Raw genomic sequence first — 72,089 nt, forward strand, 5'->3', positions numbered from 1 at the left:
TTCATTTAACTTATTTTATTTAAATTTGTGAAACATTAAATTAAGTATTTGACAAATAATTTTTTTAATTATCTAAATAATGAAACATATCATTTTCTCTTTACAACTATCACTTTTTATGAATCGCCAGTTCTTTGGACGATCAATTATGTAATATAAAGTCTATGCTTTTTACGTCATGTACTATTGATATTCAATAGTTTCTGACTATACGTAATTAATCTTCATATCCTTCATGGATATTTAATATACGTTTAAAAAATTACAATCGAGAATATTTTAACGAAACGAGATACAAGCTTAAACCTGAACGGATGTAGACTATAAGAAATTGATTTGACCTAATTACTCGTGGCTATATTAAGTTCCTCGTGACCAGCGATACGAAAGAGTTGTCTATCCGTTTCGAGACATGGTGGTTTAAAAAATAACGTTTCGATAAATTACTCTATAGCAATTTTTGGTACAGCTTTTTTGCGCAGACTAATATGAAAATATTTTTCATAAGTTCTCTTAATTTGTGTAAACCTGTAGCAAAAGCTTTTGCTTCAGTAATTTTAGAGGCAGCTTGCCTCTAATATCAACTTCTTTTGTTGATCCATGCAAATGTCACGACGATTTACAGATTGCACTTTACCGCGTGTAAACTCGACTTAGACGCAGGATATAAATATTTGTTTATACCTCATTGATGTCTAGCTCAATGAAATTGTCAGTTGTGTTTGCGATCGCCGTGACGATCCATGTGAAACGATCAAATTAAATGTTATTGCACGTTTCCTCGCTTACACGCATTACATTCCTTATTACGCTCGCTTTGTACGACAAATTAATTATTTATAGAACGAAACGATTATAACAATGTTTAAATAACAGTAATATCTAAGTCAATAGGTGAAACAACGTTTGAAAAACAGAAAAACAGTAAACCTAAATTTAAAAATTCCTTCAGATAAGAACAATCAACGTGAATCATTCAGAACACTGTATTATTCATAACAAAATTCATTTTCTGCTCTCTGTTCGAACGGCATGACATATTTTGCAAGTAACTATCAAAGATTTTCAAATGCAAATAACTCAAAAATTTATGCAAATCTGTCTTTTGTATGAGGTTGGTTAGCGAAATGAAAAATGCTTGCTGTATTTCCTGAGAATGTCAACAAAATCTAGAAATCATACATGGTAATTTTATATATACCTTTACTATTATTATTTTGTATCTGACTTTGTGTGGGAAGGCAGACTCCTATTCAGACAAATAAATAATATTTTTTAAATTGAGACATACAAACAATTTAAATGTAAATAAAAGGAGGCAGACGCTTAGTTCCCTCTAAAATAAAGGGTATGTTGATTAATTAAATCTTTAACTTCGAATGCAAAAAGAAAGAGTTCGACGAATAGTCCCAGCCCTAGTTTTGCCAATAATTAATCCTTATGAGAATAGAATTAATCGATTAATAGATAGTGTCGTAATCAGAAAATGCTCAATGCAAATAATATAATATTGACGAACAGTTGAAGCAGAACTAATTGCACGATAGATAAACAAAGTTAAACGATAAAGATTCTTCAATTGGGCTCGTAACATTTGAGTGATATACATACATATAAGTGAAGACTCGTGTAAACGAACAGAAATCGTTTGTAACACAAGGATTTCACTGTGTCCCGAAGATAACGCATGCCTCTATGCGGTTCGGCTACAGACACGTATCGTACAGCTGCATCAGAGTTCTATGGAATTACATCCGTTTATGATACATTGCACTTCGCACAGCACGATAATCACGCGAGTCTTACAGCAGGCTCTTGATTCATGCTCCCTATCTCTATCAGAATCTTAACGTTCTATCTCTTCTGCGGCTAAATAGCATCAGCTACTCGCTACGTTCGATCGATCTACTTTTCCTAAAGAAACGTGTGAACTGGACGCCATCTTGGACGCTTTAAAGTAGGATTTCCTGTACAGGGTGTTCGATAACAGGTGTCACGAAATTTTAAAGGACAAGTGTAGAAGCCAACATAAGTCGAAAATTAAGAATAATGATATTACGTTGAAGATTTAATCTACCGACTTCGTTGAGCTTGACTGAGTTAATGCACGTCGAAGGTAAAATAAGTTCACAGGTCAGACACACTTTACGTACATTTTATGTTCGAGTAGTTTTAACAATTAATGACTGGCAATGAAAAAATAAGCCTCAAACGCAAAATTGTTATTCTTCATTTTAATCTTACTTGAACTTGTAGAATCAACGCTTAAAATTTTTGATACTTGTTATCGAACACTGAGACTGATATTGCGATTTAACGCAAGATCCAAATGGACACGTTTTTCAATATATGTGTCATATACTGCATTTGAGAAGTCCCACTTTTAAACACATCAAGCCTTGTCCAGTCGCTCACAAGTTTCAAAATTTTGTCCACCTTTTGCAAGGAACATGATACAGTTCATTTTTATACGAACTTAAAAAGTTTATTCTTCGTCTCGTCACGGCGTTCGCGTATTGCACCGTTCTCCTAGGGGATACTCTTCCTAACCAGATATCAAGAATGATAGTTGATTTAGGAATTTTTAACACTTTACTTGCCCGATACTCGTTTAAGAGAAAACAGAAGACTTTTGTCCAATGATAGAATGAAATGAGTTTTAAACAATTGTATAACAGAGAGTCATAAAATTATTGGCATTGGATTAAAACTTTTTCTCAACTTTGTCTTAGTGTTTCGATAAATTTTAATTCTTTGCGTTTTGGTAAGGGCAAGAAGGATTATTTTAATCTCCTTAAGATGTTGCAATTCTTATCTTTTGCATTATTTCTTGTTACCAAAAATAGAACAATTAAAGGCTCGAAAATCGGCCAACTTCATTTTTCAGTGAAATGGACTTTTTCTGAAGATTTGAAGGTATTTTAGTAATCAGTGGTTTCTTGTTAATACCTACTGCAAAATTTTAAAAAATGGAGGTGACCAGTTTTCACATCGAGTTCATCAATTAAGATTGCAAACGAGTGATCTGGAGACAAAGTATTTCTCAATCCCAATAATTTTGACTCTATTCCCCCACAGACCATCCACCAAAATTGGTTACGTAAAACCTCTCAAACTAGACCAGTCATCTCCGAACCGAACTCTAAGAGTACGTATCCACTTGAAAGTAAAACTATTGCGAGTTGCTCTCGAGAGCACTCTCTGATAGTGTATTCATCTCGAACAGTTACTCCCAGTTACACTAAACACGCAGCGTCTGATAGTAAGTACACTATCTGAGAGTATACTCGAGACCAACTCACAAAAGTTTTACTCTCAAGCGGACACGTACCCTAACAATAAGTCAGCCTTGAAACAAAAGTTCCGACCAGGTCGTATGAGAGTCTTGTTAAAGCTAAACCCAGGTGAGGTCTCTCTGTCCAAAAGGATCGCAAAGGAACTCCATCGAGGAAAATCGCGATTGTATGAAAACTATCAGACGTGGAAGAGACCTGTCTGCTTCTAGACCAGGGTTTCTCAACCTTTTTTGGCTTGTGGCTCTCCTTCAAATATTGGATATCCCTATGAACCTACTTTCCTTTCTTCTTTTCTTATCCTTATTTTTTCTTATTCCCATTTTTCCTATCCATATTTTCCCTTATCCCCATTTTTTCCCTATTCCCATCTTCCTTTTCTTCACGTGACCCAGAAAATTCAGTGCAGGGGCTCCTAGAGTCATAGAGTCTCTGTTGAGAAACCTTGCTCTAGACCCACGGCAGAGGTCCTCTGCATCGGAAATGACGAGTGCGCGATGGCTTTGCAGAAGGTGGCCGCGGTGAACGTAGAGAAGCCGTGCGGCAAAGATGATCAAAGCGAAGGGCCCTGACGAAGAGAATCACAGTGAATACGTCGGATCGGACGCGCTCAAAGAGTCGCTGGAATCCTATCCCGCGTCGGTGCTCCTCTCTAGCGGCCATCGTCTCGATGGTTCTTCTTTTCCAGGGCTCTTCTTGATCCGCGAAAGGAACCGCGTCGACTCGCGTCTTCGTCGGCAGGAATCCTCTCTCCTTGCGCCAGGACTATTCGGTCTGGGGTCAGGGTCAAGGTCACCGTGGTCAGGACGCCAGCGTGGTCCTGTGCCAGGAGGAGTGCTGGTGCTGTTGCTGGCTCTGGTGGTGCTGCTGAGGCTGGTACTGCTGTTGCTGTTGCTGCCTCTTCTGGCTGGAAACCAAGAACAGGATTGTATGATTACTTTCATGGAGGCTGCCTGATTTTTGGCGCGTGGGCGTTCGACGGCCATGATTCCAGACGCCCCCGCGAGTGAAATATGGCTTTAATTATTTCGTGTCGCGAGGAAAGGTCGCTGATGTCGTGGGCTCGCTTTGAAGGCGAGTTGCGATAAAGACGCTTTGGGGAGCTTAAGGCTTTTGCGTCAGAATATTTCGACATTGTCTACAAATACACGCTACTGCTTCAGTATGAAGAAAGGCAGTAATACAGAAAAACATGAAACTGAGTTTTTTGTATCTTTCGATAATGTTGAACATTTTAGGTCTTTCTTTCTGTAAGAGTTTCACGTTGCATTGACATTTAGGTCATTAGCGAGTTTCGATTATATAGCCAATAAATTTGATACTATTAAATAATTAAGTATGTTTTTTATATGTTCTTGTGAGGTCAGAGCTGTATCTATCCAACATTCACCTGTACTTCTTTGTCTCAGACTAATGTTAATATTAAACTTTTACGATGCATGAATTTGTCTTTTCTACTTTCAAGACATGTTAATGTGAAGAGTTAATTCGTCTTCGTCGATTGGCAGGTTAATAGCTTGCAGCCTTTATTAAGAGAGAATGTAAGAAAAGAGTGTAGGGAGAACTTCAAACCACAGGTACATGTATAGATCCTATTCAAGTGCACTTTGTTCTTCAGTTGAAGACTTGAAGTGAAAGGAACGTTAAATATCATAAGAACATGAGCTTGACTTATCGGTCGTTAATAATAGGTATAATTCTACTTGTCAGAAAAATTCATGGTAATGCTTGAGTTCAGGCTTAAAGAGCAAAAACTGTTAGCTTCTTATGCAAATTCTATTCTTTTACTAAAGACTTGTTATTAAGCAAAATTATTTTTAATTTTCATAATTTTCTCGACATTTCTGTTCTATTATGACGCATCGAATTTTTGAAATAAGAATAACAATTTGTTGCATTTGCATATGCAGTACCCTCGCAGCTAGAGATAAGAATATGCTACGATGGCTTACATAAATTTTACATTTTACTGTCTCTGCAATTCCCGTCTGTGAAACTAACTGATCGCTTGGTGTTATCTTTATTCTAATGTTCTCAACGTACATAATTCATCGGTGCTGCTTATTGAAATTTCCAAGATACGCGTAAAAACTTCATTATTGCATTTGTAGGTATATGTAAATTTTCCATGGTTAAAACGTGCAAATATAAATTATTTCCTTTGTCTTCAGCGAGCTAACGCCTTTGTTTCCTTACATTGTACATGTAAAATGAATTTGTGACAAAAGAACTATTATTATTAAAATGAGAAACGTGATGATTGAATGTTCTCTGTTTGAAAATTCCTTTCGAGCAAAATAATATTCCTTCTTAGTTCTAATTTGCAGAATAAAACTTAAGAACAATTTTAATCCGAACGATTTTTCTTTGGAAAATTCATTTACAGTAGTTTATTTAGAAAAAAAATGAGTAAATTCACATGTTCGAATTCTAAAAATGTTTTAGTTTCTGTATAAAAATTCTGTTATTCTGTTATTCAGCGTTGTGCATATTGAATGCAATAACAATAGGAATACAGTGAAATATTGATCGGGACTTGGACAATGATCAAATAGTGCAATGTATCCTCGCTATATTAGAGCCTAAAGTTATATTAGACTCGCTGTATGATACATACGCCTCACTGACGAGTTCAAAGTTAGGGATACATTTCTGAAGTCTACTTACACAGGTGTCCCTTAACATGTGGGCAGTACTGCAGGGACTAATGAAATGTGTCTGACTTGGGACTTATTCTACTGCTGGCGTTCACTAGTCAGATTACACACAGTGAGTCAGTAGAATAAGTTCCAAGTCAGACACGTTTCACACGTATTTTCGTCTACCTTCAGTTTCATGAATGTTTCTTTAAAATTTTTGATACCTGATGTGGAACACCCTGTATATGTATAATACGTGGTCGACGATTTGTAAGAAATAATTTGATACTCCAAATAATTCCAAGATATAGCGAATATAGTTGCAAGCATATCTGTGATTTTAAGACAAAACAACCTGCATGTATTACATTTTCAGAAAATTTGAATGAAATTCTTAATTAACATCTAGGATATAGAATCTATGTTTTCAGAAAGAAAAAGGGCATTAAAAGAATTTTCCATCTAAAAACAGGGGTTCAAGAAGACTCGATTTTATTTCAAATAATCGAAGTTCTATTGCATTACTTTTTCTAGACATCGACAATAGTCCTTAGTAGCAAGTCTGTACAAAAAGATTTTCATGAAGACTTTTGCAATGCAACACGCAGATATGGAATACTACGGCTGACATAGAAAACAAACTTGCTTGGAGCAAAACTTTCAAACAAAATACAATCTCTTGATGAAACCGCACGTAACGAATCCTCACGTTGCATGTAAATGTCCTACACAACGAATCGTGACTCTAAGCGCGTAAGCACATTTTTTTGACGACCCTGAACGAATTCTAGTATAGCAGCTCCTATTATTACGGTTATTACTCTAGCTGCGCACGATGGTCTGCGTGAAACACAAGCTTGCAAGGTTGTCGATATGCAAATACATTTAACCTCTGTACTATCAATATGTTAATTGTATTATTTCAAGGTTGTGTGCTTTAGTTAATTAATTCTACCTTTTTATATTTGAAATCGGTAAGAAAAAGAAGTAAAATATTTTCTCAATTTTTATTATCTATTTTGACATATTTCATGATTTTTATTCATTAATTCCTCATTCTTTGTTTTATTTTTCATAATTAGAAATCTTTTATTCTTCACTTAATTTCGCTTTTCAGGGGAAGAAAGAGTCTTCAACAAGTAAATTGGGTTCACAACTGAGCTTCTTCTGCTACGAGTTTATACTGAATAAATACTGTGTTTATTATAATATTTTCAGAAAAGTTTGTCTTATTTTCATCCTCAGTTTTTAATAAAGCAGTTAGCTATCTGAAAGTTTACTAACATGGAAATGGGGACTAAAGGTTACCAAATGCGTAAAAACTTCAAAAAATCGATTACTAGTTTTTCAAATTTTCATGAAACATGAAATCCAAAAATTTCAGATCCATATATTTCGATGAAATACTCGTAATCGTCAAAATTGTGGAATTTTGATCGAGCAAACTCTTGCGCGCATGAGCGCACAACCCTTCCGCTTGCAGGTCAATAGTCAATAGTCCTTCCATGATTCCCGATTCTATTATACTCTGTGAATAGCTCCCTCTTCTTTGGTATTGCACTGTGTATTAGTGAATTATGAATGGAAAGTGTAGAGGGAGGAAAATTTCATTGAAAGAAACAGGAAAATTTCATCGTTAGTAAGTAGAGGTAAGTACACATGTCTCCTGAAGTTACCTGAGTCTTAAATATTGAGTTTTTCTTCTATACATAAACAAGTAATATAGATAATTTAGTATAAAATAAATAAGATTACGTTGTTTCATTATTAAAGGGATTGAAGTTTCTAACATTAAATATTACATTATATTGAGTGACAAAGTTGTACTTATATTTTTGGAGATCCTAGGTGTACTATTATTATAAAGACTCAAAAGAATTAATCTATTTTATTTTTTGATCAAATTCACAGACTTTTTCTTTTAAATTTAGTGAAAATAAAAGTCATTTCCATAAGAACTAATTCTGATAAAATAAAAATAACACAACATTGTTATATACATTTGCATTTTAAAAAAAGTATACAAATAAATTAATTCAAATCTAAATTTGAAAAAAATAATAACGAAATTGCCCAGTTAAAACAAACATTTACCAATGAAATGTATTTTAAGAAATTCTTCTACACTAGACTGCTTTTGATACTATTGTTTATGAGGAATAAGGTTTTAAAATGAGTCCTCAGCTTGCTACTAAATGCTACTCTGTTGGGTAGTAAAATTCGTTTGCTTGATTCGTTACAACAAATTTTCCTTACACTAAACGTTTCCTCAGAAAGAGATACCTCCAGACCAAATTCTCTGCTATTTCATTCAACCAAGCATCCTTCAAGCGCTATATCCTTTTAGTCCCTCCTTCATCCAAAGACAATACTATCTTAATCTCTTACGTCGTCTAAACACTGAATCGTTCTAGTCCCATGTTATCCTAATCCTCCCACGACGTCGAACATAACTTTCCAAGCCTTATCGCGACTTTTACTCTTACTTTTACTCGAAAAAGAAACATTCACCAGCTAGCATTAGTACTATTTTTGTACCAGTATAAATCCAGCTTACGTTCTGCATGAAACTAGAACTGTGTGTAGAGTCGACTCTACTGTACATCTACTATAAAAGTCTTTGCTTACGATCTACTTTACTGAAATCGCAGTAAATTATGTTATCAACGAACATTGGCTATGTAAGTTGAGTAGTTAATTAGTAACACTAATAGACATGTAAAGGTTCCAACATAGGTATGTAGTGTGGAATTTATATCATGGCAACCATAAACTGTATATCATGATTATCAGATAACTATAAACAGTAATCGATTCTTGATGATCATAGAAAACAGGTTTATGCACTCTTATTGTCAGCATTGATTGATGACTACTTAGTTTCTTTATTCACTACAGCAAATGTAATTGTTAAATGCGTAGGAAATATATATGTATGTGAAATTATAAATGTAAAAATTCTTCTATGCATAATTTAAATATTAGTGACGTACGACAATATTTAATGCTTAAATGTTTCTAATAACTGTCATTTTTGCGACCACGAAAAATATATTGCTGGCTGAAAGATGACTGATAAAACCGTGTCCAAGGTAGTGACCTCAAACTTAGGGATGGTAAAGTATTATAATATATCTACATACATATATTCATCAAGCTGCAGAATTCCAAGTAACACACACGATATTCGTGTAAAAATTCAGACGTTTCTGCGAGAACTTTTTAAATTTCATGAAATCGCATTAACCTTCGATGAAAGTCATATTGTATATCGTTACCACTTCTTATTACTGTTAATGCTATAAGCACTTTCATTTATGCAAATAACGCTAAAACGATGATGAGTCGAGAAAATAAAAATAGTTACTAAAATGAATTCATAAATGCTTACTTTTGTGAAACTACTAGAAATCGAAAAATCTCTACAATTTATTTATTATGAAGCTAACGATTCTAATAATTGACGTTGCTATAATTATTCTTATTCAGAAGAAGAAAAAGAAGTTTCTCAAATTTCGTATGGTAATAAAATCTTTAGAATCTAGTATTAACATTCAGTGATTGCAATTTTCTACGTATGCACCTTGCAATGCAGTTTTAATTTTGCTACGTAACATTTTAACAAAAAAATAGCGTCACACTTTCGAAGCATGGAAAATAGCTAATAGTTGCGGTCGTAGCATCGTCGTAACGATGTTAATGGTTTTCCTGGCTTTATGACTTCTGAACGATCAATACGCGACGTTGAAGAATGTCGTATTCCACAAATTTATATTACAGCGAAAAAGACGCATACATATATTAGGTATTATGTAATCTGGGATGGCATGAATCGACTAAATGATTTCTTTAATATTTTACGAGGAAAATGTGAATGCATAAGTTATTCTGCGGTCACATTCTTTAGAAATGAAATTTATGCATGTCTGGGGAAATGTCTGTTCAGCTAAGCAAAACTGATCGATTTTTTTTATAAAAATATTGTAACTAACTTTATACAAATATTGTAATTAATTTTTAAAAAATAATATTCAAATATTTTTACCTAGAACTCTGATGTAAAAGTAAATGTGATCTATGTATATAAATAAAAAATTAAGTCATAATATAGAATAAAAGTTGTTTGTACCTACGATCATTTTTGAGGAACTTAAAAAATATAATTGAAATAATTTATTATGTTGTAACATAGAGAGATGCGTAAGTTAGTGTAAAGATAAAGGAAGATATTAGGTTTTTGTAATCTCCGATTCAAAGATAAAACTTTGTATACGTAATAAACAATCTAATTGGTAAAAAGATTGATTACTTCAACGCAATATTTGTTGATGTAATACTCAATAAACAAGGTTTTATGACAGAGAAAGCAATGTAATAAGGAATATAATTAAATTAAAAGAAAGTAGAATATGGATTGAAGGAAATTATACAATGTTTACGTAATTTCTTATTTATGGCAGCAGATATGCAGCGTCTGATAATATATTACTTATTCCATTTTCAAACTTAATAGTTTCGATCACATAAATTTAAGTATTCATTTACTTTTACTCACGTTTTATACGTCACCTAAATAATTTTAATAAGATCACTAATAACATACCCACTAATTTAGCTAATGGTATACTAATAATATTTATTAAAGTAATTCAACCATGAAAGCAATATACTCCAACTAAATTTTCTTTAAAAGCCTATCACGAAATTTTATGTTTAACACAACATTTAACGCAAGACTCATGTCGTAATCTTAAAATCAGCTAGGACTACTTCTACTTGTGAGTCCAAATATGTACATTGGTATCTATCATTAAAATTCCCAATAAACATTAATTAAAATTTGTTAATACGACTCTCATCTCTTCGAACCTTCCAATTAAACGTAATAAAACATGACAAAAACTGCAGACGTTTTAAATGATTTTCAAACGATCAACCTCGTGGTAAGAAAAAGTACTTTTGTTTCTATTGATTTATTGATGACATAAAACACGACAATAAAAGGTTGGACGTTACAGGAATCAACATTCAACACACAGGACAGATGGACGTATGCCAGCAATTATAACGATAGTGCTTCGCCAAGTTTCACGAGCTATAATATCAACGAAAATGAGATTACGCTGAATCGTAATTGCATCGAAATGCAAATTGAACCCAGTTCCAGCAGTAACTGGTAATTACACGACTATACGATTCGAAGGTACCGATGTTCGTGCTTTTTTGTCGCTTCCTCATTTTCACTGTACGTCGCGCGAATAATTAGACACCATGCATGGTGTTGTGTTTAACAACCAGAATAATCAACTCTGGCTAGGGAATAGCGAGTGTACAGAGTTATGAAAAAATGAGCGTTACAAAAACTTTTTTCACCAAAGTATGAAAAATTAATGAGATCAGGTTTAATGACATTACAGGACAAAAATTAGGCGATAATTTCGTATTAGAATAACTTTTTGACGACACTGTATTCAAATCACTTACTTGATGCACGTGTTGAAAATAAAAACTGAATTCTATTTTGATCGTACTTTTAAAATATAATTGTGTATTGGAAAGAAATGAGTTTATCAGATGAAGATTGAATTTTTTTTTAAACAAGATAGGGCACTTAAAAGAGGCTACCTGAGTAACTCGACTGCTTTTTATGGTAAAAAGAAAATGCATCAGATACATCTGTGGCATAATCTGATATTAAAAGGTTTTTTGTACAACTTAATTTCTTTTTCATGGAATCGTATGTTTTTTTATTTACCTTTTCATGCATTCTATTCGTCTCAAAAGGTGAATAAAATATAAAGTTGACCTTGATATCTCTCCCACATCTTCGCTCATAAAAAACCTATTAACATCAGATTATGTGTCTCCTGAAACTGAACAACTTTGGTCTGATGCATTTTTTTCTATCGTTAAAAGATAGCGAGTTTTTGAGAGGTCAGTTTTAGGTACCCCATCCTATATACATGAATTCTATGTACAACAAAAATGTGACAGAAATATTGAGAAATTGTTCAAAATAAAATAAAATAAAATAAAAAGACCAAAAAAATTAGGAAATGGTGAACTGATGAAAAAGTTCTAAAAAATTATCAAAATTTGAGAAACTTATTTTCTTTGAAGTACTTCAATCAAATTTACTTTATCCATTAAAAGTAATAATTACGAATTAAAAGGTCGTTTAATTTTTGTCCACCTTATAATTATCTATGAACTATGAAACAAGAACAAAAATTCTCTGTTGTTTCTTATGACCTGTGCCTAGTATTAACACCGACAAATCTGTCAACGCATCAACGTGGTGCCTCGTAACCAAATTATTTTCATATCTCGGTTAGGAGGCTTGACCAACCTAACACAGACCAAAGAAAATAATGTAATAAGACAAAGACGTGCCCTTTTTTTCTCAGTATAATCATGCCGCTTTAATTGAAGCAAGGACAAGTCTTGATCGTACTTCGTTGATTCTCTGACGCAGGAGATGATGCTCGAGATTCGTCGCGTTAACCTCGAGAGGATTTCAGCGTCCCCGAGCGATTCCAGCTGGTTTTAGTATCGTTTATATTGTTTCTAGTCATTAAGTGCACAGCTTTTTATAGTTTGAATGCAAATAAAAATATAGAAATATTTTTGCTTCATGGTGTAGTATCTCTGGATTAGAAAACTGTGTTTATGAAGCAGTTGATAGCAAGCAAAATGATCGATTCTTTTCTCAAATTTTACTTGAGTGCTTTCTGTTATAAATAAAAAATTGAATTTAGTAAATTTAGTAAGAGTTCTAACACTCCAAAAATGACAAATTCATAATTAACTCACATCTTCAGGTCGTTGCAATTGTAGCTTCCACGACCACGTTAAATAAGATTACATAATTAAATTTTCTGCCCATGCTAAATTGGTAATCGAATTATATCATTCCTAGCCCAAAGATCCAATTATCATTATGACGACATCTAACGCTCGCTACGTGGTCTATTATCGATCACTGCATGTGCATCGAATTCGAGGAAGAAATTGTTTGAAGAATTTAGTACGCTTCGCGTTCCGTTCTCATAAGTTTCGAGGATCACGAAACCTCTCGATTATGCATCGGGTCTGTTACCTTAAACATCCTAATTGACTTAAAATACAGGTTGCATGTACATCGCGCGTAAAAACCGCATAAAACCAGCATGACGGAGCGGTGTAAAATAAGAGCTTGTACTACTGCTCGCTACTGATCTGGGCTGTCTGATTTGGGAAAGGTTAATGATGAATTATCTCAACAGTTACTCGTACTTTAACTATACGCCAGTTTGTAGCCGGTTCTTGGCTTTCGTAATGTGTTTATACGTTCGTATAGACACCAGATGCGTTACAAAGATGAGAGATGATACTTTCATTGTGGAAAACTATGCGCATGGTTTAATGTTGCAATGTCGAATATGCTGATTCCCTCTGTAGACAATTATTAATAGGCTGTGGATTTTTATGCACTTGTAGAAATTTTAAATGTGTACAAAATTACAGGCTGTATGTAATATTCAAAATTATAGAAAATATGGAACATAAAGTTCACATAATAGTATTTGAAATACGCAATAACCTATTGCTACAGTATATACAGTATATACAGGATACATTTGTTATTATTGTGTTTATAAAAATATGAAATTCTATAAAAATTTGCAATCTAATTACTAGAAATGGATCAAAACCTAATTCTTAAATCATTAATACAGTGCTATAGTATATACAGTATATACAGTATATACAGGATACATTTGTTATTATTGTGTTTATAAAAATATGAAATTCTATAAAAATTTGCAATCTAATTACTAGAAATGGATCGAAACCTAATTCTTAAATTATTAATCTTTGAATCTTTCGAAATTCGAAACTCTCCAAACTATTTACTTTTGAATTGAAGTACCAATAAATATTGATTATCTATATTTAAAACACACGCAAATAAATAACAATCTAATCTAAATTCTAATTCGATAATCTGCAATACAAATGCTGGTAACACTCAGAGGGTCTCTAGTTAAAATAATCACTCTGTACAACGTTTTAAACGTTATCATTGCAAGTGCTGCCAACACTCAAAGGATTTCCACTTACAATGCTCACCCTGAACAACGTTTAAAACGTTATCATGGCGAAATTGTGATCGCCTACCTCAAAATTAATTTCGACTTAGCCACAGTTCAAAATTCACGACTTTGAAATACACCCGTTGTCTCCTGAACCGCCACCAACTTCCACGTCCTCCATTCTTCATGCATCGGTAATATTTTATGTAATCGAGCGCGTAAGTGGCGACGTCGCTTTGTTAATAGGAAAGCAGCCGAGTTTCCCGACCCGCCCGACGCATCCATTCTCTCTATTTTTCCACGTCGGTTATGAAATATGAATTTGCGATCGAAGGTTCCGCCAGAGCTCGGGGTTTTTTCATTCAGCCTGAATGACTCCCCATCGAGTGATCCGTACCGCGAGAAGCCGCGACCACGGCGAGGCTTAGCGATACATTTCATTTCTCTTCGCCTCTTTGGGCGTCTCGCGTCTCATTAAATCGACAACGAATCGATACTCATATTCGAGGTATTCAAAGGCTTCCGCTTTTTCTGAGCCGGCCTTTGAGCCGGGGAAACTGAAAAACTTGCATCGGCCAGTTCTTATTTATGATTTATCGTTCGCTTTCGAATCTAATTACAGGAGGGACGATCGGGCATAAACTGAAGTTTCATTACTACGAATCCGTGGTATTTGAAGGATTGAATAGGCTTTACGTGGAATATACTTTTCAGGTTTTATATGCCAGGCTATTTGTGGGAACAGTTGCAGAAGCTTTATACCCTTCTGGCATGAAAGCTTGCGAAAGCGTGGAAGAGGTGATTTAATATGTCTTTTTAATTAGGTTTACTTTAGTAGAGAAGATGGGAATTTTAATATTTTTTTGTTTGTATAGGAACATTGCAGTAAAATTCATTATGTTTTGTTGCTAATATCAAGTAGAATGGAAAGAAATTCACTATTTTATTATTTAAGAGTTATGTGTAAGTACGTAGAATAAATTTTCTTTATATTTTATCCTGAAGTGTAAGTTTCCTTATTATTACCTACACTTCTTCACGTAGTTAAGTTTTCAATGTTGTTTCTATACAAATTCGATCATTTTAGTCCACTTAATATTTGAATTAGTAAACAAATTATTTCTCTAACTATTCAAAATACTAAATTGTGTATACACATAATATTAACAGTATTTTAAAAAGTGAGCGACAAAACCATAATAATCATATTTGAGAAAATAAAGCCAATACTAAAATTTGTATAAATAATTACATCAAATCTTTCTCTTTTCTGAACAATTACTGTATAAAAAACAGTTCCTTTTTATATTAGGAAAATTGCAACAAATTGAGTATATATGTAAACATGTACGTGTATGTACATATAAATTGACCGTAAACATAAATTTGCATCAGTATTTCTACACAAGTTAATCCTTTGCTATCTTCATCAACAAATGATCCTCAAGATTTCTCGATATGATCCTGATAGCTCTTATTAAGAACGAGTTTCACAGGTTTTCCCGCTAACGAACGTGTCGACCAATAAAATTTGTTCACCGCCTCTCATTCCATTTATAGGGTGGATATTTTTATAACGTCGAATGAGCAATGAAATTTTAATAATGTGATCTTTAGCAATTACGTGTACAAGATCCTACAATCATTTCCAAATCTTCTGAGCTTTAAATAATAGACAAATACCGATTTTATATTATGCTATACCATATTGTACTCGAAAGAGTTTGATTTTAAATAACAGTCTGCAATGTGGAAATATTGAGAACAATGTGACAGGTTTTCAAACATTTTCCTGGTATTGTGAATCTGACCCTACATGGTTTCGACTTTTGTGGAGTACTGATAAAAAAGCATCGAGAGGATGTAGATTTTCCAATAATAAAGGGGTCACTGATTTTGTGAAGAACTAGGTTGCTCGACAATCAAAAGACACGTATAGACATGTACAAGGGAATCTAAATGCAGGAAACATTATACCAAAATAGAAACCTACGTTGAAGGATGCAAATCGTTTACATAAACATTTTTTTGCAAATAATTTTATCACGGAAAGTACCTCTAATGTGATTACTTTTTCTAAAAGGACGAAGCTCTAATAGATTAACAGACACACACATGTCCTATTTATATAACTGTGATATTTTCTCGTCACCAATAACTAGGCTGAAGATCTTCATGTATTTTGAGGCATTTCAATTTGCAAAATAAATGTAAAATCTATGTAACAAGAAAAAATGTAAAGATTTTATCAAAATATAAATAAATACACTTTATAATATGTGTAACATAAAACATGTCTTTAATTTTGTTCCAGTTTTTTAATATTGTGTATGAAAATTGAAATTTGTATAAATATCCACAGTCTACTATTAACTACTGCAAGTAGTTGATGCAATATTCAAATTCACTTGAAGATGAACTACATACAATAAACTAAAAATTTTCTAGAAATAAATTCTCTTTTTATATTTGATATGTACTTAAGATTGTACTTTATGCTGTGTCTTTTTGATTTATATAGCTTCTTGGGTGATCGTACTGAAACGACTCAGCTCGCTGTGAACTAAATTTCTTCGAGAGGTACTAAATAAATACAGGCAGTTGAAATATCGGCCTGGCGATTGGTATGAAGAAATTTGTGTTTAATTTAACGTAACGCTCCTATGTGTATATAGGTATAATTACTCATTTTGCATCAACGTGCTCGTGTTTTTGCCGAAGCTCATGCATATTTATAAAGGAAGTGAAACGTGAGATCGACGGTCGTAGCTCAATTATTCAACGCATACGGTTAGATCGAAAATACACATAATTACGTTTAGCTTGTCGAGGACCTTGTTATCGGGCATCTTTCGCATCGTTTAACACTTCCCAATCGATTTTTGTCTTATCGATGGGTCTGGAGAGCAGAGCGCTGAATATGAGAAGCAGTACAAGGTGTCAAGTGGAGGCAGAGATTAAGGAAAAGCTGAGGGAAGTTGATACGCGAGAGATAAAAAAGGTCTTGGAATGACTGAGAATATAAATCAATCTAAATAAAAAAAAAAGTACACACCAGTAGTAAGTTCTCTCACTGACATGACTGAAACTGTTTTCATTTGAAATTCTGAGATTCATTAGGTTGATAGGAACATTTTTCATGATTGAATTTATAATTGGACTATGTTTTACGGTCGATAGAATAATTTTCTTAACTAGTGGAAAGTTGAGTTTTTATTATTAAAGCTAATTTATTTTCCCATCTCTACGTCTGTTATACTCTTATGATTTTCTTTGCGTCTGTTTGCTTTTTATATCTGTTAAGTTATTTTGTCTTGTTCAAATAATGATCGTTCTCCTCATAAACATTCCAAAATATTTTTCGCCCTATATGGAAGTTTTGAATACTTTTTGGAAGAAATATTTTTAAATTGATGATTTTTAGAATAGTATTATTATTTAAATATTTGTATATCTCATTTCATTTCAATTGGTTAAATTTAACTGATGGACTAAATATCTTATGATAGCAGCGTTATTATTAAATGAAAAATTATTTTACCAGAAATGTCTAGCTTTTACGTAAGCACTTTTTCTATTGTTCTTTATTTAATCTGTATTTGCTACTGACAGGTTATTTTGATCGACCCTCACAACGCATAGCCTGCGATAAACTGAAAAGGAAATAACTCGTCATTCAAAAATAAAGCGAAAATGCGGAATAAAACCTTTACTATTGATCTTTGTTCATTATTCATTGTTTCTACTTGTGTGTCTGCAAACACTAAAGGTTGATTCATTTTATTTTTACGAACTGTTTGTTTTTATTCTGATAAAAATTAATAAAAATATTACTACCATTACCGTCTATAGAAATGTGGTCAATTTTATCGGTTTGAAGTGGCATGAACTCGGAATAATAATGTTTATTTCCTTCAATTTTTAAATATTGACGTAGCTTTCTTCGTTCGATAGAAAGTGTTTTCAATTCTTTTTGTAAGACATCCTTTTTGATAAGTCTCTAAATTAATATATTTAATAATTAAAAAATTAACTATTTTCAATATAATAAAACAATATGAAGCTTATTATACTATACATATGTACATTTAAGCTATTTGATTGAGCTATTTATACAGTTCCGAATACATATTACGTACCAGGTGCCTTATGTATAAGTAGAAACATTAAGTGACAGACAGACACGAGATCCAAACTTAATTTAAATTTACACATGTATCTCAAAGACGTAACATTATACAAAATTTATTTCACATTTTCCCTTTATCATTTGCTCCTAATATCACATTCTATTAAATAAAAGGTTCCTCTGACAAAATAATAAAATTATATTTTAATATAAAACTGTTTCCCAGAGTATACCTAACAATATTATTAACATACTACTAGATACAAGAACCATCTGTCGAGCAAACTTTTATTTATTTATATGCAATTTACATTCAAAATTATTATGAAAGTATAGCAACATTCATAATGATTAGAAAAATGTCATTGCTAACAATTCTTGGAACTCCAATTATTATATTCTATCAGTATTAATTTAAAATATAAAAAAAATCATGTACTAAGTTTATTGAGCTAAAATAATTACCATCAGATTAAACTAAAAAACTAAAGGAAGAAAGAGTATTACGTTAAACTTTCTAAGCTATCCTAAAATAAAGCATTACAGCTAAATGGTTCAATCACAGTGTTGAAGCGCAAAACGAGGTTTATTAGCCAAACGGTCGGTAATATTATGATCTACTATTTTTTTTCAGGCTCTCGACAGTCTGGATTAAAACGTCCACTGAAAGTAGCACAGTTTCGTACTTTTAGTTGAACCTGCTGTCTCGCCACTCATTTAAACGTCGTGGTTGTAAAAGTTGCAAAATCGTCAGCGGTAAACGGAAATTATAGTTTCCTCTTGATAACGTATCGACAGAGTTCATTATTCGTTTTGCTCGTTCAAGACTATTCACGCTTATAATCCGCGGTTATTATACCATTCTAATTGCAGAAAGGCAAATTGCTAACAACAAGCTAGTAATGTACAGAAAACTAACAAATTATAATTTTCTGAATTATACAAGGTGAATAAAAAGTAAGCATTTCATTCTGAAGAGTCACATATTTTGCTTCTAACTGTTACTGCAGCTTTTTTCTACAAAGAAAGTTTATCCTGCACGAGTGCATACCTTACCAGCATGTAGCAATTGTGGAAATTCACTTTAGAAGCAATTTCTCAGTTAAACGCTTCAGTTGAAAAGCAATTTCGGAGTGATTTCAATACTTCAAACGCTCGAAATGGACTTTTTTGCATTGTACTATTTTTTGGAGGATAAGAGTAGATTTATGTCAATAAGTATAACACTATTTCATCACACACATTTGTGATCGTCCACTTTTTGCTACCATGAAAAATGTATCAGTTTAGTTCTTAAGTATATACAGAAGGAACATAATTGTTTGTTGTTAATTACATAATTTGCAAGTTCAACTAGATAATCATCATTTCTCTTAATGGGTACAGTAAATGGTCTAAACATTACATCAGTAGTATATCCCTGCACTAAACAGCCACGCAGCTATCTTTTCGTCTATCGTACCCCCTAAACTCTAAAACGAGTTAAAAGCCTCAGAAAACCATATCATTCTCGTTTTACTAAATTCAATTAATTTTCACATAAGATAAGCCTACATACCTCCAACCAATACGAATTCCCCGTAACTACAATTATACAGCCATTAAAAACTTAATTCCCTATATCACGTGTCCCAAGCAATTTCAGTCTCTACCTCTGATCACCAAGCGCGTGACTCATTTGGGGATGCACTTTGAGTCCAGAAATAATTAATTAAATCGAGAAGGCTTGTGGGGACTGCCACGCTCTCTGCGTCCCGCTCTCCCTCCAAATGACGAAAAATTACAAGCCTGTTCCGATTCGTTGTTATCGAGAACGAGGTAGGGTTTAGAGAGCTAGGGGCCTAATGGGTCACGCAAGTCTTAGGCTACGGTCACAGTGGATGCGTTTTCTGAGGAACTGACGCTCTGACGACTACGTTCGAACTTTTTTCGCTCGTACGACAGATAAATAAATAGTTTGGACATATTTATCAAGGCATCAGCTCGTCAGAAAACGCATCCACTGTGACTGCAGCCTTAAGTCGCGCGAGCGATGAATCGCTAGATTTCAAACTGGCCCGCCGAATAAAGGCTCCTGCCTCTCGACGATGAAAGTGCCATCGCGAAGTAGTGTTTCTTTAGTTTCGTGGTTGGAAATTTTCGAGTAGCTCCACTACGGTCGTCTGACGCACGGCTGGTGCCCACCAGCTCGAGCGAGTAGCAGTACTCCGCTCGTAACGACTCCTCGAAACGAGGAGGATCGATCGAGGTGGCTGTGCCCCGCACGTGCGCAGAACACCTCGACCCTCACCCCTTTCCTCTCAGCCCTTTCCCTTTCTCTCTTCATTATATCCCTCTTTCCCGTCTTTATCATCCAACCTTCTCTCCCTCCCCTCACGCAGTCTTTATCTCTTTCCCTTATCATTCTTTTCCGAGTTCTACTTACGACTTCTCCCTCTCTCCCTCTCTCTTGCTCTCTGTTTTCCCGCGTCATTACCTATTCCCTTGCACGTTGCCCTCCTATCCGTCTCTCTGTCTCACACGATTTCCCCTCTCTGTGTCGTTCCAGTGTCAGGAGTGTGTCGTACCACAACGAGGTGAACCGACGAACCCAACGTTCTATGTACTCCACCACCCATGGAGCTATGTACTAGCCGATCACGTGCGTGAAGGCACATAGGTGCGCGCATGTAAAATTCGATGCATAAATCGGCTTGGTTGTACGAAACCACTGTGCAGGCGATAGGTGACTCTAACTTTGTTGCGTTGGCTGGTAGATTTTCGATTGAAAATGGGTGGAGAGGGTGTGGATAGAGAAACTGGTTTGAGAATGATAGGGGTACTGGGTTTGAAATGGTTTGAAGATTTGGTACTAGGTTTGAAGTGGTTTGGGTACGTGGTGGAGGTTTTAGCTCGGTTTCGATTTGGCTTTCTATTAATTTGGATTTATGGCACTGATGGGTCTTCCTTGGTTTTGGGTCTCTGAGGGGGATTTCGAATCGCTTTAAATTTATGATATGATATAGCAGGTTTTGAATAGGCTTGAAGTTGTACTGCAGAATTTGAATCGATCCGAATTTATGGGTGGATTCTGAAAGGCTTTGATCCAATGTTATGGGGTTCGAGTTGCTTCGAATTTGTGAAGTATAGACCGCAAAAGTTTATGCATTTATGAGAAATTTGAGGTTTCAAAATAATAAATACAAGATATACATAATTTGTAAAAGTATATCAAATATCTAAAGTACACGTTAAAATATTATTTTTTGATGGTGGACAAGATCTGTATTTAAATTCCATTTTTTAAATCGTATTTATAAAAATACGAATTTGCATAAACATCCACAGTCTAGCTTATCTATGCAGACTTCGAATTGTTTCGAATTTATGTAAGTTGGAAAGGATTTAGATTTGTAACATGCGTACAAGTAGATTATATACACATCGAATAGAATTAAAATTAATTTGTATCAATTAGATTGTAATTTAATTAGACTTTGTTCAAGTAGATTTTAATCTTCTTCAAATCTAATACAATTGGAATCACTCGACACTAAATTATTTCGTACTCCTACAACGCCAATATTCAAACAACTATCGCTAACGTAGACAAAAGGTCACCCAACGAGCTTCTTCCACGCATATGCCACGTTCGTGAAATCTATGAAGGTGGAGTCAAATAACTCGCGCGACCATCTCTGCACACGTGTCACCAGTTTTTCGTTCTTTTCGCTTTCCTTCTTCCTTGTGAGATTAAACCCTCTCGGGATCGGTGGTCGCATTAGGAATTGTGGCGTCAGAGGATATTCGTATTTCGCAAGTCATTTGACCTCCGCGCGCACACGTGTCCCTTGGACATTGAACTTCTTCGCTGGTTGGAGCCCTTCAGATTTCATTCTGATAGGGCGGGGCCAGGAATTTCATAAATGTTATGAAAACCGTCGTTCCTTCGACGTTATTGAAGGTTTCTTTGAAAAATTATTGTAATTTCCGGTGGAAAGTTACGATACAATAGACAGATCAACATGTTACGAAGTATTCATGTGCTGTTAAGGCATTTAAAAGTTTGGGTGTGGCATTTGGCAAAAAATTAAATAATATTACAGTAGTAATTATTAAGAAGCATTTCCTGTTTTCGAATGAAATGCTTCGAGGAAATGTCGAAACTGGTTTTGATCATAAAAGAAGAAACAAAGAAAATGAAACATTAAATAGGTCATTAAAATACTGAAATATTCAATAATAATACATAAAACAATTTTGGAAGCATATGACTAATAATAAAGAGAAATATATTGAAATTCTGTTCGATTTTCCAAACAGATAGGTAACTATAATATCAATATAATTTTCAAGAACTAATTTCTTTATATTATTTCATTTTTTGTAATAATAATTTACACTTCAAATAAAATAACTAATATAAGAAAAAAGATGACTTTATTGTCTGTAAATTCCTATATATATATATTTCACTAAACTGCTCCAATTTTTATTTCTCGAATAATGGAAATTCCACTATAATATCCTTCGAAGTCAATTCTTTGTCAAGCAAAACTGCTCTAAACAGAGTATCATAATCTGTCAGTATAAGGACATGATCATGTTACACCTTGTCGTGAGAGGTCAAATGTATTATAAGGGCACGCTGTTATATGGAAGTTTGTGTACTTTGTATTCATGTACACAAAAACGGACAATAATGGACAAATATACCAATTTCGTTTCGATAGGGGAGGAAAGTATTCGTGAAAAGAGTGCCACGTGGCGACGCTGGTGACACGCGCTTTGTGTCCCTTGACCTTCATACGAATACGTCAGAACGAAGAAGAGACAAGCCTAAAATTAACCCGATTTAGGTCATTCACGTATTTATGTAACAATACACTGACTCCATAACCATTTGGTATGCGATTTTATTTGCTGTACTAATTGGGTCATTCTTAATTGATTTGACCGACTTTGGTATTTAGTTTGGAAGAACAAAGGCATATCACATAATACTTAAATGGATCAAATTTAAAATTTTCATGTTTATGCGTATGAAGAATTTTTTCTGCATAAACTAGATAGACCTTTTTAGAAAATATTATTTTATGAGTTTTTAGATATTTTCCACTTAAGTTTCAAACTATAATAGAATTCATAAAATTATTGTAAGCATTGTTTTAGGAGAAAAAATATCATGCAAACGTTTTTTGTTTTTTAATGTCTCTACCAAAGAATCTTATATGTTCTATGAAATTTTCCATAGCTATTTTGAGTGAAGAAACTTTGCAAAGATTTTTTGCACCAGTTTTCCCCTTAGTACCATGTTACATTTTTCAGATCAACTTACATGTGTATTAGTAATCCAGTATAGTTTTATGAATAATGTGAGTGATAGAGTATCAAAGAAAATTCATTTACTGCACACAGTTTCAAAATATAATTGCATATACAGAATATGAACACGTATTTTACCTTTCTAAGATACACATTTAAAAAAAAAATTCTGCTTTAATACAAAAAAGAATTTTTTAATCAAAGTGCTCAAATAGGAAAGTAATTTGACATAGAATCTTTCGAGTAATGAAAAAAAGTCTATTGTAGTTTTTAATGTGCTGAATCCCCCGCGTTATTTTCTGCAAAATAAAGGTGCCTTACAGCGGAACAGGATGAAACCTTGTCCTTTGTTTTAATTAAACCGGCACAATTACACAGGAAAGGAACACGACGATTCTATCTTGTTGCATTATCTTTCAGTCAGCGTGTCGCCCACGTCCGTCTCGTCGTCGAAATGTAAAAATAATCTAGCAGATGTAACGAAGTGCTTGCCGTAGATTCTATGACAAACACATTAATCTCTAACGTTGATGAAAAATCCAGGAGAATGGTTTTTATCCCTGGGGAAATGAACATTTTCAAACCGTGGAGATGGTTGGTTATTTGAACATATGAGTAATGGCAGTTCTACTGTGTCTTCTTTCATATGCTGTATTTGTTCTTTGACTTTATATGAAACCAGCGTTATTGTTGATTCCTACGTTACATATACAACGAAACGATGGATAGATGAAAATTTTCTACGAGGATAAAGAGAAGACATGAAACTGTCAAAATGAAAATGTAAAGTAGTTTCAAGTCTGGGTTGAGCATTATTTCAATAAAATAATTCAAAATGATTCATTTAGCTAAAACTTTTTTTTAAATAAGTAGATATGGTTAGCTCATTTAAAGAAGCAAACGACTTTTCTCTGAATTATTTTATTATTTATCTATCAAATGAAATAACTTATAATTTTATTTTGCATTCGAAAAAGTGTTTCTTAAAATAATTTCTCAAATAATTGCAAATCGCTGCGTGTAAGAAGAGAGTTTCAAATTCTTTTTACAGTCAGTTTTCGTTGCAAAATATATTTCATATCGTACGTAATTCCTATAACAAATATTTGTCACGTTTGCAAGTTGAACACCCCACAGGAAGCAGCGTGAAATTAAATCAGCGATCAGAGAAAGCCCAAGGGAACAGGCTGCAATTTATTGATCTTTAGCTTCTTTTTTTTTATTAAACTCTCTTCAGAAGCTATAATATTTATGTCCAGCATTTATTACGTTGTGCCCAATAAAAAGTCAACAGACAGAACTGCTGCAGTTACCTAATACTTTATTTTCTGTATGGACGAGCGAATGAGAATAGTAGAGAAGCTCAACGTCTTTATCGGCAAACTTTTCCACTCTGTCGTCCAGCTACAACTACATTTGCGATTCTTCACAGACAGCACACTGTGAGGAGATATTACGGTACGACTTGGAACATGGGCAAAGTGCTTGACTCTGTTTTTCATATTTCTTTTTTGTGACTAAGATTAATGAAATGTTAGTTCTGTCAAAGATTTATTTCGACTTTTCTCAGATTTTTCAGTAAATAACATAATAGTATCTATTAATTACAGTATAATTTTATTTAGGCTGATTGATTATTTTATTTTATTCAGTTTGACTATTACTATTCAAGTTTTATTATTCTATACACTAATAACGATTTTGTTAAGAATGGTCAGCATGAATGAAGACTTTTTTCGCTGAATAACAAATTTGAACAACAAAGATAAAATTCATTGCACTTAGCTCTGCATTTAGCAATATTAAGAACATGTTTTATCTAACGTAATGTCCTTGTGCCAAAGGTGCAGGTTGTTTTAAAAGTACCCATAAAGATAGCTTTGCTATCAATAACCATAACTTCTTCGGTGACGTAGTCCTACTAAACTACTTTTTGGTTTTCTTACTACCTTCAAACTCTTGACAAGTTTTGATTAGCGAAAAAATATTCTAGTGGAATAGTGACAAATTTAAACTGCTAACGATATTTGAAAATGAGTTAAATAAATTTTTTGTATGTCATTGTAAATTATCTAGATTAATACAAGAATGGTGATTTCATTATATTATACAACAAAGTATCCACATTTCATCGTTTCCATTTTCCACTAAAAAAGAATCTTTTCACAAAACCAGAAATCTGCCAACGTAAAATAATTAATATTTGATAACAGAATCTAATCAAACTATTTTAAGAACACAGGTTCACTTAGAGAATCAAAGTTGCTAATGCAAAAACATTTGATAACAGAATCTAATCGAAGTATTCGAAAAACAGGTTCACTTAGAGTATCAAAGTTGCTAATGCAAAAACATTTGATAACAGAATCTAATCGAAATATTTGAAAAACGCAGGTTCACTTAGAGAATCAAAGTTGCTAATGCAAAAACATTTGATAACAGAATCTAATCGAAATATTTGAAGAACGCAGGTTCACTTAGAGTATCAAAGTTGCTAATGCAAAGACATTAAATTACAGAATCTAATCGAAATATTTGAAGAACGCAGGTTCACTTAGAGAATCAAAGTTGCTAATGCAGAAACATTTGATAACAGAGTCTAATCGAAATATTTGAAGAACGCAGGTTCACTTAGAGAATGAAAGTTGCTAATGCAGAAACAATAGCAACTAAACGGTACATTGTCCGATGGATGAGCAGACTGAGACGCGAGTAGAAGCATTTAAAACGTGAGAAGCAGATTGGAGCGTTGACCAGGGTCTATGAACTGAACGTGTCGAGCAGAATCCACCCACCTAACTACAGGAACACATTGTCTATACAGTCGTAGTATATCATACGAACATCGATCCGTGAGAGCAGTCCCATGGCTCCCAGCTAAGTACAAATCTCTGCGCCCTAAACTGACTGCCACGTGTTACTCCATGTCTGTTTTCCCGACGTTCTTCGTCCTCCAAATAAAGCGAAATTTAATCCTGTTTGGGGGAATCGAGCAATCGGATCAATTAGGGTCAATCCTATGAAGCAAGTTCACAGGTATGGAAAAATTCGTGGAGCAGGGAAGCCGAAGCTTTTGATGTAATTTATAGGCGACAGTCGAGAGCATTCTTTCAAATTGGACTGAACTCAACTGTGATTGGAAGAAATGAACACGTATTTTGGCGTGAAGAATTGAAAAGTCGAATGTGGGGAAACTCGTTTGGATTGATTTGTTTGCACTGAATTTTTAATACCATTTTTATGGCTGTTAATTGGAATAATATTCTGAATGTTTAAAATCTGAAGCGAATATAATATGTTCCGTAAATTTTTATATGGAACTATAAAATACATATGTGATAGTTATGGAGATTCTTTTAGTACTGTTCTGACATTGCTAGATATTTAATACTTATTGTATCCTGAATGATTGATAATACTGAAGACTAATTTTTTGTATATTTGTTATTTCACAAAATATTTTTATATATAATTAGATTCCTCTTTAAAATTGCTAACATAGTCTTAAGAATTCTATTTTTTACCTACCAAATCAATAAATTGAAATTCTGAATGCAGTTTTCAATTTTTTTCTGATAATACTAAAATTAAAAAATAGTTGAAAAGCTACTACATACTACTTTTTCTTACATACTATATATGAATTTTTTCAAGAATATTATGATCATTTTAAATTCATGCAAACACATCGTTAATGATTTGCTGAATTTATGTCCATATTTACGATATATTTGACCAATATATGTATACCTGGCCAATTGCATGCAAAGGAGTAATGAAGCTGTTATGTGAAATGGCACATAAATTTGTAATGAATTACATAATTCACTTCTACTAATGTATGCACTTACATATTAAGGAAAGACATATCTTTCTACCAGCACTTTCTATTTTTTAACTTTTGCAGAGTAATATGTAGCCATTATCGAATTTAATATTTATGCTTAATTCTTATCGCAAAACATGGCATCGCAAGTAGATACATGCAGTAAAAACCCAATAAAGACATTTTAGAGATAAATTCTGAAGTTATACCAACATATATCAAATCAAAGCAAATTAAGAAATATGTTATTAAGAAAGAAACGTATCTACAAAAGGAAATAATATTATATATAAGTTTAAATATTGCAATGTTAATATGAACACGTTACAAGAAATACGTGCAATAGAATATTATACAGATAGTCTAGTAACTTCATATTTCAAAAATGGTCGAACGTTCACTAACATAGATGAATTTCACACTATGTCCTAGTGAAGATTATGAAGCTCGATGGTCTAAAAAAAGAAACGTGAAAAGATAAAAATAGATATAGCCATTCAGAAGAGAAAAATATGAAATTTCGCTCTCAAATATTTGTGAGAAAGCTTTTTACATTTCAAGTAAACGCAAAGTTGTAATAGGAATGAGTTTCTATCGGCTTAATGGGGGCAAAAATCCAGAATATTAGTTACTTCTGAAAGCTACTATAATGTATTTTTATCTCTGACCTGCTTCAGTTCCACCTTCTTTCTATAACTCCTCTTCAACTTCTCCATTTTATTCATTCCTCATAAACGAATTCCTCAGTCACTTTGTCAATGCGTCCTCAATCAGTAACACATTACCCAGTATCCTATTCCTCCCCCAAATCACGCCATCCTTTCGAAAAGTATCAATCCCAAGCGCCACATCTCCCCAACAATCAACCACATCCTCAAACCCTCATTAATCGACTAGGAAAGACCATCACGTCAATTCGCCAAAGTAATATTTCAAAGTCCCTAACAGTCTCAACTAACAAGACTCGTCCCGCAGCAGCGGCGATGACAGTTGAAACGGTTGAAGCCAGAATCGCCGATACAGCGGAAAATAAATGGCGTCAGAGCGAGGCTCGAGGGTCCACGAGAAATTCGTCATTTCATAAAGCCGTGTAAGCAACGGCTCTAGAAATAGCCACAGCTATTCTGAATGCCAATGGCGTCATTAAAACTAGATCGTGCACTTTCCTGCGACCACTGACCGAGATTCATGCTCGCACATCCCGCGGCTTCTGTAATTCGAGTGTCTTCTCGTAATCCGTACGCTTTTAAACCGACTTCAGGTGTCCCCACCCTCCTTGTCCTCGAGTCAGGTATCTCAAGTATCGACAAGTATCTCACGTATCCCGTGTAACTCAAGCGTCGCCCTCTCCTCTCTTTCGCAGGGCCATGTATAGTCGACGACAAGATACAGCGATTCCAGTAAAAGAGTAGGTTCTCCTTCACACTTCTAACAATTGACGTTGCGGCAGCTTGTCACGGGAGTTTCAATCGAAACTTCGAAGCGCTTCGAAGTTGCTCAAGACTATGAAGATTCGAATCACTTCGAACTTTCGAACATGATTCGAAGCCTAAAACTCTTGGAAGTCGTGGAAGACAACTCGAATTTTTTCAAACTTCCTTTAATACTTTGTGTTAATAGTACTGCTTGGATAATGGTACATACTGGTAATATTTCTAAGATATTGAATTGTTACCCATTTCACGAGACCTACTGAATCTCCTGAAACTTCTAAACTATTAAGACTTTCAAGAGCTCTAAGCTTCGAAAGATGTTCGAAGTGATTTGTGAACTTTTCATTATGTATACAGATTCGAAACGTTTCAGTTACCATAACTAGCAGTGCAGCTGAGGACTCGACGAGGAAACAACATACTTTTTCTTGATTCCTGTTAATTTCGAGCCTCAGAGGTAGCAAAAGGAGCAACGTCGACTGCTACATAGAGATGTGAAGACCTGACTCTGCTATTTTGCTGGAGTTGCTATGTCTCGTTGCTTTGTATACTTGTGTATGGCTGGTAAGTTGACAATTGGGATATCTAACTCCACCTTTGTCGCCGCTAGATGTGATATGACCGATTGAGATCAATAACGAAAGTTCATGTGGCTCGACTCTATAATTGTGTCCACGTAAGTTAACTTATTTCGTTATGATCAGTTAGAAGTTCTAACTTAGAATTCATTTCCGATTAATTTGACTTTGAATTTTAACCGACTAGGAGTGTACCCAAATATAGGTTTAAGCAATAGAGGGATGAAAGAGGAAAGGCAAATGCTTCTAGCTTACCATAAGCCTTGTTCAGGTTAGCCAAGTTACTTGAATTCAAGCTACGTGTATTCAGGTAACTCAGTGTCAAGTTTAAAACAATTATTTCCACTTCTTATAACCATAATTTAAAGACAATTATCAACCATAATTTAAAGACAATTATCAACCATAATTTAAAGACAATTTTCTCGAAAACGAAGCACCATTTCAAAAAACATTGTTCTACATTTTCAACTTACTTTTTCATAAAGAATCATCATCCCTTTTCGCTTGTACCGCCAGTTCTAGGACACCCAGTATATGCGCAGAAACGAAGACTGTATCCAGCACTGTACTCTCCGTTCAAATCGCCCAGACGCTATTGCCACCAGCGAGCAACACTCGAAACGGCACTCGAGTTTACGTACGTTCACGCGAACCACCGCTCTGTCGCCTTGAGGTTCTTTTTTCCACGATTACATTCGCGGAAAGAGCGAGCTTCGCTAGGGCAATGGCGGAGCGGGTATTGCGTCCGAGCTGTTCAGTATGCGCGGCCTTTGATCGGATAATGAGAATGGGGGAAACGTTTGAACTCGTCTGAGAATTAGAAGTCGAGACGACGAGGGAGGGGAAGAGATTTCCGTGGAAATTGATAGAGTGGAGCTATTTAGTTGTTCGGAGTGCGAGGTCTTTGAGGAGAATGCGTAACGCTTTTGTAGAGGTTGTCTTGTGGTAATCCACAGTTTTATAGCAAAACTTCGTTTTCTGTAAATTAGGTGTTATGGGTTAGGGAAGCTCAAGAAGAGGATCACGGAGCGTCGGAATGAATAAATGATTTATCTGCTTATTTTATTTTCCTGCATCCTGTGATCATATTTCCATGAGGGTGGTTTATAAGTATGGTTTCGGGGTAGTGGGCGTTAAAGAAAATTAAGGAATGGAAATTCGTTTTGCATTTGGGATAGAAGACGTTCTTCGATTGCTCTGTTTGAGTTTTAGTGTGGGGGTAGAGAGTTTGATGGACTTACTGACCCAGGGCCTCAGGGACGATATTCATTGTACTCTACTAACTCTTATTATATCAACGTATAGGCACTTGGAGTTTAAATACCAATTTCCAAAAATCAGAATTTAGAAAATTGGAAAAAGTATATTATCCAAAATTTATAAATTTAGATATTTTTAAAGGGTAGGAGGGTTCAAAAATTAAAAAATCTTTTAAAGGAGGGAAAGCTAAAAAATGAAACAATTTTTAAAGGAAGGAGGGTTTAAAAATGTAAAGCATCCTCCCCACGTGGTACTGATATGCTAAGGGTGAATGTCTTAAGACATGATTTTTCATTGGTTGTAAATAGAATTTAGCTAATATTTGTAATATATAATTTCTCATAAACTCAGCTATTGTAACTGTTCTCCAAATTTTTACTATATGCATTGCAAGCAAATGAGTTTTAACCCACAACAAATATCATGTTAATATCATATTATATTATGCTATGATCACTGTTATTCTGCTAGAGAAAATGATTTATAATTATATGCAAAAGATTTAAAAAAAAAGAAAAGGATTGAATATTGAACCTATTTGCATCTCATTATTTTCATTGCAATTTTGTTTGAATATGCCTGAATTCTGGTTAAATATATGTATATCAATTTTACATGTAGAAATTAAGTTAATGTTGTAAGTAACTTTGAATTTTATTTCAATAAAAAAGTTTTATTCCTTACTATTGTTACAGTATTATCATCTTACTAGCCTCACTTGACTACCAGACGTCCCTGTATACGAATGGATTAACCCCTTGACATTAAATGACGTCTGGGTCACGTCACTCGTATCCACTGAAGAAAATGCTTTGATAATTTAAAATTATATGCATTACAAATCTACTAATTTTTCAACAATATTTTAATTTCATGATGCTGTAAGTTATTCACACTTCTGTGGGGGTACATGGAAAGATTAATTCTTTCTAATTTAATCGAAAGTTACAAGACTAAAGCAGAAATAAGCAGATCAACACAGGAAGAAAACACAATTTAAGAAACAGTCTTTCTATTCGTTTTTTAACTTTCAATAACTTTCAAAATATTACAAAATTCAGAAGGTAGATATACCCAGGAATGCATTTGCTTTCTAAATATAGCTCATAAATAATGTACGTAATTACAGCTCAAAAAGATGAAAAGATTAGAACATGTGGTAAGAGGGAATTATTAAATACATGTGTAATGTTTTAGATACAACTACGACGTGAAATAACAGTTATTCGAGTAAAAATAGACTCGATCAATTATCTGAATGTCGCAACCAGTAATTAGATCAGATAATCGTAACTTCAACTGCAGTTTGCTAACTACAATATTCCCCGCAACATAAACGTTGTTCAAGTGCACTTTGTGCAAAAAAGTACGGCTCGGGGTAATAAAGGCGTGACTATTCCATTAATGCACGTTACTTGGCACTAATTCGAAGAAGATTACATAGTGAATTTATCATGATTTCAGTTTGGTCGAGAAATACAATTGAGATTAATATCATAGTAGCAACGTCATAATCCGTGTACACTTTTGTAAGCGTAACTTTAAGAAAATGTTGATTGTTCTGTTTTTGCAACAATAATTGCAATCAGATTTAACACAGTACGACGAGAAGATGCATGAAAATTTAAATAAAAATTAATTAAATACTAGTGAAAAGATAATTTATCTACAGTAGAATATTTCATTACTCATCATATAATTGTACTAATCCTTTCCTTGTTCATTTTTATCGATAATCATCTGTATAACATAAACAAAATTTGGAAATCCCCTGTGTAGCAAGCAAAGCCTACTAACTCAAAGACTAACTCAATAACATATTCTACGTAATAGCTTTACCTTACTTTGTATTCTCGTATCCACCTTTTACCCCTCAATCTGTTCATTTCTATCATTTCCATAAATGTGTCGCCCTTTATTTTCACATGCAACAAGATGTAGCACTATTAAACTTCAATCAAACTTAATATCCAGCTTTATAAAAAAAAAAACAGATTTTCAGTTTAATAGCGCCTTTTAATTCTAATTCTGTTATCTGTAGAAATAAAAGGGGTCTCACAGTAATTAGAATTCTTACACTACGTGAAAACTTCAATTTCACTGTAGAAAAAATGTTTCTCTAACTTGCTGTCTGTTGGAACCGTTTTGAAGCACGCAGCAACAAGAGGCGACAAGACAGCTTAATCTAATAGCTTAACAACAGTTATTCTCTTTGGAACCAATTCCTCCGAAACGGTTCAACAGCCTGAACCCATCGATCTGTCTCTAAAGGCGCGTCCACATTGTCCATCCCGCCACAGTGCCACGAACTGAACAACCACCTCGATCCTCTGCACCGTCGACGCGACGCTGTCGTGGCAACCTTTACGCACGAGAATTCGTCTCGTTTTTACAGGCGATATTAACAAGCTCGTTGATTCGAATGGCAATGACTACCATCGGTTTGTCGTAATACAAAAGGAGACGAGGGACACTCGGAGGACAGAGAGCCAGGGAGATAAAGAGAGGAAACGAGGCGTGCAACGAAACAGTAAGAAGAGAGAGGACCAATTAGAGGTATAAGGAAAAACGAGAGAAAAAATGTAGAACGAGATTGAGGCAGAGTTGGAGAGGAATAAAAAGGGAAGGTTTTCAAGAGGATAAACAGAGGAAGGTATGGGGAAGCACGAAGAGCGGGGATATAAAGATCGAGATGAGGAGAGAGATAGAGACAAGTTTCTACTATCTTTCTCTCCCATCCCTCTCTTGCTTCCTCTTTCTCCTTCCATCTTTCCGCTTTTTTTCCTCCGCTCTTATCCTCTCTGTCCCTCTGCGGCAGAAACGTGGGCGTGGACGTAGGCGAGGTAAGCCTTCAGGGCCGACGAACATCGACCGATCCAACTGGACGCATCGTAAATCGTGACCAGCTTGGTAAATTCTCGAGCAACTTTGATAGACACCTAGGCGCACGATTTTTCGTTCCAGGGGGTCGGTGAAATTTTCCCAGGATTTTTAGGAAAATACAGAGGCGAAGCGAAACGCGGAATCGGTAGCCAGACGCCTAGCTAAATTGGCTTTTGGGAAACGAAGTAGTATGAGTCAGTGCTTCGGGCGAGTAATTTTGCCTCGGTCTTCACTCTCGTTGAAAGTTGCTGCGCGGGTCTAGGGTAAAATGTGAAAAGCTGAGTTGGGTTTCTTTTTGTAAGAGCAGCTGGGAATTATGACTCCTTTATGAAGGAATTTTGGAGAAGTGGAACTAGTGAGAGTTTTGTAAAAGCGATTTTATACGCGGCTGAGATTGCTTGTATAATTTAATATTCAAGTGTTTTATAAATGGTTTGGAGTTAGGAATATTTAAGATGGTTTAGTGTTTAGATAATCGTTCTTCGTACATGAAGGATTTATGTTAATTCAAGTAATAAGGACACTGAGAGTACGTTACTTTAAATGTGATACATTTTTATTTCTATCTCAATTATTATATTTACTGCTCTGTTAGATTGCTATAAATAAACTAAATTAAATTTTCAGACTTTTTTACTGTCTTATAGGCAATTACTGTAAGTAATATTTTAAGTATTTTTCAAGGTACTTTTTCTGCCAAGAAAATTTATTTTTGCAGAATCTAAAACTATGAATCCTAGAAATTTATTTATTTTACAAAAGTATTTTAGTTTCAAAGTTCTACTTATAAATTGTGTTCTCTTTGTTCACAGGTTATACGGATATTTCAATTTATGTATACAAGGAAGTCTTGCAATTTAATCATACGTCAACGAGTTGATGCAATTGAAGGCAATTGTAAAAATCTGTTATGACAGTAAGATATGTCGATACATACATTTACATAGGCATGCATATTAATGATGTTGGTAAACGACAACAGAATGTGGCGATTTATTTATAACTGATCTTTACTTCTCCCTCTCAGAAAAGACAAGATTCATCAAATTGATCAAGTTTCTTAAAAGAATATACTTTTAACTAAAAAACAAAAAAGTACTTTTCTATTTTTCAGTGAGGCATACATGAAAAAATTATAGTTTTTGGAAATGATAGTTCCCATTACTTTCGTTTCAAATAATATTTATAAAAATTGAAGCAGATTATTGAGATTTTATAACAGTCATCTGAGACACCTTGTATATGACACTAATACTCAATAATTCTTTTAAATTTCAATCTCTATTATTATGAATTTATCGACATGCATTATCATTAGAGTCATTAGTATAATCCGCTCCAAATGTATGACATATCCGAAGGCGATCAAATAATTACCATTTGTTTTGTTCATTGCAGTTCTCTTTGACATAGTTTAGTCCTCATGTTAATTTGAAGGGAGACTTCAAATTAATGTACTATGTACTAAATTAATATACTGTACAACTTTAAGTACTATCGAGAGTATGCTCCTCTTTGGCATGTTGCTCTCGATACCAAACAACTTCCGTTTGAAATATTTTTTCATACAACAAATGGTTTACAAGAAAATTCAAGTAATACAGTTACGTGACTCACCCTATAGAACCAACCATGAGTTATTCTAACTATTTATATTTATATATTTCTACAAAACCTAATTCTCTAATATCTAATCCAATAAACTCCCAACTCCTCGTCACCTGTGACCTTATCAACCACAACAGAAGCATTATTAAAATCAATTCAACCACACTGACAATTCCAGTTTATCTTATTCTCAATTTCACATTCAAATAAAAATGAGACAGTATGAAACTCCAAAAATTACTGCAAACAGCGAGGAACGTACACGTGCAGAGAAAGCGCTGTACTTAATCACAATAACAGATGATTAAAAAGGAACGAATTCAATCGAAAGAAAGAAAAGGAAGCAAAAAGGGCATCAAAAGATGACACGAACGAGAGGGTAGACGTGCAGAGAGGGAAGAAAATTGATATTAATTCGCCAGCGATACGTCCACAGGCGGACGGTCGCATGGAAATCCGATCGAAGGACGGGTACAATTTCCCACTCGATTGCGGCGCGAAAAAAGCCACGAACGACACCGGGTAATGCGTTTTAAACGAGGCAAAACGCAAATCGGGACACACGCATCTGGCATACACTGTCCGCAAAACGAAGCTCACGCGGCTGGCGTCGGAAGAACGGAGGACTCCAGCGAAACGCTGAAACGAGCTTTGATTTTAATTTCCTGCTCTCCCTCGACGGTGGCCTGCGGCTTTCGAATTCCCGTGTTGGGTACGATCGATGGACGCTCGTGTCGTCACATGAGGACCCTCCTTTAATACCTCTCCCTCTCATTAAAGCCGTCCGCTCATCGTGCAACGCAGGAGAATAGCATCCTAATGCTATTTACACAAGTGCTCCGCCGGAGCGAAAGGGCGTACGAAGCTGTTCCTCGCTAGGCAACCCAGCCTCAGTCGTGTTACAATAAAATACCAATTTGCATTCTGTCGGGACTAACCGCGGTGGAACGCAAACATATTTGAGAGTTCGATCGGCACTTGGTGCTGACTTCTTCATTCCACGAGTGGATCTACTTCTGTCTCGGTTCTGTCGAGCACGATGTGGGACATGGGGCCCCTACGTGAGCACACTGGGTCCATTTTATCAGTGAATTTCTTTCTTTATTTTTTTCTTTTTTTTTTATTGTGAACTTCCTCCGTGAATTTTCAGTTTTTCTAAATAATTCTATGAACATTTGACTCGAGTAACGATGGTATATTAAGATAGAGACTTCAATAAGTATTTCAGGATTTTTACTGATTTTTTGAAAGCTTGGAATGATAAAAAAATAATCGCAAACATAATGGACCCAGTGTACCCACAGAAGATTATGTGATTTTAAGTCTGCTATAAGTACTGGAATTGTTAAGTCTCTGAGTGTTATATTTATTGGAATTATTGGAATAATTATAATTGCTCCATTTGTTATTTATTAGGTCCCCTTAATCTCGAGAAACTATTGAAACTATTTTATTGGTTATTGGATTTGTTGAGATTGTAGGAATTGTTGAATTTATTAAGTCTGTTGCATCTATTATATCTGTCTCTAGAATTTGGATTTTTATGCAAATTTATACTTTCACAGAAGCAGCTAATGAAATGGAACATGCATAAAAAATTTGATTCATCCTTCTAATGTTATAATCTGTATTTTATGGGTTCTTAGCGACGCAGAGAGAAATAGAGGAAAAATAAAAATTGTAGTAGGTAGCTTAATATACTTTAAATACAGCAGTTTTAGACTTTTTGTACCTTTACAGTTTAATTTTAAACTATTGGCAATTTTCAAATTTAAATTCAGCCTTTCTTTTGAATATTTAAAAATTTATGTGAGTATAGATTTTCGTGATTAACTGTAATTTGAAGAATGTAGTTATCGAAAAACAAATGTGTGTTATTTGTGTCTGACGAAATTAATTAAGAAGCAAATATAAAAATATATTACCTCTTATAGTTTATATGCAAAATACTTATTATGAACAGGATGATACGATTATATACATATACCGTAAAGTAGGTTACATAGTAGATTTTCTACAGAAAATAATAACTGTTTCCAGGCCAGCAAGATTGGCCGACTTCAGCATAATACAGAATTGTTGGAGAACTTGCAAGTTGCAATAGTCATATAAACGTGGCAGGCTATTTCAAGCTCAAATTTGAAAATTTATGTTACACTAGAATGAAATATGCTTCGTAAAAACGATGGTAAAATTTTATATGCGTCACAAGCAACAAAGACGTTAAAGAGTTTGAAAATAAACAAGAAGATAAAAAATATGAAAGTTAAAACTATTTTCTTATTATAAATATATATGTATAGTATAGATTTACTATAAATATATAAGTATAATTTGCGACCACTCTGTGAAATGTAATTTTAAGGTAATAGTTTTAAGTGAATTGTAATTTTCATTAGACAAACTTTCCATGGAATTAAATAAAATATTGAAATTATATTTAAATTGATTTTACAAATTAGATTTTTTTATTTTAGAACTATTCATTTAAAGTTCTTTTTTTAACTAAATTTAAATACTATCCATTTCTAAGTGTTTCCTTGAACAAAACCCTTGAGCACTTAGTTACTTAAGTGCCAAATGAGGGACGATTTATTATAAATAAATAAATCAAATTTAGCAGTTTTGTTGAGTGAGTATTTCAGGATTCACTTTTTACCTCGAATTTTTTGCGTTTAAAAATACCGAGCCTGCTGATTTGCAATGAAGAGCACTATTTATAGCCGCGTTTTTCTCTTGCGTTTACAATTGATCTAATCAATCAACTGTGAGTACATTAGCACGTTGCGTAATTTACATACACGCATAAGGTTACCGATTGAAACATTGTGGATTTAAAGTCTACTTGCACTTCAGTCTAATTGAATATTTTACGATCCTTTGACTGAATGATTTACGATCAATTATATTATCATTAGTAATAGTAAATAAAATATTAGTTATCTAGAGAGTTGGACACATATTATACACAATTTATAATATTGTAAGAAATGAAGTTTAAAATAATGAATATTATTTCAGCTGGGTCATAATTTATATTTGTAAGATAATTTACTGGAAGGTAACCGTATTTCATATTACAATGCAGTAAAGTATTTCAAAATAATTTCATTTTTTAAGGTAGTTATTTTTAGTACGATAACCCTGAATTGATATGAATAACTGTACAATTGTAATTATGAAATTTAGGAAGCTCTATATCATGAAATTACATAATTTATAACTACAATCCTAAAAAGAGTATTTTTTGAAGGTTTAATCTGACAGTACAAGTTGCTTATAAATAAATAATGCTAATCGAAACGTGGCGGCGAATATAAAGTATTCAACTTTTATAAATCAAAAAGTCTGAATTTGTACCAATGCACCTTTTAAACAAGCTTAAAAGAAATTCGATTCAAAAATACTAAAACCAGCAATCCAAAATTTCAACTAAATCAAATAACATGAACAAGTTGAATTTTATTATAATAACCTCCAGAACTTGAATTTCATTTTCAACTTTTATGACTTATTTAAATTTCAAATTAATTCGAACTACTATAAAAACAACTGAACACTTCATTTGATTCAACAATTTAACAATAAATTAACTAATAAATTAAATAACAAGTTTATGTCGTTTCAAGTTTCGAAGATGTTTGAGATTATTCGAGTATTAAATGACCCTAACAATAAGGGGACAATGACGTTTCCAGGGTGAAGCAACTAATGATGTCTAATAAGAAGAAACAGGACATAAGTTAATGTCCCATCCTTAGCTCATCTTTTCGTGCAGCTTTTAAATTCTGAATAAAACTTTTTGCCAGCCTCGAATCCCATTAGTGTCCCGACAATGAAGGTAATTATAATGGGTATGATATAATAAGGAGTAACGGGGACAATGGAAGAATTCAGGGAGTAATGACTTATACTGAATCGTAAATAACGACTTTTCCATAGAAACCACATAAAACTTGGAAACTCGTATTACTTTCATTAACTTTTAATTAAGTAACGACTTAATTGTTCAAAATAAATTATATAACTTTCTAGTTATTAAATTCTTTCAGCTATGAATAATGCCAATAGTAACATAAATATATTATATTATGATATAATATAAATATATTATATTATTACTTACATGCACCATATTTACTGCCATTGTATAAAAGTATAAGCTGTTTAAAAAAAAATAGATAAAGCTATTGAAAAGCTTGAACATTTATGCAATTAATCATACTTATTATAAAAAATTTCAGTTTCGAATGTTTTTTTGTAAATGTATAATATACATAATAAATTACGAAATGTTAGTGATTAGATTATAAGTTACGAATACGTATAATAAATGTGTGTACAAAAAAATCCGTAACATTACATTTAAGTGAACAGCATGCGTATTGCGGGTATTTCCAAAAATAGATTTGCTCACAAGCTGACAAAAAATTCCAGTGCAGATTTTTTATCTATTTTTAGAATACACATTTCCTTATTTCACGATTATACCACGTACTCAGAGTCATTCGGTATGAGTAAGAAGCAAAAATGGTAAGTAAAAAAGATATCACGACATTACTTAAGTGAAAAAAAATACACCATTAAGTCAATCATTAATAATGTACAAATAACACTTTTAATGTACCGTTCTCTTTACACGACTGGGATAAATGCATTGGACCAGTTATTGCATACATATACTTTTCAGCCAATTGTGCATCAAAAGCTCTTACATAATGAGAATTGGGTATTAAAATACCTATCTATCTAAGATTATTCAAACGAACTTCTTTCGACCCAACATTTCTACTTAAGTAGATCCCTATTCGACTAAAATCCCATTCACTCGTGAAAAATAAGTTGGTCCATCTCTCGTCCCAATAAAATTTTCTTCATCTCTCTATCCAACAGCTAAGCCCACAGCTTTAACAGATAGCCTCAGAAAGAAGCCATCACGAAGGCGAGACGATTCTAAGGCAACAGGGTCACAATGAAGCAACTGGAATCCCAAGGATCGACGTGATGCTATTCCCGATCGATTCTTCGAAGCAGGACGAAGACCACGAATTTGAAGTGTCTGCTTGCGCAACGTCGTCGCGAAACGTAGGCAACGAGCATAGGGCGAAACGCGGAGCCACGACCCACTTTCGTGTCGTGCCAATTGCTGATCGTGGAACACTCGGCCCTAATTAGAGAAGTCTCGATCACCAATTAGGAGTCACGTGTTACAATATCAGACATCAGAATCCGAGGGATCGGTGAGAGCATACGGCGGTGATCGATCATAAAAAGCTGCTCCCTCGTCGCTTTCTTATTTCGATAGCGGCGACAACACGATCACAGCGGCTGTCGTGGGTTTTTCTCGAAACCTCCTACGAATATTCTACTCCAGACACTGTGGATCGTGACCCGTGGAAATTAGCATGGCTGCGATTCAGCGTCGAATAAATCGCGGCGATTCGACCGACCGCCTCGATCTACTTCGGTCTCGTTATCCTCGCGAACATCGGTGGCTAGAAAGTTCAGGAATTCGGGCTCTTCGTCTTGGAACGAATGATCTGAGCGATCGAGTGATCTCCCTTCACCAATTATTCTAACGTTACCGAGTGAGATATGTCAATTAGATTGGCTACTTTTAAGCGTATGTAATAGGATCAGTTTAATTGCTGGTGGAAAACAGAGGTTTCGTAGTATGGGTGATAGTACTGTAAATTTTTTCCTTTTTATAATTATTACTGACTGGTTTCTTTTTTATCTGCTGCAATCCTTGGCTCTGTTTGGTTTGACCTGTTAACTAGGTCATTCCTTGGTGAGAGTATTTAGTTCTTATACTAGAGAGTATGATATATAATACTAGAGAATATTTAGAAATAATTCATATACTTTACATTTACATTTGAATAATTTGTGTCAGTATTAGTATTAACTTTCTGCGAAGAAACTTTTTCTTAATGCAAATAATTTCTTAAAAAATTCATGAAATTAAATTGAAATATTTTTAATCCCTTGGAGGTAAATGATATTTCTTTGGAAAGAACTTCTTACAAAATTAATTTCTTATTAAGTTCATATAAATTGTTCTTTTTTTGGAACGTTATATATGTAAAAAATACTAAATCAAAATTAAGTGCTATTTATAATAGAAAAATTTCCACCTCATTAACAACTATCAAAAAGCAATTTGCTATTTCGAAATCATGAAAAAAAGGATATAACTAAAACATAATGAACCATATAGTACAATTGAAATTGTTCCAAATAATGCTCTAAAATACTATCAACATGCAAAGTATACACTGTCTGGTGTTATTTATCTTATTACATACCTACTTGGCATTGTTCCTTCTACTTATATTGTTGGATTTATTATCATGCACGACTATCAAGTTATTGAGTGGAACAACCTATTTCGAAATCACCTTGAGTTCATATTTTTAAAAATTACAAATTCTACGTTGAATGAGCCATGCATAACAATTCTGAACGCGTATCTCTATTTAGAATTTCATAACATGGTCCCTACAACTTCATAAAGAAAATTCAGGAAAGATTTCATCCAAACAAACTTAAGATCAGCTTGATTTTGGTTTTGAGAAGAGGTATATTTAAAATGCTTTTTGCATATAGCAAATATATTCAATAAATCGATTTCTATTAATAATTTTTTTGTACATTTCAACTATGATATCTAAAAATGACACTACACAGTGAGGAGTCTCCTCTGTCAATATAGAGATAAAGTCAATATAAGATAAAAGGCATACTTTTGACATAAAGATAATGCTTTCAACAATAATTACAGTATTCTTTATCTCAATATAATGCAATAAATTGATTATTTATTCCATATTAGTAGATCACCAGTTTTCTTAGTTCAGAAAATATTTCCAAATTATTAACGACCTTAGTGTATGTATCTATTATAGATTCCACAGTGCTTCCTCGATATAAGCTCACGATCCACTGACAGCGAGTTTATAGTAACAGACATATTTCTGAAATCAACTCATCTACCCAAAGCTCATTTTTGCCCGATCAAAGATACGAATGACAGCAAGTAAAGATCAAAATTCACAAATAATTTCAAAATACACTGAATACCACCAAACTGGATTGAAGTTCTGCCATATTAAAATTCTCAGCAAAAACGAGATCACAAACAAGCTTCTTACCAAAAAGAAACTCCATCTGGAAGCTTAAAATTCAATTCCAATTCAGGACTCACATACAACAAAACTGAACTTGATAAAATGATAATACACACGAAAATAACCTGACCAATTTCCTCTGATGCGAAAACAGAACTATTTAGTTAATCAAACATCGCCCCACTCCCCGTCATACCACAATCAGCTGCGTTAATCAAGGCCCGACCACATCGAGCCTCCGACGACCTGACAAACACGTCACTGATTGCGAGATCGACTCAAGGAAACCCCGAAACTTCAGCGATCCTTGCTAATTGGTCCCCGCGAGGAAGCATCGATCATGCGCGGATCAGTCGACGTAGGTGGTACACCATGGCAGTGTACCCACGTACCGCGTTCGATCTTGTTTAAATATTTAACGGCGGTCGTGTATGCACGTCGATCGGCTCGTTATGAGCGGGCTGACAGGCTGGAGGTGGAGTCTGGGAGATACAGTCGCTATCGTTGGCACCGGTATTAAAATGCAAATGATCGCACACTATCGCCGAGCGTTTATCGTGCCAGTGCTGGGCTACGTCTACGCGGACTTGCAAAACAACCTGCCACCGTCTCCTTTCTCGTTCTGTATGCATAAAGTATCGCGCGACACCGCGCACCTTTCCACCTACCGAGGCTAATAGAAACTTAATTGTCCGAGGATGCGACGAGCCCATGGCTTTGGGTAGATCGAAGTTTGATCTGGTAACTGGGCCAGCCGAGGTAGCACGCGGCTGAATTCTTTCGAGGCAGTTGAAAGCAGTTTATTCTTTGGAAGGATTGTGAATTGGAATGTGCTACCCCTAGCGAACAGCTTCTGGTCAAACGCAAGAATGCGAAATTATGTAAAAATCTGAAACCTATCTCATTTTCCTGTATGTTTTATATTCATACGATAGCACTTTACATTTCAGAAAGTACAATATTTTTATGTAACTTTATGTTATCGTGTTTGGGAAAAAGCTTTTTGTCGAGAGCAGTAGAAGACTTTGAAGAATGTGATGAATAGACTGTGGACCTTTATGCATTTATAAGTATTACTTAATTACTTTCAAATGTCTTGATAGTGATGTATATCGTGTCAAAGACTGTCACAAATACTTAGAAAATTTTCAATTTTGATTCGAGTATTTGCAAATATATCATCAATTTTTATTTTAAACAACAGATATTTAAGTAAATCGTAGGTAACATGTATTCTATGATACTGTAATTAAGTACTTTGGTAAATAACAATTTTTGTTTCGCTCATCTTAAAAATTTTGTCTTTGTATAGCTGAATGGTAGAGACCACCAACATTAATATATGGAATCAAATTGCAAAACTTAATACACAATATTTGCTTTTATAAGGAAGCATGATTTTGTAAGTTAGTTGTTGTTTCTACAGAATATTTATGATATAACTACAACTACAATTTTAAACCATGTTTATATAATGTTATTTTAATATATAGGTTCGATACTTCCACTAAATTAATATGGAAATAAGCTTGTTTGTCACATAATGGAGGGTGCCTTAAACTCTAGTGGCAATATATTTTTAGAAGAAGGGGAGTGCTATAAAAGGAATATAAAAATGATTTAAAAGAAAACTTTTTTAAAGGTAAAATTCTCGTTCATATGATAAAATTTTTAGTAAATCTAGCGTGGCACCAAAATGTTACAAAACATTTCAAATCAATTTCAGAATGTACTTGAATATGTGATGAATATACCTAAAGCTAAAACTTTTGAATCGTATGTCAAACAAACTTTTCTTTATTGTGAAATAAGGTACTACTTTCATAATGGTTGCAATTTGCGATATTTCTTATTCCATTATAATTATTACAAAAAGATAGAATAGAATTCTTCTCCATGACTGTCAAAAAATTTTGAGAAAATCTTTTTCCCCCAAATTACAAAATGACTAAAAAATCTAATCAAAAAGTTCATGATAAAATTTGGGAATGCTAACGAAATATTATAATTTAAGAAAATTCCCTAATAATTGAGGAATTGAGATCTACACGTTTTTTTTATTTTTTAAGATTAGGAGGTATTATAATCTGTAAAATACTATAGTTCTCCAACTTTTTTACTTTGCATTCTCTTTTTCTGAGAGGAACCTTGGAAACCCTGTCAGATCACTCTCCCCTTTCTTAAGATTCATCTATTCTCAGGCACACTAAATAGCCATTGTTAATTTTAGAGACATTACAAATTAGATCACAGTGATTACTAAACTGGCTGTTTGTCTGTTCGATACAATTGTGCTACCCTTTAGGGGAGAAATTATGATTTATGACTTAAAAATTTCCCCTTCATCATCACACCCTCCTGAGTATCTTCTTTCCCTTCTGCAGTTTCAGAATCGGGGATCTATGTGATTCACTTTATTAAGTTATTTTTTCTCTGTATTTTGCGTTAAATTATATCCACATAGTATATCACAGAAGCTCTCTTAAATCATATTTGATTATTATTAATTTTAATTACTATCTGATAATATACAATAATTGCCATTATATTCAAAAATTCTTCCCAATCTTGTTCCCAATTTATAATACTACGTTTAAAAGATTTGGTTCTAAAATTTAGGAAATATTACAAATTTTAGAAGTTAGAAATACACACTAATTTTACTCCATGAGAAGTTCCCTAGAAAGCATTGCCTTTAATGCTTTTCAGGAGACTTCTCATAAGACACGTATATTATCTACACACGTCATATTTTTAGAAAACTCGAATTAAGGCTTTAATTAAGATATAAATTACAAAATTTACATTTGCAGAGAAAAGAAAAGGCATTAAAACAATGTTTCCACTCAACAATGAGAGATCAAGAAAACAAGTCCATAAGACAGTATTAAAGATGAAAACTTGAAACGCTAACATCTCGAATATAAGAACACACGACTTAGGTAATTTTGCTTTACAACCATGGAAATAATAATAATCAGCAGTTTTAATGTTAATCGTCAATGGAAAATGGCGTAAACAGGAATAAAGGAATAATGAAAGTAGCTAGAATAAGACATCAGCGTACAGCTGAACGCTTCAGCGGACGCTCCCGCTCTTTAATTCAACGGCTAATTGTCTAATTGCGATCGTTGAGCCGAGTGAGAAAATATTCGATGTTGCTATAAGTTATAAATTAATTAGGATACCCTGTGACGACTATGACGTCTAAAGAACTTTCACGGTTCATTAGGCTACGGCCACGGCTTTTATCGCTGATTGAATAATACCTGCGCCGCGAGACGTGCTTCTCAATTATCGATTGCCACGACGCTGTATGAATGCGGTATATTCTTTTTCTATGGCAGAGGCTAATTCGATGGGTCTTTACGCTTGATTGGCAAGTTGAAGTTATTCATGTATGCAGAATTATACATTTTTACGATGTTACGAGTGCTTTAAAAAAGCCTCGCATGTATAATTCAATAACCTAGATGCGCTTCGATACTTTGTTGGCTGAACTGAATTTTCTGAATGGGTAGATCGGATGTGATAGAACTTCCCTTTAGGAATTACTGAAGTACGGTTACTTTAGAAAACTGTTTGGAAATACGGAGGGAAGTGAATCGATATTTGGATGCATTGAGACTGGCACATTGCGAGGTATAAAGTAATTGTAATTTTCTTCAAGCGAATTTAATAAGATACTTGTGTGAGTTAATTGATAGAAAGGTTGCTCGTTCCTATACTTATCTCTACTGTTTAAAAAAATGAATATCTTAGAGTAAGTGATCCATTACTCTGTTTTTTATAGTCAAACTCGTTTAATCTTTACTTTAAGTACTATGTTAGGTGTTTTGAAAAGTAAAGTTTCATATTCTGACTGAAAAGTGTGGGAGCTATCTAAAGGAGTTATTAGTTTACACACAAGTCATTAGGTATAACTGCGAGGATTCATTTTTATGAAAATACAGAAAATTCTTTTAATAAAAAAATAGTGTAGTTTCCCAATTACCTTTCTACTAAACCTAATTTGTATTCTGATCTTGTATGTAATACCCACGGTTTTTTTTACTATTACATCTCCTAAGGGGAGTGTCTTTAGAAGTGTTACTTAGAAGCATTACGTACTTAAACTAATTCTTAAATTTTTTAAGTAATATGTCCATGGTAGGGTAAAACGAAATACAAATAAATAAATTAAGAGATACAAAATTCTGGAAATATGTTTGTCAAAAATTACTTTCACAAGAAATAGTAACCCAACCGACTAAAGATAAATTTTGTCTTTCTTAGAAAATAGTCACTATTTTTATTGTTTCCTTTCACTTCAGTCCACAGTCCTTTTCTTATTACCCTGTAGAGAGTTCTACAATTTTTCCCTGACTCCAGACAGTTTATGTTTCTACACAAACAGTATACTACAACAGATTGCTTTTAACAAGATAAATAAAACAACAGTACTTTCAGATTCAAAGGTTCCGCGGTCTATACCATAAATGCATTCATTTAACTCACAGCAATACTATTATCCACTAACATCTAGCGTCTTCCAAAAACACACTCACTTATCAATTTAAACTAGATATCCAAGTTCCACTTTGCTGGGCATCTGAACGAAACCTTCAGAAGGATGAGATCCCTGCATATCGCGATCTTTGTAACAAATTGAAACGAATCAACTTCGCTGGCAGTGAAATACGCTTTAACGAAGATCAAACTCAGGATATGTCAAGCGTGTCCCTTGACTTCTCTTTCTTTTAACTGGCAACGTCGCGTCCGCAGGCTGATTCTGCTTCTAGATGCAGATTGCAGAGGCAGCGAGAGGTTAATCCATGGACTCTCAATTTTATATGCTTTTCATGATGTTTTTTACCCTTTCGTTTCTTCTCGTCTCTTTCGCATTAATTACAGTCGACGTCATACACACAAGACCAGACGTTTTTCATTCCGGCATGTTTCATGCGATATTTCCTTCTCTTCGTTTGCATACCGCGAGGTAAATAAACTAACCGCGCATAATTATCTTTGTCGAATAACATCTCGCGAGGGGCGGGGGGGAGGGCAAGATGGAGGTGACAGGGAAGGGGAGGAAAGAATATAGTTGAAAAGCTGTGCCCGTTCATAAAGCAAGTAAGACAATGGACGACGCTCCTACGCGGCTTTCGCCCATTCAAATTGTTACCCGCATGTGTACGCTGTTGTGCGTTTAACGCGGTTAAAAAGTACCAAGGCGTTTGTATTTTATACACGCATCGATCAAAAGACGCGTACGACAGTGGACAAAGAGCAACAACGCTTGGAATTTGCTTCAAAGTGTACAATAGAACCTTTCTGAACATTTTGACTGCCACGTCAATCATGTACGGATGACAGTCTTCTTTAGGCAGCTGCGAATAATGTCCTTTTTCATGAGCAGTTATTTCTATAGAGACTGTTTTGACTCCTGTTATTCATTGTTCATTCTTTTCCTACATTGTTTTGTTGTGTTCTTTTAGGCGAGTTCAAAAGTAATCGATTTTAACATTAACTTTTTGAATAATTTTGATCTCGAAATTTCTGCGAATTTTTTATCGGTATCTGATTATGTTTCTTTGTTCTTGGAGTATCGTAGATACTCTCGTAGGAGATAACAAATTGTATGTTACGTATATTGACCTTTTTTAGTTAGGACAGATAAACATTAATATTTGCCCTCCTTGAACTCATCTATGAATATGTATACAATATTAATTTATATTATTATGACTAAAATTGACAAAAAATCCTCGAGTTTCGTAGGACCTAATAGATCGAAAAAGTAAAATACTAGCAAGAAATAAAATTAATTTATCTACTAAAAACCATGAATAATAAACAAAATTCTGTTCCTACTCTTTAGTTCCACTTTTACGTGCAAAAACGCTTAAATAACAAATGCACAAGAAACTATTTCTACGCTGTATAGACCACCAACTGCATAGAATGTGATAATTAAGGATAAAGTTGACGTAAAAGAATAATTTCGATCGAACAAAGGAGACGTGACGATGATACATAAAGCATTCAAACCTTATAAAACGAAATGTAAAACACAATTTCATTCAATCAATATGTTAATTAATTTGTATAACCAATCATTACAAAATGTCATTGTTTTAACGAAATCTACTTATTACAAAAACTTTTAGCATTATAATTCCAATTGAAGAAACTTCGCCCCATTTTAGAAGAACAAGATGATCATGATAGTTCAATGAAAAATGATTAATAACTGAGTAGTGTCTCTTACATACAGAATTATACAAGTAGTTCCAGTTGCAATTTACTTTTCATAAAATATACAGAAGTATAAATCTAAAAGTCATCTTGTTACTCTGTGTGCACGAACGCGAAAGGCAGTAGGATAAAATGTTTGATAAAATAAGACAACGTTCTTACATTTCGCCTTTCAGAATATAGGTTGATATCATGATATCTGAAACACAAGGTTCTCTTTCCGCGTCTTGAATAAAATAAGCAACGCGTGACGGTAACGTGTTCCACTGCAACTCCTACGATTTACATAGCAATGTAAGTTGTGTCTTACATTAATACTGTATGCGTCAAAATGTCATGAAATTGCATATCGTTTCAACAAATTATACGTTACTTGCATCATAACTTCTTATACTTCTTGAAGTTAAATATCGGAAGGCTGTACAACTGCTACTAAATATTATTCAAAGTAAATTTTCTATCGAGCAGAGTAGTTACCTTGCTTTAGTTATATTATTCATGGTAATGTGTGATTGCATTATTTAAGACAGCAGTATCATTAACGTGTCTGGTCGTAATGAAATTTTTAAACGTTCCCCCTTCTTTTAATGAGAGTGTGTCACACTGAGAAATTAGCTAAATTGAAAATACTGTACAGAACGTTAAGGTACTGCATTCTAGAAGGCATTAGCAAATTGCGATATAATTAAAAAGTAGAGAGAATTTTTCTGTACAAATAAAATTAAAATATATGTAATTGCTAATATGTTATGATGGTTTAACTTTTGGATATTTATGTCAAGTGGGATTATCTACAACATAATCAATCAAGAAAGAGTTGAGCAGTTTGTCTGTCTATTGCTTATCGTTTCTACTTACGAGCCAGAGTTTTAAACATTGAAAACGGATAACATTTGTTAACTTTAGGTTTTCTTAGTATCTTGAAAATAGAGATTTTCACATTGCTTAAGTATTCAATATAAATTATTATAGTGTAAAATTAAGAATGAAGTTTATAATAAGATCGAGAATTTTTCTAATTACATACTCGAAACAAATATAGAAATATTTGTATAGAAAATATATTAATATATCAAATTCGTGAATCTTTAAGGCTTCAAATATATTTTTAATATTTCCAGCAATTTTTATTATAACAAGAAACAAATAAATTGTACTTGATTTTAATTTACACGATACCCACATTTAACTAATTTAGCCATTTGAAATGATTTCAGCTGTATAAAAAGTAACACTGAGAAACTTTGGAATATCTCAATCATTATATAATATAAAAGTTAAATCATAAATTCCAGAATCTACAATATCAATCTCTTTGTTTGTAATATTTATACAACAAAAATATAAAATATTTCTCGTTACGGTTAGTTCAGAAAAATTCTCAAAAATGTATTTATTTCGTAAAATCCACCCTCTGAACAACAATATCACTTTAACCCTCTAACGTAATGAGACTTGGAAATTGCATACCCATATATCTGAAGAGTGGAATGAAATGGATGGTACAACCAGGCAAGGGCAGAATACATGTAAAAAGAAATTGAATTCGTTCCAACCCGTACATTTTCTGAGCCCTGTATCGTTTGTTTAACATACACACAGCTGTTCAGAAGTATTCAACCAATTCTTATATGTACGCACGTACACTAAAAAATGAACTAAATTCCAACATAATTGAATTCTTCTCACCTTCACCCAATTGCTATATCTTTTTTACAAGCGCGTTTACACGGTTGCATTCTGTTCATATACCGAAAGAAACCTTTTTGTACCAATCACAGAATTCAATACTATGTAGCAGTAGTGAACGTAAAAATTCTAGACAGTTGATATCTCTCATATTACCCATAATAACATAATTAAAAATTCATGACTTTTCAGGAAACAATATCTATAGTTATTCAAAGCTAGAACCATTTTACCTTTCTTAGTGTCACAGAAAGAAAAGATCTTAGAGATGTGTCCCCACAATAGCAAACGAACGATGTGTATCATTGGAGCTCACAAACATCGCCACCTTATCGCGAAATCACAGTCCCCACGTTACAGAACCAAAGAAGAATAAAGATTACCTGCCGAACAGTGGATGCCAAAGCTGCGAGTCATCGGGCGAGCTAGCCGTGGAGCTCACTTCCGGTTCCTGTTTGAGTAACCCGCTCCGCACCCTGAGCAGCGGCGGATAAGGGCTGGTCCGACGACTGCTGGACAGATCGATCGGCGCTGGCATTAGCGTGCCGATCGGCTTGCAGCTGAGCTTGGGCCTCGTTTGCGAGGCGTTCCTCGCCCCGACGCTCGCGTGACCGAACCCTTTGTTAGTGCCGTTGTTGACTCTCGGATGGGACTGCTGGGACCTGGAGACTGGGCCCTCGCCGTGGTCGAGGACGTGCTGCAGATGCGCCAGGGATATCACCAGCAGATCTGGATCCCTGAGGAGATCTGGCCTGGTCAGCGCCTCTGGCAGCCTGAGTTCCGGCCTCGAAGCCAGCAGTTTCGGTATTTCGGTCGCTGGAGCTGCCGCGAGGCCTGGCAAGTAGTCCCTGGGCACCAGCAGAGGATCGGGTATTAGGTGACCAGACGTCTCGATCAGTTCCCTGAGCTGACTAGCAGGATCGAGGAGCTTGTCCGTGCTGCTGGACGTGGCGCAGGCTTCCTCCATGGCGTGCGCTCGAAGCTTCTTCGAGGACTTCTGATAGGACACCGACTGGCCCTTCTGCCTGCCGACTGACCACTCAGCGGACATTGGTCTCTTGGGTGTGGCGCGATCCGTCACGAAGTGGGTACTGTGGATATCGCCACTGGACATCGGCCTGCTCGAATTCCTCATCTCCTGGCTGTGGACTGTCAGCCGCTCTTGGAAACCTCTGTTCCCCTTCCGGGCACCAGGTTTCTCGATGTCTTTCGAGTGATCGGAGCGGTTCAGGTAGTAATTGTGTGTCTGATCGCAACGATTAGAGAGCTCCTTCTGCTTCTCGTGTTCCCTCGCTTCCAGCTGATTCGGCGACGACAAGATACCTTTCAGGGTTAAATCATTCTTCGCGTCCTCGGAACAGGACACCGAACACGGGGGACTAGGTAGTAACCTCTCGAGGTACGCGGAGGAGGGTCTCCTGGAAGCAGGGGAACACGGAATTCCACTCGGCTGCGGCGATACAACAGTACCACGAGTTCTGAGCTCCTCGAGGACCTGCTCGTCGAAATGTTCTACATCCTGGTACTTGCACTTCGCCTGAGCCTCGCTGCTCCTGCTCGAGCTAATCCACTGAGTTTGATTTTTCGCGTTTTCCAAAGAGGCCTTGCGGTCCTCCGAGTTTCCTAGAGTTTGCCTGTGGAAATAGTCTCTGTCAGACTCGTACGCTAACGAGTCAGCCTTCTGCCGTCTGAGATCCTCCAGCACTTGGGAGTCGCAATCGTCTTCGTCCTCCTCCATGTCCCTTTCGTCGTCGTCCTCCTCGTGAGAGAAGGCATCCAATTTCGACCCGTCAGCGTATGATTCATTCTTAGGGAAATTCACGGTGCTTTCTGGGGACTCGACGCGAGATTTCGTACCTGGGGACGTGAAATTCGTTGGGGCTGCGTGAGGGTGTCTGTATCGATAGCTGGGTATAACAATCGACAAACCAGGAAGTTGTTTCGGAGAAGTCGTTATCGGCGTCTCGGTCGCGGAATCTGCGCTTTTGAATAGCCTCTCGACGCACTCTGCCTGAGAATCGGGGGACCTGCTAGAGGAGGATGCCTTCGAAATTGGCCTCGTCGACGGTATCACAATGCTTTTCGCGCTCTCTGGCGTGTGAGTTCTGGTTATAGAAACTGAAAGCCCTGGAGTATTCCTGAGTGCATTTAGAATCTTTGAACTATCATTATAATCTATTTTGATCGGTTCTCCAGGTTCGTCAGGTCGCTCCTCTTCCGCCTCTAGTGGCGCGTCGTCGTACGTCGGTATCATATTATGCCACTTAGAACGAGAATTCGATCTACACTTTGGTCGATTTCCAAGGCCACCGTCTGCTTCAGCAATTTTACACGACTTCAAATCCGAGTTGTTCTTTATAGAAACAATTACAGTGTCTTCTTTAACTGGAGATTTCTTCTCTTCTCCGTTTTCGTAGGTACAAAGGATTTTCTCCTCGTATATCTCTATTTTATCGTCAGCAAGACTACCGGCGGGTTTCACACCGTTTTCTTGCTGATAACTAGAAATCGAATCTATTCGCGGCTGTTCCTTCATTTTATTCGACAATTCCATTAGTACAGCGGAATTTGAATCTTTGATTTTCTTCTCACTTGATTTGCTATGCAGATTCTCACTGAGAACCTCGTAAGTCTTAGTGGAGTCGACTGGCAGATCGGCGCTAGGCGTATCGGTAGCTAAAACAGGCGATGCTGTGGCATCTATCATGTTCAGTATATCCTGAATGCCCGCCTTGTTCATGCGCCTCCTTTTTTCGCTATCTGCCACTGGCTTCTCTTCAGCAGCGATAACATCGTCCTCGTTCTGCCCCTTCTCGTCTTTTCCTTGCCTCTGAAGGACATTCTGATGAACGCCCTCGGGCAATCGAGAAAAGTGTAGCTGCTCTAGCACTACTCGGGGCTGGAACAACTTGTCCTTCTGCAGCCTTTCGAGGTTCCTCCTGCCATTACCTCTCGGCAACTCCTTCTCGAACCTATTCTCCTCCTCCACTTCCTCTTCATTTTCATCCTCATCGTCATCGTCCTCCTCCTCGTCGTCGTCGGAACATGGCACTCTTCGTCGTTCCTCCTCACAGCTCGGCTTAATTCTCCCGTTGGTTCGTAAGTCATTCACAGAAAAACCATAATCTCGTTTCTGCTCCTTGCTTCCGTGAATCTCATCGTAGCTTCTCTTTCTTCCAACACCGTCCCTGACGACCAAACCATTGGTCCGACCATTTGGCAGTTCTTTCGCAGAGATATGTTGAAGATCGAGCGTCACGCGGACCGGCTGTTTCTCGATCTCTTTTCCGCCGTTTGTGTCTGACGAATTCGAAGCATTTGCGCTGCTCGTCTTTTGGGAGGTGACTCCCAAGCTCGTCGAATACATGTTGGAGGCTGTCCTCGGTATTGAACGCCATCCTTGCGCCGTCTTCGTCAGCTTGATGCGATTCCTCTTGTCGTAATCCTCGCATCGTACCTCGACGATCCTCTGCTCTCGCTGAGCGGCCCACAGAAAAATCGGATTTACTTTCGGCCGCTTTTCTTCCGGCTCCTCCGACTGCTCTTCTCGCGGCTGCTTCTGGTGTTTCTGATGATGATGATGATGATGATGACGTCTTTGACGACGGGGCGCTGTGCCCCGTGCAGGGGCCCCGCTCATCACTCCATCCAACGAGCTGTTATTACTCTGCCACTCGTCCACCGAGACGACTTCTTCTGCCAACGATTCCCACTCGTATCGATCGTTTTTAATAACGTCCCGATTGGTCGATCACCAACAGCCTGCTATCTACAGGCGGCACTTAAAATATTCTCTACACATAAGAACTCAAACGTGGCTCGCAGGGGGGGCAGTCTCCTTAATTGCAATTACATTCTCTCATCGGTCGTTAAGCGTATTTCAAGATCTCCTCGTGCACAGTCCCATCGACTAAGTAATTAGTTCGGATTCACGGACGCGCCCCGGCTAATTTCGACTCACCCTGAAGTCAATCTCTCACCGTCCATTAACAAACAAGTCAGTTTCGAGCAACCAGCGATCGATCTTAAGGGCATTGACATTGTTGACCCAGCACTTCCGCGAGCCAGATGCACCGGACACATAGACCACGCTCTTGTCTTTCTCGTCGACGCTTCCGTCGTCACTGTCGACCACTGTAATTCTTTACCGTCGTCCCCTCCCCCTATCCACAACGGAGACTCTACACGAGGTCTACGAGTTCGTCGACACTGCCTAAAGAGGTTGTTGGTACCGGCGGAGATAATTTCACAGTCGCCAAGGTGGTTCGCCGATGGCGGAGGTCGTCGACGTTCGTCCGGCTATCGAACCGTGACGCGTTGCAAGCGACAGCGATCACCAACAGTCCTCGATTTTCATCAAGGCATCCACGCCGATGATTTGCATCGAGCTTGCGGCGTCGACTCCGTCGAGCTTACGGCTGGCAGCACTGAATGTGTTCGACCCATGGAGCCTCTCTCAAATCGTTCGCTCCTCTCTTCGTCCCGATATTATTTCTGCTTCCCGGCTCCGCTGCCAACACGGTGGTTGCGGTGCCCCTCTGTCGCACCCCGATCTCTCGCCGCGGAATTCTTTAATCCTTTTCACTCTCGCGACCGAAAACTCTGTTCAAGGTTAGATTCCCGACTGAGTCCCGACGGAACTGGCTCGGTGACACTTTTGCCCTTGACCCTGCGCGAATCGTTAACGACGGAACCGTAGACACCGTGGAATTGTCATCGATGACATAACACTGTGAGGTCTGTCCCACCGGTTACATGTCGTTACGCGCGGAGTCACTGTCTGGGAGCTACTGTCGGTGCCTCCTAGTTGCCTTCCACTTCGTCGCCGCCGCCCCCGCTCCGCAGAATCGCGAGCCAGGGTCGGAACTAGCTGCGGCGCCCGCGGTTTAAACGAATTCACACTACTCGCCAGCTTTTGCTCAATAGGTATGATTATTTGCTGTTGTTGCTCCTTGGCCTTTCACTTTCTTGCAAAATCTTTCGTTTTGGTCAAACATGGAATATCATGTTGCAGTTTTTCGAAGTAGAATCGACGTTTTTTAGTATTGTAAGACTTATAGTGTCCCCCTTATACGATGATTTGTCAGTAAATGTCAGTGACTGTTAATAATTGAGACAATTTTGTAGGAAAATAATTTGAACAGGTTATTTAGATTTTAAAGCTTTATGAGTATTTTGAGAAAACTGAGTAAACTTGTATTAGAATGAGTAGTATGTATGATACACAGTAGTGAGTTAAATTCATTTTTGGTAAGGTTTCGTGAAAAGTCAGTGGGGATTGAAATTTGGGAATGGTAAATTCTGAAGTCTAAATTAAGTAACCAACTATTCCAAGCGACCATTTAAATCGGTCTTATTGTTAGTACTTGGTTTATCCAAGCAGCTCGGACGTCATAATGAAGATTGCAATTTTATGCTTTGTAACTGCATTATCCAAGTTTATTTATACATACAGAGTGGATAAATGCGTCTAAAGTTATTTATAAAGTAAAGTATGTTAGCACATTTTCAACTCGGAATTCAGTCTTCCAAAATTGCCGTTTATAAGTTATGTAATTTAACACTTAAGTGTTATTTTAATGGTTTATTAACATTTCTCGAAGAACTTCAATTATTTGCATACAAAAATAATATCGAATTTCTATTTTTTACAATCAGCCACTTCTAATTAAAAATGTGGACAGAAATTCCGTTCCTAAAATTTTAGCAATATTTAACGAGTGAAACATTTTACAATATATTGAAGAAATTGGAAATAAATCTATTATTTTTATTATGAAGCAACTTTTATTTCGATTAAGCTCTTTTTATAACTTCTAAAATGAAAATTGTTTCAATATTATTATCTCATGAATAATATCTCTAAGAGGTATTTTATTTTAAATACGATTTATATCTTTAACATTATTTAATCTGTTCTGTGCAAAATATAAGTTCACACCGTATTTAATTTTTTAAATAACTTTTTAGTGCTGCTAAAGATATTCCTTACTCTTTTGAACCAAAATGTGAAATTAAAAGCAAAATTACTTTTACCTAAATGCTCTTGACACTTTTCAATTATCTTGTATTTTTTACTCGTATTTTTATAAAGATTAAATAATTATTGAAATTAGAAGATTTTAAATTAAAAACGAAGTAATGGATTCTTTCTGATGTAGTTAAGTTTTAAAATGAATGTATATAGAAAGGCATTAAATAAACTTTATACTATACAGTATTATGTTGTTACGATAAACAATGACTGTGCAATAAAAATTCGAAGTTACGAATTTGTCTTATTATTACCAGCAAGTACAATCGCTCCAAAAATACCTTGCACCCTAACAAAAATATGAAACTTACAATTGGCTCAGCAATATACAGTCGACCGAACTGGCACAACACTTGCATTAGAATATAAAATATGTTTAAGCCAATTGTGAAATGCATCCTTCACACCAGAAACTATTTTAAGAAATAAATCTGAAAATAATCACTTTAGTGTCTGCAATAATCAAATAATCAAATATTCAATACTATCCCCAAACTTGCCTCTCAACCTAAAATTACCTACTTTGACATATATTTCTTTTTCTAGTTTCAAAACAAAAAACACTGGAACACATAGTCTACCATGTGAAACTGTTATAATCTCAAACATATCAAAATGTCCCATACATCTAAATAACATAATTAAAGACAGAACCTAAATCCTAGTTTACACAGTTATTTATCTACATTTCGACTAAAATTTGTCCAAGTCTCCTTTACACACGCTGCTAAGAATTATCTTCACATTCATTGCCAGTAATCTTGTTACATCTTGCAACTTTCGTACACTAGATCAAAAATCTAATTTTACTCGTCCTGTGCTATATTGTCCAATATATCCACAATGTAACGATAATAACTACACGCCAGCAAGTGAATACAGGGCGACAGGGCAGACAACGCCAGCACTGTCGCGTTCTTACCCCTCACCCCGAGATAGCCAGCTCGCGACCGGGGCACCGACCATGGAAAGAGACCAGAGGAACAAGCAACGAAGACAGACGGAGAGGAAGAGAATGGGATAACCTGTGTGTATATACGGGTATACAGAGTGTACCGAAGGTAACTTCGATTACAATGGTATCAACGATTTTACCAGCGTTAAAACACGGCAAATTCGCTCGATTAAGCAGCGCGTTATTAACGACTTTCCCTTCGCTGAAATATCATCGCCGTTCTCCTCTGTCATTCGGAATCGTAATTTCCGATAACAAGGCTGCCCAATTTACACTAGGCCCCAAATGTCTCTCGTAAATTACCGAGCAAGTTATTACCCGCTATAGAGGCCTCTTCCTATAAGCTCACGCTTCGTGACACTAACGAGCTCGTAAAACGTGTCATAGAAAAATACATCGATTGGGCAATCCACACGGTAGCTGGATGTACAAGCCGACGAGAATGTAGAATAGTTTTAAGCAAGAGCCAGACACAGTGGCGAGCCTGTAACGAGGAAACATCGCGCATAGGTGGGATAGGTGAATCGATACCCCATAGATTCAGCTTTTTTGGTGGGAAAAAAAGGACACGGAGCTTAAGCCAGCGACATATTTTCCTGCGGCACGCCGCGCGCTCGAAGGAGAAAAAGGAACGCTGGTATTTTCTGGACGAGAGATTTACCCGTGTTCCCCACGAGGAACTAGTTTTCGATAAACGAGCACCTCCTCGTTAAGTGGCTCCGCGAAGGGGGCCGAAATCGTAGTCACCCTATATCCCCGAGCGAGCCGAACAGAGAGGGCTGATCGAGGGCGCGAGAGAGAGGGTCGATCGCGAGCGAGGAGCGGCGCGACAGAGAAAGAGAAATATTTTTATTAAAAGAAGGGAGGCGTCCTAATGGAGGGAGAGAGACAAATTCACGGCGCAGTACACCGTGTCGGATGCTGATGCTGCATTAAGCCCCGTTTGCACTTCCGCCCTTCCATCGGCGAGCTTCGATCCTTCGCTTCCCGCCACGAATATCGCGGCTCCTGCCGAATGATGGGTTTAATAAAGGCGTGTGGGATTTTAGTGTCCGCGGTGATGGTACATAATACGGAGGGTATTTAATCCATCCAGATATACCACTTATTTTTTTTTAACGTTCAGTTCAGAGAGGATTATTTAGATTCCTCGCTGGAGGTACTGAAGAATGAGTCTACTGTAAATTTTTAACTGTTCCGCGTGAAAATGTTCGGCTCTGAAGTGTTTGCGATTCTTTTTTGTGATGCTTTTTTATGAAGATTAAATAAAGGTGAAGTATTTTTGTTCTGCGGATGGCTTACGTTAAAATGGATTATTAATCTGTGGGAATAATAACTGAAATTGAAATCCATGAAATATGCAGCCTCTCGTGCAAAATATTTTAAGTTTTTGAATGGATTAATATTGAAAATTTTCGACATCAAAATTGGAACAATAAACATGAAAATATGAAACCTTCAATCTATAAACTTGTTTATCTCTTGAGCGAAAATAACTCAATTATAAATAAGCAGTGATTCATTAAATTATATTTCATTAGATACGACGAAGTAAACTATAAATCTAAACTAGTAATTATTTATATCTCAATTTTTCATGTGTATGTCATATAGATATTTTTAATTTTATACCCTGAATTTATAGCAACAAATTTATCATATTTAAAACATTCATTCTATCCTGCATACAAATTCTGTACTTCTTATACATCCTGTATACCTATATTCCATTGGTTAATTAAAATTTTTGTGGCTTTATATCTACACACTCGTTTTCTAAAGTGGAATGATTAAGAAAAAGTTTAATTATTAGTTGCAGCAATCTTATTTAAAAAAATTAAACTGGAATGGCTTAATAGTATACTATAATGCTTGCAGCAATATGTGTGATTACTCAAGTGATGAATAATGATTCATGACAGATTCTTGCATAATTTACAGTAATTATTCGATTACACTATACATTCGAATTAATATTTCAGTATGTGTATATTTGAATATTTACAAATAATGCTGATTTACTATAGTCTAAACATTCTTCAATAATGTATTTGTCTAAAATGCAGTATCTATTTAAAAATGTAAATACCTATAAATTACTTCTGCATTTATAAAACTTTAAAGAAAGAAAGATTACTTGGTTGCAAAAGAAAAACATACCAGCAAAAAATAATATCAGTAGAGTTACGTATGTGATAATAGTACAAATACAATTTTACAAGACAAAAATATATATCTAAATAATAATTGGGATTACAACTTACAATTTGAGACTAATAAAATAAGAGTGTATTAACATTATAGTTGTTACATTATATATTATAATGTAACAAATTGTTTAATTCAATGTAATATTTCAGAAATAATTTTCTTCATTTTTTGTACTTTTTCTGTCTATCTCAAAAAAGCATTAAATGATCGATGAAACGAAACGTCACTTATCTTACAATTTTTTGCTGCAGATATTTAATTGGACTTCCGATCGTATTTCTACGTAAAACGACAATTGAACAAAATTTATTCAATAATGTTCTCACTGTATTTCCATACTAGTAACAGCATCATTAATCAATGTAATTATCAATTAAAAACTCATGTAACTCACAATTTTTTGTCATATGCAGATAGCTTTTTAGTTTTTAAACATTTTCTGTCACATTCCTGATAATATATATTGCTTTAGTGTCTTTCATTTATTAAATTATCTTTTAAACTTCATACGTCAACCAGGTTTGTTTAAAAATCACCTGATATTACTGTAAGCCATCCCTCGGTGGTAACAGAAAAGAGAGCGTAGTACCAACATGATTGAGTCCCTGCATATTTCACTGTTTCAATGAGATAATGGCTGGAAATCCATTATCCGTATTGATGGATAGGACGTGGAAACGATGCTCCGATCGCTAGATATTTCACTGTTCGATTTTTATTTTTAGAAAGCAATGAAGCAATCAATCTTGCACAATCATCAAGAGTTATAGTATTTTATAACATTTTGAGAAAAATGTTATTTCCGATGTGTAATAGAACATGTCGCAGCGTCTTTTATAACGAAGTGAGCTTTGTGTGAGTGAAGAAAAGAAAGAAAATCAATATCCTTCGTTGAGCAAGCAAGCTGTTGACAAGTTTGGCACAAAGATATATTTTGAACACTTTTATCTATGATAACGCTTTTCCAATGCTATTTCTTTATTATTTTCGAATTTTATCCTATTTCAATTTATTTCTTTACAGAAATCACCTTCCTGAGAATAATGGGATACACAAAATAGTCGCAATTTTCATCATGACTTACACATGTAGCATGTTTTATCACTCTGTTTTATTTTTTCAAAGCGACTCACTTCAAACATCGAAATTTTCAAATATTTACATATTCAAATACTCCACCTTTTGAAATTTCAAAATAAAAAATTGCGGATATTTCAATATCCCAAATTTTCAAAATTGAATACTTTTAATAATAGATATAATATCTACTTTTTAAAGCACAGATCTTCAAATAAAATCAAGAAGGAAATTTGAATAGATTATTCCTATCTTTTTATTTATCATACAGGGAATGCTGCAATAATACTTTCGTTAAAATTTATATTTATTTTATGGTATGATATTACATACAATCCTTTTAATTCTACAATAACATGACGCCATTAACCTTAAGCAAAAAAATGAAACAATTAACAAATGAATTCCAATAAATTCATTAGTTGTAAGAATTACTGAATAACAGTCTTTCTAGCTTCACTTAGCAACCGAATGTATACTCCAATCCAGTTACCCAATCATAAACTCCAACTAATTTGAACGGAAAATCATAGCTAAGGCACAGGAAATTCAGTGAATCCCTATTATCTGTACGATCCAGTTATATGAACTGTCTTATCCTCTGAACGTATTTCAATGAATGAAGTTCTACTGTGCTCCCCAACCAACTACCAATAATATGAAAACACTGCGTTCAGTCTACCAATCGAAGCACCTCTCTATTGCCTCTTTTAAGGCTTGTTCAGATTATTCAAGTTATTTGAATTCAAACCAGTTGTATTCAAATAGCTTAACATTAACCAATTTAGGCCCAAAGTTGTATAAAAGCAATGTAATTGCAAAATGTAAATCTATATTTTTTATACATTTTGCTTCTTATGCCTTATCTTGTCGAGACAAAAAAGGCATTTTATCATTATAGGTACTATATAACATTCACTAAATAAACAAGATTCATAGAAAAAAGCCTATGAGTTATAAAACAATGGCATATTCTAGTGTTATGAATACTTCGATTTTTTCAATTTTTACAACGTTGTACAATCTAGATTAGAAAAAGGAAATGGTATTGAAAAGAATATTAACCAAATCTTTGGGATCCCGTTCGATAACATAACATAGATGAATAAAATTCTATAATGTAAATTCACTGAAAAAACTGGGAATGAAATGTTGCGTTTATGCAGCTTTGAGCCTTAATAAGGTAAATTTGTGTCCGTATAAATCAAGTTGCTTAAATTCAAGTGTGGTGGTGCACATTAATCAATGTGTACTTCAGAGCAAAGAAAAGTTGAAAGGACTTCAACTTCATTTGAAGACTGAATAGGCATTTCAAGTCGAGTAAAATAACACGTTCAAATTAATCAAGCTTCAAATCAAGCTCCTAGAATTCAAATAAGATAAATGTCCCGATACCTGAACACTAACTCTAACTTCGTATAATTTTAAGCTTAAACTCTAAATACCCACTAGAAAACAAAAATATGATATTATAGAAAAGTATATTCAGTTACTAGGAAGAAATTCAAATGTCAGAACATGGAATTTTAGAATGTCCACTTACTGGAACATGTGACATCTCAAGCGTCCAGGCTCTAAGACATTTACCTTAATTGAACTAATCTAAGCAAAGCATAAGTTATGTACTTGACTAATTTAACCGAGACATAAGTTACTTGTCTAGCCCAAACGAGACACATAAACGAATCTACCCAAACCAGACTATCAGGCTAAAGCATCCCACGATAAACGACACCGACTTCAGATTCACACCGTCGACGTTCATCGGATTTTAAGTTCAGAGTGTTATCGACTGGTCGAGGCGCGATATTGTCGAGGCCCAGGCAGGCGAACAGTGTCAACTGCCAGTCGTTTTTTATTATCAGAAGACACTGGTCTTCCTCGTGTTTGCCCGCGACTTGAGGCAAACACGGGCTATACCAGCAAGGTCACACGGTGGACTTCGTCCAGGACGAGGCTCGCGAGAGAGAGCATACGTAGAAGGGAGAGACGTCACTGACCGTGGACGCACGCGAGACTCGCGACAATTTTGTCCACGACATGGCAGGAACTCCGCGCATCGACAGATAAAGGGGAGGAATGCGGCCTCGGTGAACTTTGATTCGAGGAAGACGCGCCTCTTCTACCACTTCCTAATCGACCGTCCCCTCTGGACGAACGAAAGAAACGCAACTATGCCAAGCAACGCAAGAAAGCGTATTCCAGTAAAATAGAGTAATATCTCGATTAATAGACTTAGCTCGTTAAGGGGGGAAGGCTAATTAACTTGTCATGGGACGATTTTTCTGTGATGGGAAAAATGAGTCGGTTCTTTGTTGAAAATTTCATGGTAATACTGGGAGAGAATAGAAAGGTATGGGGCTGGGCTATGTGCTATCGGCTAAAAGATTCGAATCACTTGCTGCTAATTCTCAGTTGTACTGTACAGGGTGGTTCAAATAAGGTGTGCATGCTATTTTCATTTAGGAGGGAAAGGCAGACTCGAAGACTAAGAGCCTTTCTTTTAAGGGAGAATATTTAAGCTCCCAAGTTTCTTTGAATGGAAGATATTTCTAAGTATTTGTTATTCAGGCGACTTTTATCAAATTGAATATGCATTTAAGCCATTTTTTCAATTTTGCATAGTGAAAGAGTTATGGCAATTGGTCTCATAACAAAAGAAGATAAGGTAAATGTCCCAGTAGTTAACAAAGCACAGATACCTGAACACTAACTAATTTTATTATATTTTAGACTTAAATTCTAACGTATGAGGTATACCAAATTAAAAACAAAACTAGTGTCATGAAATAGTATCTTCAGTTGCTGGTTCAGTTACTTTAATTTGAAGATGCTATCAAATGATAGTTTAAGCTTTAATCGAAGTCTTACTATATATTCTTATCCTCAGTATAATATATCAAAGTCAAATTAGCGTAATCCTCAAGAACAGAGATAGTAGATAATCGAAATTCATTCGAAACCTCCAACGTAATATGTATAAATGTACTTGCGTCCTACGCTATCTGTTAATGCAGCCGATGACGCACAAACAGAACGATAAGATCATACAGAAGTAAAACAATAGAAAAAAGTGTGTAGAAATGAAATTCATATTAATAGTTCAAAGTGTCAACAACTAGAACCAGTGGACTTATTTTCCTACGTAGAGTGAGTCACCAGAAGTAGATAATTTACATAATAATATGTTTATTAAGTTTAAGGTGTGACCTTTAAAGTGTGATGTTCAAGACAGAGGCTGCATATTTCAAAGGGTCAAATATAACAATACAAGTTCTCTTATTACGTACTTTTCAAGATCATTTGAAGGTTGATGATATTATACATCATTGAACTCATTTTAATACCAATTACATACTACATTATACAGTCACAAATACTTCATCCCATTTGACTCTCAATTACTCGCGTACTTTCGTATAAATTTTTACCATAATTAGACTGCAAACCATTATGCATTTATGGGAAATTTCAATATGCAAAAACGTGCAGAATCTACATAATATGCAAAAATGTACAAAATGTCGAGAGTTAAATACACTTTATAATATTTGGAGGGTGAAACAAATCCTTAATTAAAGTCCATTTTTCTAATTATGTTTGTAAACTATTTATTAATTAATTATGCTTAGGAATTTGCATAAATATTCTTAGTCTAACTATAACTTTCGTTATTATTTATTAACCGTTTTTTAAAAAAAAATTGAATGATATTCACTGACGCATAGAATTATAAAGTACCTCACACTACTTTAAAAATTAAACCTCAGAAATTAAAGGATTATTGGATTCCCTTAATTTCAAGCCAATATCAAGAGAATCTTTTCTCATTATACAACTTGTCTCTTTGACATTTTCTCCTACTTTCCAATCTGTTAGACATAATTAACTCTTGTTGCCAGCTACTCATAATTCATTTCATAGTATACAGGAGATTTCCTGCGAAGGAAAAAATCATAAATTACAATATTCCTTGATCTAAGTCAAACAATTTTGTCCTGATATATTTCTTTATATTAACAGAGGTAAGAACGATACCAATAATAAATCCAAGATAAACAAAACACTTTGTATAATTAGGAACAAGCTCTCAGGGATTTTTTTGTCCCAAAAATCCGAGTCTGAGTAGGCTAATCGACATCCTACTCTTTCACGAGCTCGATGAAAAGTATCTAGCAGTGATTTCATCGACCTCCTCCGCTTTCGTTCACGAAAAATCAATGTCCCACCCCTGAGCATCATCACGGTTGGTAACAACTGAATCGCATGTATGGCTTCCGGCAGGTAATCCGAGGGAGTGTTCGATCGACAAAATACATACGAGGCAAGTGAATCTAAATTCTGATACTGGATACTGGGACTGGGGGAAGCAGCGATTAAGCGCCGATTTTCTGTTCGTTTTACGTACAAGTGTTCGGTAAGTTGGGAAATTGGAGCTTTTAAATGAATCTATGTGTGGCTTGAGCATAAAAGACTTATTAAAAGTATATGAAAACTATGCGTTGACAAATAAGTGACAAATAAAGAATTTAAACAAGATTTTGATTTCGATTGATATCAGAGCCAGACTAACCCAAGTCCATTTTTGCTATTTTTCAGGAAAGTCGAAAAACAAATACGATTACCCATTACTTGACATAGTATTTGAAGTAGTATTCTACTAAGTTTCCTTCACTTATGATGTAACTGAACTAAATTCCTATTATTCTAATCAAATGAAGAGAAAGCAATCTGTAAAAAACTTAATTTGAAAAAAAATGGACTCAGGTTAGTCTGGCTCTGAGGTACAGAAATATTCTAAAGAAAGTGATAAACTATTAGAATACTGACAAAAATAAATGTCCACAATACTAACGACAATATTTGAATATTCATAATATGTGAATTTCAAAAGTTTCGAATTGCAAGCTTTAACTCAGGAACATGTAATTAACAAAGTGTTAAGTAAAATTGTACAATGGTCAATTTCACAGCTTTGTAAAACGGGATGGCGGAAATGGTAGAGATTGACGTCGAGCTTTGAGGGCGTGTATAGAATGAAATTATAACAATTTCCAACAAGCTGAGAATATTTGAAAAAGTCTGACAATTGTTCGCTCCAGAATGAAGGAACGTTGTAACTTGTGATTAAAGCAGTATAAGCACAGGTAAACAGTAATTAAGAAACACAATAGTCATTTATTTCTAAAGCAGCGGCGGTTATGAAACCAACAACTATAGTAAACCTTTGTGTAATGAATAACAAGTGTTTCATTTCTTACAATTCGTCAGTAAACTAGTTTTATATATGAATTCATTTAAATTTCTTTACTTATTCGTTTGATTCTTTCAATGCAGTGTATTTCTTTAAACAGAATATTAAAAATATACATGTTTTTAGTTTTAATATAAGTATTTTTATTTAATTGTAAGTTATAAATAAATTCGAATTCTTGAATTAAAGATTGTTAACGAATAAAGATTTTGAAATAAAGGTTGTAAAAGCATTTCCATGAGTAATGCGTTGTTTAATAGGTATATTATAACGTGTAAGAATAATGTAAATTACAGATGCTATCGCAGACAAAGTACACGAGTAGTCTCAATAAAAACTTTAGTGTTTTAAGTCTTACTGTTTTACCGATCTAGAAATTCAGACATGATTTCAGCGACCTCTCTTTAGAAATCACAGTCAACTTCGAAACTTTTCGCTGAAATCATTTGGTTATCAGAAAAAATCTATTCTAGTTCGGTAATTAATTTATATCAGCACTAATGAGATATAAACATCAACGAAATATATATAGAATAGAGTTATAATCCAATAAGTATTTTTCTGATTGCTTACGAGCCCTCTTACCATTTTCATGTCACACCCGACGTTATCAACACCGAAGATAAAATAGATTCTTCGATGGTGGAAATTGTTAGATTAATCGATAGATGATTGATAAAAAATCAATATTTCTCATAAAATAATTATCACAGTAACAATTTTCATTATATGTATTGTTAATAACAATAGCAAGCAGTGACTCTTGCAAATTATTATCATTTATAATAACTAGGTAAAGAATATAAAGAAATTTGATTAAATTCTATTTGATATCTCAATAAAATAAAATAATACTCACATTATTCTTCATGTTCGCCCAAACTCGCCAACTCTCGAACTCTCCTTCATGATTCTATATACCGATATATCGTCACTTTTTAGCAATAAAAAAAATAAAAAAAAAATAAAGGACCACTGACGCGACCGAAAATAATTAGTCGGCGAACAACACTGACTCTACTCTTAGGCATCAGAGCCTCGCGGAGCTCTGAAATTATTTATAATAGAACAAAAACACTGACTCTACTATTCGCGGGTACTCTACACTCTACAATGTGGACAGACGCCACTTGGGCCAACTCGCCCTTCAAAATCAAAACAAAGTATCTATGTAGCAAACTGACTCTAAGACCGCATTGCGCGCGGTCATAATTTTACTGAAACGAAATTGTATTAATGGCAAACAATGAGAAGACAAAGAGTACAATAACATTTCATTCTTTTTTTCGTTTTGAACATTCTCTTTAAAAAACTGTTTTTTTTAAAAATGGCACCACTAAATTTTTATGTATTTGATTTTTATGGATATTATATATAATTGAAGAGTTCTTGTACAAAATAATGGAAGAACCAAGCTTTTGGAATTTTGTTTTTTATTTAATAAGTGTTTCATATAGCTCAAAAAACAAGTTCCCAATTTTTGCACTTACACTACTTTCCATGAGAATGCTTCAATTAACATAAATTATAATATAATGTATTATTAATATAATAATACTGTAATAATATAATATAAATTTATTTGAATTCTCAAAGCTTTCGACACATTGTTGCAAGTATCTTAAACATTCTGTTGAATTTCGAAGAATAAGATAATTACAAATGTTATTATAAGTCCTCAAAATCCGTCGCAAAAATCAGAATTGTATTAAATTAATTAAATTCATAATTTATATTCAATAACTCGATAAAGACATTATTAAAAATGATAAAAATACCAATAAACTTCCTATAAATAAGACCAGAAAATGTATAATCGCTATCAAAATATGATAAAATACTATTAATCTCGAAAGTCCGTTAAAATTCAATAACCGTCATTTTGTGTTACGGAAGCAATGTAAAAACTGAATCGTTCAAAACGAAAAAAAATTCACTTCAAATATATTTTGTTTCAACTTGGCATTAAATAATTATAAAGACACATTGAAATAAAGACACATTGAAATAAAGACACATTGAAATAAAGACACATTGAAATAAAGACATATTAAAATAAAAACACATTGAAATAAAAACCCAGTAAAAACAATAAAAAAAGATATGCGAAACTTTTACCACTTTTCCATTATCACGAATCGAATTTTTACCCATTCTCCATGACAAATGGTTTGACTCTAACGCTGACAGTCATGGCGTCGCTCTGTTTCACTTTGGCGCCATATTTTATTACTTTAATGCCGGTTAGAAATCTGTAACCTAAAGAAAAGTCGAATTAAAAACAAATATATTTAAATAAACGTAGCTATAACGCGATTAAGAAACAATAGAAATCAAAATGTACTGTAAGAAACCATAATGTAATATATAAATCATCAATTAATATGACGCGCAGAACAGAGAGAAAATACAAAAGCCGATTAAAAGTTTCATAAGATGTTAACAAATTTCTACTTGAAAGTCTTTGACGATTAAGAAAAAGTAGTAATGAAACGTAAACGAGGGCATTAATAGTAACTGAAAGCAATTACACGTTGAGATGTAAACGACACGCACCTTGATGTGTTGATATTCACAGAGCTCTTTAAACGTCTAAACTCCTTGACTGTCAAAGGAGGAATGACATCCCTTTAGTTCATGTCGGTTCGTTAACAAAAAATCTACTAGGTGGCGGGAGGGGATAAGCTAACGACCATTGACCATAGAAATTTATGGCCTTAAGAAAATACAAGGCACATTTAAACATTAACATTTGAAAAATATACTTTCAATATAATTTTTTGTGAGGACTAAGAACAGAGGCCATAAAGGCATAACTTGCTGTCCTACGAATAACCTATGTATTTCCAACATTACCATGCTTTAATTGTTGTCTATAATCACAATAATACTACAATGACAGTCGAATTTATCTGTCCTAGTAATTGAATTGAATTCGAGAACAGTGTATAAGTCAACTTATTAAAAACATTGTTTATGAAAAAATAAACACTTTTTCTACTTTTTAAATAAAGATAAAAATACCTGTACTAAGAAATTATACTTTCTATGATTACTATAATTACATGTATAGTAAGCATTTTTGCTAAGATACATATCTTTAACTATAGGAATTGAAACATATGTACAGTCTATTAAAATGATTCACACGTGAAATATATTAAGCTAATATCCAATTTTGAAACCTTGGCTATAGTTTTAGAATCGTCGTAAATATAGAATAACATAAAATTCTGACTCACTGTTTCCCGTCAACGAATTCTGACGCTTTGTCCCAGATCTCCTAATGAGTTCTTTACATAACAGTACTATTTCCATAAATTTTGTCTTATTGTTAGACGCGATTTGACGTTAAAGAGTTTCTACACGCAGAAAACCGATACGCTAATATTCGCAAAATGGTATTGTTTGTAGCCCTCTAGCGAGAGATAATCGAAATATGCAATTTTATAGCCACTACTCAATATTCAATACTGGTTCTAATAAATTTCTTTCAATACTACTTTTAACTAGTTAATCTCTGAATTAATTGCATATCGTTAATTGAAGTTATTTCTGCCAAAAGGGTTCAAATCAATAGATTTTCAACTTAAAAAAAATTTACAATTGTAACTTAAAAAACTCAGTGTCTAATCCTTTTGAATAATATTCGAATCACATGAATATTTTTTTGCATAAATACGTTCTTTTTCTCAGGTACAGTAGGACCTACAGTAGGATGTTGACTATCAGAATTAACACTAACTTCAAAATTCACGGTCAATTTTTTTATTTTAGATAAACTATTACTGTTATAGTAATATAATATTAAAGCTATTATATTATAATAGTTTTTTATTTGAGGTCCTCGTATAGTTTCTTCCTGAGTACTCCAAATACCGAAAATTCTAAACAACAAAGATCGAGGAAAATTCAGTTCGAATTATCGACGCTCTACTGTCCATGTTCTACTGATCCTTACGATCCTAAGATGCAACGCAGGAATTTATTTCCCGCGAAAGCTAAGAAGCTTATTTCACTTGTCGATTAAACAACTCCTTCACATCCACAATCTCTCACTGCAAACGTATACAAAAAGTACAACTCACGCTGATCCGCCACTTCCTCATCGCTACATCGCTACAGGTGGTCCAGTAGAATCTCTTACGCTGTGACGCCCACAAAGTCAAAGACGTCATTGGGTTTTCTCTGATCCGCACTATTACTCATTTCGCTCACCTCTAGCGGAAGAAATAGCGTTGCTCGTTGCGTCAAATGCTAATTTTGAATTTCCACTCGGCTTCGTAGAGGTTGAACTTGCAAAACGTCGATTCGAGATGTCGATAATCTATGATAGACGCTCGCGGGCGCAAGGATTCAGAGGCCATCAAAGACTGTAACGAGATGTGACCTCACGTTTCATTCAACGATCATCGAAATGAAATAAAACGAATGAACTTTGTCTCCTGAAGCAACTGAAAGCTCTGTTGCTACTTAAACCATTAATTTTCATCGCTACCTACGCAGGCGTTTATTTAACTTCGTACTTTCTAACCTCGAAAGTTCCTTTCCGTGTCAAGTATTTTCGAAGAAGTCACTTTCGACCTTCGAATTGAAACAGTAGAGTCCTTAAACGCTGTACTCTCACGCAGGCGTTAAATAAAGGCGAAATAAGAAACGAAGTCTTTCTCTTGCTTCGTTTTCTCTTTCCCTTGTGATTCCCTAAAAACAGTCCCGAATGCAACGCTGCTTTATCGCGGCAGAAAAATATTCGACGTTTTCTCGAACACTGACATTGACGTCAGAAACTGTTTTCGAGGCGATCTACGGGCACGATCGATTCACGAATTACTTTGGAATTTAATTGTATTATGCAGCCACGTCCATCATCTACGGCTGTTGAACGATAACTGCCAAAGTCGAGAGACGTTCGGCTGATCACGTTCGTAGGTCGCACGTGATTCTAGCTGCATCGTTCGATTCTCAAGGATCCTTTTACTCATCCTTCGTTTTTACGGCACATAAACATAAATATGTCGTAAACTCTGATTTCATGAAGTGAAAATTCCTACTGTATGTTAGGAAACAAGATATTTGTAACAGTAGTGTTATTTAACGATGTCAGAATTTACGTCTATGCTTTTTATAATGAAGGTTTAGTGTTGCGCGAATTACTAGGCCATTGGTGACTCTATGGAACTAGATTTGAAATTGTAATTGTCTTTCTATTGCTACTAGTAGACGTATTACACATTCAATATTAGACGTACAATCGAGATTACTGTCTTTATTCTTGTAGTTGTTAAAATTAATTAATGTTTAGCACATTGACTGCCACACTAAATTCACTAAGAACTGTATCACGTTGGTAGTGTATCTGACTTGGAAAAAATACATATTTTTAATTCAATTTCATATTTGTCTTATAGTGCTCCTTTTCTTCTAGTAGTTTATGTTTTTAAATATTTTATGCATTCTGTAATTTTTCACACATTTCAAATTTTCATAAATTCATAAAAATCCGTCGTCTAGTTATTAGCAATTAGACATTCGGAAGGGAATATTCGTACAGTTTCATATCTATACTGAAGTAGATCAAAAATAATTGAAAGTTGATACGTTTGCATGTGATTCTAATGCCACATTATCATACTGGTATCACTGATACATTCTGGGAATCCCTATGCACTGCATTAAAGGAATGCAGTTTTCTTCTCACGCTCTGCTGATCTATTAAACCTTTGTTAGCCACTACTACACGTGAAAAGTATTCTTAGAAGAAACAAAATAACTGAATGAATACGAATACCCAGAAAGCGTTAAAAGTAAACTTTATCAGACTGACTCGAAAAGATAAGTTTCTAACAATTATTAATAATTTAATGAGATATAAAAATGTAGATGAAATTATGCAGCTATTAGAAATATTATTATTATTGTTATAGTGTTATAAATATAATTATAATGCCATTAATATCACACAAATTATGTTGAAGTTATTTCTGCAAATAATTCTGATTTTTTTTCTTCAGATAATAAATATAGATTATTTACTTAGAAACATATGTGATAGGCACTTGATTGATTAATTGATAAGCTCTGATATTATCGATAAAATGAAGTCAAGTATGGTCAAATGTTCGATCTGGTCCAACGACGAGCTGGAAAATAATGTTCTTGCGGCACTCTAAATTTATCTTCAATGATTATTTTTAAATGTAATCTTTAAGAATGGTACTCTAATCGTGCTTCATGTTCAATTTACGATAATTCACTCACGAACAACAATTAAGGCTGTTACAAGTCAATCACTGAAAAGTTCAAATCAACTTGCGTCTGTTTCCATTCGAACTACAAGCAACACCTTATTTGCATTTTCGGTTGCACATGGAGGTTCTGCAAGCTGCAAATATCGCGTAAATCGACGCGCGAAATGTACGTAGGTAGTGGCAGTTTCTTCTTCGATCAACAGAACAACGAGTTCGCAGAAGC

General features: G+C 34.8%; 1 protein-coding gene across 1 annotated transcript; it reads right to left on the bottom strand.

Annotated features, from left to right (window-relative positions):
• Positions 1-3,944: 3,944 nt before the first annotated feature.
• Positions 3,945-54,840, bottom strand: LOC143177774 (uncharacterized). The gene is made up of 2 exons (XM_076375931.1): positions 50,471-54,840; positions 3,945-4,200 (listed from the first exon to the last, which is right to left on the bottom strand). The coding sequence occupies exons 1-2, from the start codon at positions 53,725-53,727 to the stop codon at positions 4,095-4,097; spliced, it is 3,363 nt and encodes a 1,120-aa protein (XP_076232046.1). The 5' UTR covers positions 53,728-54,840; the 3' UTR covers positions 3,945-4,094.
• Positions 54,841-72,089: the final 17,249 nt, after the last annotated feature.

This window comes from Calliopsis andreniformis, chromosome 4 (assembly GCF_051401765.1).
Source record: "Calliopsis andreniformis isolate RMS-2024a chromosome 4, iyCalAndr_principal, whole genome shotgun sequence".
Lineage (NCBI taxonomy): Eukaryota > Metazoa > Arthropoda > Insecta > Hymenoptera > Andrenidae > Calliopsis > Calliopsis andreniformis.

Bases quoted from the DNA above. Each gene is read 5' to 3' on its own strand.
- LOC143177774 (XM_076375931.1), bottom strand. From the start codon at position 53,727: ATGAGCGGGGCCCCTGCACGGGGCACAGCGCCCCGTCGTCAAAGACGT. The intron at 4,201-50,470 runs GTAATCTTTATT...CTTGGTTTCCAG, and splicing joins TGGCATCCACTGTTCGGCAG to CCAGAAGAGGCAGCAACAGC.